The sequence below is a fragment of the Condylostylus longicornis genome, unplaced genomic scaffold (genome assembly GCF_029603195.1).
Source record: "Condylostylus longicornis isolate FDR11 unplaced genomic scaffold, ASM2960319v2 ptg000004l, whole genome shotgun sequence".
NCBI lineage: Eukaryota > Metazoa > Arthropoda > Insecta > Diptera > Dolichopodidae > Condylostylus > Condylostylus longicornis.
In genome coordinates this window covers 24,796,795-24,853,749 of record NW_026577973.1, presented here as the reverse complement: position 1 = coordinate 24,853,749, position 56,955 = coordinate 24,796,795, and the positions used below count along the sequence as shown (strand labels likewise).

The window sequence follows — 56,955 nt, the reverse complement described above, 5'->3', positions numbered from 1 at the left end:
ATAATGCAAAAACCAATATAACTTTACAATAGCATTATGCAAATGATGCAAGGCATGCTACTAAAATTTAACAAAATCTAAATAAGATTAGCTACTTCGGAGAACAGATATACTAACGTATACCAAGCAGCCCCGAAGCTATTTCCGAAAAATGTTAATAAATAAAACACGAATTGTTACGAGAAACGCTAATAGAAAACATACTTTAGGGAGGATTTGGATGTACTGAGTTTTAGATGCTCTAACTCACCCTAGCAACAATTGAAGAGGAAGTAATGCTATTTTAATTAAGGAAACCATAAAGCACAATGGACGCTCCAAAATAGAGACGGAGGAAGTTCAACATGTTATGGATAAAATTGAGACTACCAAGCAGAGCTTCAATGTTGGCTCAGTATATTGTAAGGATCTCCTATGCACGGGGGAAAATGGATTCTTATTGAGAGGTGACTATAATGCCATACACGTGAAATTATATAGAAAGTTTATCGGCAATTAAAGAAATGAATTATTCGGTGTGAAAAGCGTTGAAGGCTACTAAGAAACCGAAAAAGTAGTAAGGATAAAGCTGAACTCATGGTAATAAGAGAGTTTCCGAAAAGAGCATTGACATTTTTGAAAAATGTTATAAATGCAGCAATGGACCTGAGGAATGTTCCCAATGAATGTAAGGTAGCGGAAGTTATTATGATAGGAAAACCGGTGAAATCGCTAAATGAGGCAAGTCACATAGACCGATTTCTTTACTACCAATGGCATCAAAACTTTTTGAAAAATTGTTCTTAACAAGACCGATAATAGAAAATAAGAAATTGATTCGAAATCATTAGTCTAGTTCTAAAACAACGGAATTCAAAATACTTGCGGAATTCTAAAAGAATCATAGATTCGGTATTTAACATTCAAGACAACGTTATAATTAGATCATTTAATAAATTTAACGAATTTTGAGTTTTCTTTTTTAAATGCTGCCGGTTGTCTGACATGAATTTTTCTTGATAAGTTTTCATTTAAAAATGCCTTTTAATTTTTAAATCAAAACTTAAAATTTTCCATTAAAATTGCGCTATTTATAACTTTTTGGTTGCAGTAATCGCACATAGAACTTTTATTGTGATATAGAATCATCAGGGTTAACGTCTCTTTGTAATCAATAGTTTATTTTCGTTCAAATCCAATCGCAACCAATCTTGCTTTAAATCTTTCAATTTCAGTCTTTTTTGTCATTTTCATCATTTTTCACTTGATATAACTATTTGATAGCGACTGTTTCTTTATTTCTTCATAAATTTGTTAGACCATATTTGACTTTCATCCAATGATTTCCAGTTGTTCCGTCATTTTTTTTCTTTGTTTGTTAACTCGATTGATTCTGCATAAATAGTAGTAGTAAACACATCAGCAAAGGAAGAGTTGATATCTACCAATTTTGAAATATTTGGTAATTTAGAATCATTAACTTCCTGATCAAAATTGTTATGATTTCGTGAATATTTTCCTGTGTTTTTAGTGTTTATTTCATACCTTCACAAAAAATAAATTGGTACAGTTCGATTTTCTTCCTTTGTTTTCCCATTCAGTTCGGGTTTGTAGGGTGCTACTATTTCACAAAACTAATTCTTAAACTCATTGTTGAATTCGACTATTTTTACAGTTGCATCACTTAAGTTTTAAAAAGTAAGCAATTCTATTGTCATAAAACACTATAGTCTTAAAAAGTATATAATCCTTATAGTATTTCTATGAAACATTAAAGTTTTAAAAAGTAAATTTTAAAAAGTTCAATTTTATTATCAAATCTGAAAATCATCCTTCAATAGCAAAATATACTCAGAACTTTGAAATGAATCACATTGCATATCACCACATTAGTCACAATGAAAAAGTTCCCAGCTATATTATTATCTACTGGTTTAAAAGAATCGCCGTGCATGTTCCATTTAAACAAGATGGACGTCCAAAATCTTCATCATTCTTCAAATTCTAACCTAAAACCGCATCTGATTTTTCAGATATACCATGTTCTAAAATATTTATGACACTTTCGTTCATATCATAATCACAAACTACTGCTTTTTGCAAAGTAAGCGTTGATGTCTTTAACTAGCTTGAATAATATGGTATACAGTTGACCAGGTCCTTTTACTATTCTAATAAAACTATATCATCATACGATCTCATAATTATAGGATTGAATTTTTCAGTTTCTTGCATATATCCACAATTTGTTGCTCTTCCTGGGTTACAGGACATCTGTATTAATATTACTACACAAATAAAATTACACAATACAAATAAAATTGAATGACATACTAAATCCAATACCAATAAAAACGAAGGATATACTCCTATATGCAATATTGATAAAAGCAAATGAGAAAAAATGAATCAGTTTATAAAATATAAATACAATACAAGTAAAATTGAACGATATACTAAATCCACTATTAATTATATAAATTATATAAATTATACTATACATTTAATACATATTATATTTTATTTTCGATTTACTTTCTTCTGTTTTACGTCGCTCAATTTTGAAACCTAACTTGGACGCAAATCGAGGCCCCAATGTGCAATGAGATGTGACTTGTAAGTAAATTGCTTGAATGTGGACAAAAAATTTGGGAGTATATGAACAAGATTCGAAAATTAGCAAACATTACGAAACATTATATAAATTTTATGATTTTAAAATGAATGAACCAGACTCGATTAGAGTACATTTGGCTAATATAGAAGCGACAAAGAAATATTAGCAAATAAGCGAGGAACAACATACATACGAGTATAAAGCCTTATTCTAGTTGTCAAAGTAGAGCGACAATTGTCGTTACGACTTGAATTTGATATTGCAAGCGTGGATCGCAGTAACATTTGTCGGGGAATAGCGGGAAAATGTGCTTCAGTCATATTTCAGTTGCCGTTCTGATGCGAATTATATAGTGAAATGATGTTTTTTGTAGAAAAGTATTTGCAATCAAGTATTTGCAATACAGCGAAAATGCAAATTAAAACAAAACAATTTAACAAAATCATAAAAAATAATAAATTTCATACATAAATTAAATCATAAAATAATAATTTAATTTAAAAAATTTGTTTATAGCGTGAAAGTATTTATAAATTGTAATTATTAAGATTTGACCACATCCTGTAAGAAAACAAATTTAAGGTGTAACAAATTTAACGTGTAAAAATAAATTAAATTTAATTAATATTTTATTGAATTCTATACTTTGAAATTTCATAATATATTAATATACATACATATATATTTGGGTTTAATTTAGTAATATTAATATTTCTGTTTGTATTCTTTTATAATTTATACCTAATATAATATAAGTACATACTCGTATGAATGTATGTACAACCGTGCGACGATTATATTGTTAAATAATTTTGTTAAAGTTTTTAATTCTGTTTGGATGTAAACCAGGAATAACAATGCAAAACACAAAAATTAACTAAAAATTAAAAAAACCTGTAAAATGAAGCGATTTAAATTAAGGCCCGAGTGTATTAATACTTAGAGGTAATGTAATAAAGCACGTGGCTTTTCCATTTTGCTTCAACCAAATTTTCACTTGAATAGTTCCAGGCCTCTGTCCCATTAAATAATGTGCAAAAAAAAATTTCAGATAGAGAGTTTCAAAAAAGTTTTTCCTACTTTTAAAATTCAAAAAGAAGCGTAGATTTAATATTTGACATTCAAGATTCCAACATTATAAAAAGAATTCACGAAATATTGTCATGGTTGATTCTCGCTGACATAACTTCAAATTTTAACGAAAGTACATATCGCTGGCAAAACTGTGATACCACGTAAGTGCAAAAATTTCCAAAAGTACTTTACCAATTTTCTGTTTAGGAAATGTCAAACAATCCATCTTTTTGGTTCTTTATTAAATAAAATTAATTTCGACCTCAAAAAATTATTTATCGTTAATTAAAAACGTCCAATATTTTTTCGATCTTATAAGCAAAATATAAGAGACAAAAAACTGTTATTTTCATATTCGTATTTTATTTGTAGTAAACAAATTTTGGTAAACGGGTGGCTCTGTCGGGTTCCCCTAAAAAACTAATTGACCCAATTTTGTTTAATAATATAATATTTCTATGAAATGTAAACTCCTAAAGAAAAATAGAAAATTAGATCCCTATGTTGTAGAAAATTCAACATTATTAAATGGGCAGAGTATAGTATAAGGACATGATATAGATTATAGACGAACTAAAGCTGTTAATAATGCCGAATTAGAATGCCATACTTATGAAAATAAATTGACCAGGCAAATTAAAATAAAGGTCAGAAAAAACGGAGTCACTTAAAAAATTAACGAAACCTTTTCCAAATTAAATGAAACCTTTCATTTCATTCACATACTTTGAAAAAGCTTTTTTGGAACAAGTTTCCTTTAACTTGGAAGAGGTTCGCACATTTTGGAAAAGGCTTCGTTTATCTGTAAAAGGTTTGCCTTAATATGGAAATTCTATATGTGATCTCAGAAAATAGTTTCTGTTACTATTGTTATTAAGTTTAGTTTTTGATTTTTTTTATGATAAAAATAAATTCAAAAGTGAATAAAATATGCAATATAAAAACGTACATACATACATATGTCAAAAATATGTTTATTTCTTTCAAGTTAGAACCTAGGCAGATATATATGTACATATACAAAGGTATATATAATATACAAATGTATTAATTCATTTGTATTATTTTATTTAAGTACATTCCTATATGAATATAATATAATGTCCTTATATCTAACACGTACCAATCAGCGTTCCCGCTTGGATACAATTGTATCCATTTGGATACATTTTTGCTTTAAATTTGAGCTGGGCTACAAAGATACTCAAATCTGCTAAAATGCCAAGATTTTCTTCATTTGAAAATTTTGATGAAATACGGATACATTTATTTCTCAAACACTAAATGAATATTACAAAACAGGTAAAATGCGCTGCTAATATTAACTCGCGAATTTCCTTTATCTTCAAAAAATGTTATTTGCTGGCTTTTCTAAGGAGGTTTCCGAATTTTTTAGAAAAAAACATTAAAAATACTTTATTAAATAAACACTGCTCTTCCTGTATTCAAATCTAGAACATTTAGACAAGAACGTGTCAGAAATATTTTGGTGTAAGCTAATTGTAACGGAAAATGCATTGACTATAAATATTTTTTAAAATTTGTCCGTTTTCATGATGAATCATCTTTACAACAACAGAACATATCATTAAGTATACATTCAGTATGGTTTCAAATGTTATTGACGAAGAATGTATGATTTTTCATGTACGTTTTCTATTTCTCAATAAGGTAAGTTAGTAGTGTCGACTAACAAAAATGTTAATAAAAGTAATATAGTGTTATACATTTCAACAATTTGAGTCATCTCAAATATACGTTCTTACGTTTTTTCGGTCATTTATACGTTACTTATACAATTGTTTCAAATAATTTCAATTAGTTTTTAAGTTATTAAAAATAAATATGTATGTTCCTACTTCCAATCAATTTTTTCAAAAATTTCAACTATTTCAAACATGTTATATTGAGTGATTCAAAAACAGGTAAACAAGAGCAATCTATTTATAAAATGGCCCTGTCTGTGTATGAAGCTTAATAGTAAACGCAAAGGGACAAAAATTCACATCAATACCTACTATCTGTCATTTTATGATCAGTCATTTGTTAAGATTATTCAAAACTATTTATTTCAAAAACAAAAATAAAATTAGAAGCTTGTCATAAAAATATATTATTGTCTTTTCCAAAACCTTTTAAATATTTTTTTACTAAGGTAATATATTAAGATTTAAAAATTTTTCTCAAATAAAAATAAAGGTAAAATTTAGAAATGTATATAAAATTAGTATTGGAAAATAATATTTAATTGTATTTTAGATATTATTTTCTAATTCCCTCTTCAAATTTTTTCTTTACTATGCAATCATATCAATATTTAATAATTATCCTTTCATTAATTATATTTTCAACTTGGCATTACTGTTACATCCCATATCTTGAGTTAGATTACCCTATGAGAAAAAAGAGGTGTTCACTTAAAAATAATGATGTGCTTTCAGTACCATATAAAACGTTGAAGGCGAAGGTTGTGCTTGTCGTTTCTCCGCTTTTTTGTATGTATTTGAAGAATTAAAAAAAAAAATTGTGAATGAAAATATTAATATATTTAATTGATTTTTTAAATATATTTTCAAAATTTTACCTGCTTTGTAATAAGTGGGAATTTATGTTAATATTTCTTCTCAAAAAATAGCCACTTCGATTTAAAAAAAACCATATTAAATAAGGTAGTGCTTTCAAGTTTCTCTCTTAGCATTGGGACTTGTTAGATATAAAGACATTACTCGAAACATAAACTCCTATAATGTACAAGTAATGTAAATATTTTTGTATTTGTGCCTATTGAATAAGGTTATACAAAAATTTATTTTTAGTCCATATTTAAATTTCGTACAGAAAGGCTGTTCCGCAGAGCGGTAAAATAATTTATTTGCTGTTTAAAATTTAAATTTAGTGAATAATTATATTAATTTTTTGTGTTATTAAATAAAATGAAGATTTATAATTTATATTAATTAAATCTTGTCTTTTGTGTATAATATTTAGTATAAAACAAAGGTAAATTTGAAAAAATAGTACTAAAATTTATTTAAAAGAAAAAATGACTTAATAAATTAGTAAGATTCAGTGTACTTGTTAAAACTTTATTGTACTTGTTAAAATTTTATTTAAATAAAATATAATATTATATTTAATTATATTCATATAAATAGGTGTTGCGTCATATAAACGCCACGAGGTTGTTGCATCGAAGGATGCAGAAGCAACAGTCTATGAAAAAAGGAGAACGTAAATACTATACCCACATTTACTTTACCAAAGAACGAAGTCATCAGGGACAAATGGATACAAGCATTAGAAAAAAGCGATTCGACATCAACGAAGTATTTTTAATTTGTAAGAACTTTAAATTTTATTTTGTTGCTTGTAGCAAATATAATTTAATCAATTATCTACTAATGTTAAGATTTGAACAATTTAAATAAGTATGTAATTTAATCTCTAATAAAAGAAAATTAAAAAATTTTGTGAATTTAGTTGAATATATAAGTAAATTTATGTCATACAATTAATTGCTTTTCTCATCAAATATAACTATAGTTTTAAGAAAAATGGGTTACAAATTTTATCATTTTATGTAAATATGTTATGTAGTTTTTTTTTTAAAGAATTTTTTTATGTATTTACTGTTTTTTTTGTATTCGATTTTGCTTCAAAAATATTTTGTTACCTGTAATTTATTATTATGTAATTTGTTATCTGTAATAAGTAACTAGTTCGTAAAGTCAAGAAATTTAATTTTGTTAATATTTAAACGATTTTTATTTTTCAAACATCCAAAATCATCATGAACATTTCTAATTTATTCGAAAGTACCTAAAATAAAATGTATTTCTTAACAAAAAGTACGATGAACAATTTTTAATACACCGTATGAATGCATTAGTAAATTGCGTACTGTCAAGTCTTATATAAAGACGCCTGTCTCTGGACCTTGACATTAAAAAAATCAAGGCCTGGACCCTGCTTTTTTGTGAATGTATTTTTAAAATTGCATATGAATTTTTGGCGAAATGACATTTCTTAAAAATTCTCTTTTTTTTTTGTTGTTTTTTTTTAGAAAATTTATGATTTTCATTTCGAGTTTGCTATACAAAAAGTTGACTAAAACCTAAAAATTTTTATATTAAAATGAAATTTGGAGCAACATATCCAAAGTTAAAACTTCAACTCAAAATTTTAACTATAATTTTGATTAAATATATTTTCGAGTTTTTTTCGCATTTTTTTGTACCGCCATGTCAGACAACAATCTGAGAGAATGGAGAGTAAAAAATGATAATACAGTGAATAAAAAAAAAATTTGGTGCTATATTTTTTTAGTCTAGAATACACGACTTAAAATAAAGTTAATATAAATTTTATTAGATTTTAACATCAGTTTGTAATTATTTGATTTTCTGTTTTATAATTATGAAAGTGCTTTTAAAATTCTATGATTATTATTAAAGATGCGTCGTTTTAAGTTGTCCCCTGTATAAAAGCAAACATAATAAAAATATTATAAAGAAACTTCTATAAGTTTCAAAGTTTCTGAAGCGATAGTTTAGGTAAAACAGTGAATTAGCATTTTCACAATGTGAAAATATTTCATAATAAAACTAAATTACATACATTCCTAAAAAGAATTATGTGGACGTTAAGTATAAATATAATTCACAAATGATATAATGTTAACGAATTATGAATTTTATTAATATAGTATACACACGAAAAATATATTGTAGATATATTCGTGATTACACAAGAAGTATGCAATTTGGGAGATATATTATACAAAATTAGCAAAATAAAATTTACATTTTCTCAAATAAAAAAATACACAAAATTCAACTTAATATTTCGAAAAAAAATTGCACTATTTTTTTTCTCTTGTAGTGTAACATTTATTGAAATCTTAAAAAAATTAACAAAACCTTAAAAATGTAAGCACTAGTAAACTAGAAAAAGATTGAATTTTAACTTTTTCTAATTAAAAATTTGAAAAAAGTTGATCTTGTGGGAGATTTATGATGTTAAAAAGGGCCCTCTATAGATCTCCTAAGAATACATGTAAATTCGTCAGCTGTGAACTGTCACTCTCTCTTAAGGTCCAGACCCGTATTTCTGTCAGCCGTGGTATCCTATACATGAAAATTTAACTTATAAATATGCAAGTATTTATGTTCATATATATGAATACACATACATACTTTAAAAAAAGCTTTGTTTAACGACGATTCGACTTGAGACGCAGTTTTCCGGAACGCATCGCCGTCGTTAATCGAGGACCTAGTGCACTATGGAAAAGTATCTTCCTTTTCACGACGTCAATTGTGATCAGTTCAACATATAACCGAAGACATATAGTGTAATTATGGTTCGCGAGCAATACATATACCATGTACAATATGTACATATACGTGTATATGTACATATTTGGCTTGCTAGACCTAACATCAGTGTAACAAATCTTTGAAACGAAATGAACAAGACCCAAAAGTACATTATTTTTTATGGTAATGGTACATTTAAGCTCTTATTATGATCGGCGAAGCGAATGAAATTGTTGGCGAATATGAATTTTTGGTATTATAATTAGCGAATTCGCCTAAATTTTGGCGAATGAGCTGTCAAATCTATCGAATGAAAATTCTGTGTGACAAGCTTGGCGAATGAAATATTAGATTTATGCATAAGTATTTTTTATTGGATATTCTATCTGTAAAGAAATTTCATAAAATTCTACAAAGTATTGTAAAAAAGGTTGATTGTTTAATATTAATTTAAGCGTGAAAAAACGAATTAAAACAATTCGATCATTTAAATAAATTAATGGACAACCACCCCGTAATTGCTAAATTATAGAAAAATTCAATTGTTTTTGCAAAAGAGCAAAAAAATGTACATATGTATGTGGTGTTAACCTTATTTTTTTCTGTGGGTTTTTTAACGTCTTGCGGAAGCAATATTTTAGATCTGGGGACTGAAAGCATTCGCCGATCATAATTTAAAATATCCTTCGATTCGCCTAATCCATTCGACTTGCATAGCCAAGGGTATTAATAAAGGCTAATATTTTGTGTTTTGTACAATATCAATGGAAAAATTTGTAAAAAATTTTGATTAAAGCAAAAAAAATTGGAAAGTTTCTTAAAACTTTGAAAGTGACAAGTGGCTTGATCAAAGTCAACTAATGGCATGAAGATTATTCTCAGAATTTAAATAAAACTTATTTGGTTTTAATGAAATAAATATTTTATTTTGATATTATGTATATATTTTCATCAAATGTTTTTGTTTCATTTTCTTATTAAAGATAAACATTACATTTATAAATAATGAATTTTTATATTCATTTTTTTAATTATACATATATAAGTATGTAATAATTAATTTATTGATTGACGTTATATAATTTTTTTATTCAACTATCATTTTTCAATACACATTTATGTTTTTAGTATGCAGTTGTTTTCTTTTCAAAATTATGTAATTTTAACAATATCCTACATATTAAAAGTTTTAAAAACTTTTATAAAATTATTCTGCTATTCATCTCCTTTCCTATTTTATATATGCATGTACATACATATATGTAAGTCGTTAATTATTTTGTAAATTTTTGATAGTCACGCTCTTTATTTTATTTTTGATTAGACCTCATTACTTTACTTGACATTTTGAAATAGAGCATAATTATATGTAGGTTAAAAGAATCATTTTGTACTAAAAAAATTTTTCGTGTTAAGTTTTGGCGCAAATTTTATGGTCAATAACAAAATGTTATTATTTTCAAAACTATGTTTAAAAAGATACTTTGACAATATGTAGTTAAAAGAGATATTTAGCATGTTAAGATTTAAAATTTATTGATGTCCTTGTTAAAAAGAAAACAACCGAAGAAATTGTTTAAAAAATTTGAAGTTTGTCCCATTTGTTCGAAAAGTAATGTTTTTATAATTTTTATTTTAAACTTTTATATAATATTTTGTTCAATATAATATTAAATTTATAAATTTTTGGAATAGAGTAGACTAGATATAAAAAACTAATTCTAAAATTATAAAAATTTATCCATTTTTATTTTATTCCGAAATTTTTGTTGGGAGACAACAATAATTATTTTAAAAAATTTTGAAACAAAATTTACAACGCAAATAAAAAAACCATAAAATTAAAAAATAAATTATTTTAAAAACATACTACATATTTGAAATTTTAGAATTACAGAATTAATAAAAATTAAATAATATATTTTCACAAAAGCTTAAAGAGTTTTAAATGTTATAGTTTTTTATTTTAATTTATGTAATTTTTTATGTATTTTTCTACTTTCTAAGTTTGTGATAATTTGTAATGTAATTTCTTTTTATCATAATAAGACTTAAATATTTTTATAATAATAATGTTCTTCTTCTTACTATTATTATAATAAACATAATAATAATAATGATAATAATAATATTAATAATATTAATAATAATAATAATAATAATAATAATAATAATAATAACAATAATAATAATAATAATAATAATAATAATAATAATAATAATAATAGCTTGAAATATACAGATACTCATAAAATAAAAAGTTTCATATAAAATAAGTTATTGTTATTTTACCAAAATTCAAAATTGTATTTTATTACTGCAATAAATTTTTTTAATTAGCAAAATATTTTTTTTTTATATTTTAAATTTATGCAATCAAAAGTAATTTTCATATTAAATTGGCAGATGATCTTGATGTGAAGTATTGATGTTTATTCTACAAGAAGCCATTTAACGTATTAACTTAATTACTTTAAGTTTTAAACTTAAAAAAGTCAGTAAGAATTGAATTAACATCGGCAGTAAAAGTTATAAGCATATGTACATATTTACCTATACATAACTTTTTAAACTAACTAAATTTAAAAGGTTTTCCAACTTTTTTGTGCACTTTGTTCTTGTTTTATTACAAATATTTTGTTAAATTATTAAATTGTTTCGTAAACTTAGTTACTACCTTACAAGTTTACTAGATTTAAAAAAAACTTAATTCTTGTTTTATAAAATTCAATCTACAGTGAATCATATTCAAAAGAATAAATTTTAAAGTTAAGTTTTGTATGAGTTTAGTTTTGATTTTAAAATTAAATAAAAGATTTAATGCTTAAAGATTTTAAAAAGTGTTTGGTAATATTTCCGGTGGCAATAAAATTCAGATCAGAATTATTAATACTTTTATTTTATTCCTCTTATACGTACATACATTTATGTATGTGCATTTAATTAATTTTTGAGGCCATTACATTTTTTTTTAAAACTTTTTTTTTTAATTTAATTCAATCCAATACATTTTCTCATTATAAGTTTATTAATTTTTTTGATTTCTTCTCAAATTTTCTGTCAAGAAATTTTACTTTTTAATAATAAATGTATTTTTATTTTTCCTAAATCTATTAAATAACTACATACATATATTCAAGCTACATGTGTATACATATGTTTATACATATATATTTCTTTAATAAAAATTTATCCTTTTTTTTTGAGATTTTAAAGAATAACTTGGTGCAATTAAATAGACATTATGCAATAAAATTATTGGTAGTGATTAAAAGTTTTGAAAAAAATAATTCGTGACTTCAATAATGCGCTCACGATTTTACAAAGTATCAAGTTCCAAAAAGTTTAGTAAAAGCTCTTGACATTGTACACTTTTCCTAAATGCGTTTTATACGTAGTGGAGACGTAAAATAAAAGTAAATCGGGTATGAAAAACATAAATGTTGCCAGACATAACCGATAAAATAAACTAGCATATATTTTCAGAAATGAAGTTCTAATTATAAATTTTTTTCTTTTAAAATGCATAAAATGTTTTATAAAAATTAACATTTGAACAGAACTTTTAATTGAAATTTTCAAATAAACGTCAAAGTTGTACTGATATGGTTAAAATTGTATTCCAAAATGTACGAAAACCTTTAGTAGTTTTTTTTTGCAATGTAAAGGTATTGAAAGCTCTGAAATGGTACTACAACCGTATTAATACCGTATTTAAATCTTTTTTAAAGCATTATTGAAGTCACGGGATATTTCAATACAAAAAAAATTATATTTGTATTACACAACTCGAAAATGTTCTTAATATTTTAACTTAAAACCAAATTGTTGTATTATTAGTATGATTGAGTTGGATTTGAAAATAGATACTTTAATTACTAATTTTTATAGAGTCATTTAAAATTGTAGCAAATTTTTTTTTTGGTATGTATTTCAGAAATTTTCAAAAACTTTAATCTAATTGAAAACCTAATAATAAAGAGTAACATGAATAAACATTTAACATAATTTTTATGAAAAAAATAGATACCCTTATTTTATAAAACAAATATTAGTTTAAAAATTTAGTGTCAAAAGAACATATTGCCCGTTTGGTACAACAGTGAAAATCAAACATTGCGATTTCTAAGTTGTTTATAGAGAAATAAGCATTTAAAACATTTCTTTTTTTACGTATATTTACCCAAAAAACATTAAAATTCGTTTGCATTGAATTCGTTTGAATATGACAGTAATGTTCGATGTTCCAATATGCTTAGAAAAATGCTGTACTTTTTTTAGCTAAGGCTTCTTTCTGTTACTCTTTATTCTTAGTAGAAAATATGGATGTGATTGATTACTTTAATCTTCAAATTGTTACAATTTTAGAATTGTAAGGACTTGCATATAAAAAATAAGAACAAACAATTAAACATTTGATCATAACTTTAATTCAATTCAACATGCATTTTATTGGAAAACAATCACAAAAATTTTTCAAGGATGTAAAAACTGTGTTAATAATTTCCATAGGGCAAAAGCAATCTAATAAATATTTATCATTTGCTAAATTTATATTTAAATATAAGTTAAAATATAAATTATATTTTATTTACTATATGTGTTCATTTTAAAATTTTTTATTGGTTTCTTATTTTCTTTTAAATTTTATTTATTAAGTAACTGCTTTTTTACGTATTTAGTTAACTTATTTAGTTTATTTATAATAGTTGTTAACACTATTGGTTTAACGTGATCCTTATGTTTCTTTCTTCTCTAAATATGTTCTATTTTCATAAGTGCAATAATAAAATATAAATTTGCTTATTTTGGATTTTATGAATACATATATATATATATATATATATATACACATAAACTAATTATACATATATATGTATATGCACAAATATGCTTTTGATTATTTTGAATACATTATATTATTAAATATAGGCCTGTCGCAAGATTATTTCGTTTTTATAACATCACAAACTTAACTTAAAAAATGAGAATATTATATTTATCGTAAAACAAAAAACGAAAATATAAATAAATAATTTTAATGAATTTTTAATGAAAAGCCATTGGATTTTGGTCTTTTCGCTTTTTTATTTTGTTTTTCTTAAATATTTTAACTAATTTAATTTAAACAGCTTTTATTCTTATTAAATAAATTTAACCTAAAAAAATTAAGTTCTATAGGCCTTTTAATACTAATACGTTTAGTTAAATAAATTATTGAGTTCAAAAAGTATAAATATTATTACAATATTAGGTATAATATAGTGCTATATATTTTTTTTAAATTTTTCTGTTTAATTTTCTTTGTTTTTTTTTTTCATATATTCAGTACATTACATAATGTTGTCGATTTCGTTACATTTTTATTGTTCTACGAATTAAATATTTTTTCAAGATTATTTTAAATAATTTAAAATAATTAAATTAATATGTTAGTTATTAGTCATGAATATATATGTATATATATATATGTGATATACATTTATATATATACATATATAAATATATAATGAATAAAGAGCTTTTATTCGAGATTTAACTTTTTTTTGGTCATAACACTATTATAATATTATATCAAACTAAAAAATAAATTATTATTTCTTATAGATTTACTTATTATATTTCCCATAAATATGTTTTTTTTACATTTGACTTTCTTTTCGCCACTGAAATGTTCCAGATTTAACACCAATACTTGACGAGCCTTGATTATTACTTGAAAGCATATTGTTTGTTCTTCTAATTAAATTTGCTGCAGAATCAAAACGGCTTCGTATAAGACGCATAGCAGGATTTGTTGCTATTCCACTTCTTTTGGATTTACTAAAAAGATTCATTGATATAAATATACGCATTTTATTATAAATATATATATTATTTTCCTACTTACTTAGCTGAATTATTTGAGTCTTTGCAATTTCCCAATATAATTCTCATATGAGTGTCCCTGGCAAAATGATTGTCAGTTGAAGATGCATTTTTCTGCGATGAGCCGATGTTATGTGTTGCAGCTAATCCATTACCTAACCCAATATGATTTCCGCCAATTTCTTCAAATACATGATTTTGTGGCAATTGTCCTGGAGAACTTAAATCACTACTTGGAGAATGCGGTGGTGTTGCATATAATGGCGACATACACTCCATATCAAACATATCAGCATCATTTGATTGCACATTTGGCGCTAAACAATTAAATTTTTTAAATTTATTAAATTAAACAAAATTAAGTTAAGAATAAATGAAAAGTATAAATTAACGCGAAGAATAAGTAAAAAATTATAAGTAATAAGTATAAAAATTGTAATAAGTATAAAAATTACGAAGAATAAGTTGAGCAAGTCTGCTTGCCAGGTACAATAGTGATAACATTTACCAGAGAGTGAATATTATATCATCGGTTAGAGGCTCAAAAATGGGAATGTGTAATTGTGCCAAATTTTAATGGTTTCCGAGATACAGGAATTTTAAGAAAATTTTAACATGCGTAAGTTTTTTTGCTATTTGTTTCAAAAAAGATAAACAGCTCTATCATGAATTCCCCCCATAGAATTTTACGAATTAAGAACTTAGCTACGACGTAGATTTTTAAATGATCACATATCCCTTTTGTATGAATCAGCAATAGCAACACAATTTTTCGGAGTGTCTAAATCATTTTTTTGTTTCAACTGTCAAATGTTTATTTATGTTTTTTGTTACTATTTGAGTACAAAACTTTCATAAAACAAGAAATTTGTTAAAAGGAGTTTTGCAGTTTTTTTTTTAGTTTTTAAAAAGTGACAAAAAAATTTTAGCAAATATGAATTCATTTCTTTTCATAGTAGCTGTGTTGAAAGAACTCAAATTTCAACGAAAAAGTTGGAAACATAAAAATTTCAAACAACCACTCTGTTTAAATTGCTTGCTACGTGAGATTATTTTTTTCGTTGCGTCATTTTTACTGCGAACGTATTTTATGATTACTCTTTTGCGAATATTCGTAGTAGGAATTTAGTAATTCGGAAATGAGAATATGAAATTCAAAATTTTCCGAATTTCGGAGTTATGAACGAAAAGCTCATAATAGGGCTGAAAAGTTTCAAACCAACATTTTGTGAAAGGCTAATCGATGACTTAAAATATATTTTTTCACGTTATACATGTACTTTTGGGAATACATGTGCTTTTGGGAAGAATAAGAAAAGTTTAAATTTTTCCTATTTTTTTATCTTTTTACTATTTTTTTGTCCCGACAATTTTTATGAAATTTTTTCAAAGTTTAAAGAAATTTTTTTATAAAATTTTTTTTGTTACTTAAGCTTTAATTTAACCAATCAAACGCTAAAAAATAATTTAAGGTGCAGGAGATATAGTAAAACAAACCATTTCAATTTCAAGATTTTAAAAGATTTAACAAAAAGTGCAAGCTCAAACAATTGCCACTAATTTTACTTTCTTTTAATTTTTACTGTTTCATTTCTCAATTATTAATAATTTTTAATCAAAATGCAGCTGACATTTTCAAGACAAGCTATTTTGATTCTTCTCAAACTATATTGATTGTATATCGACTAGAATATAAGAACCAGTGTGGTGAATTTCATGTTGTAGATAGTTTTTAATAAAATTTAATTAACAGAAAATCAAATGGTTATTATTGTCATAACTAACAAAAGCGGAAACGGATCCGATTTCTGCATGGAATTAAAAAAAAAATTGCAGAATTTTTATTTTCACTTTTTTTTTGATTTGTCTAATAAAATACATATAGACATACATAAATATATAAAATGTAGACTACTGCATTTTCTCATTATAAAAATTAAGATTATAAAATTTTCTTTAAATTGGAATCAGCTATCGAATTCATTAGCTTTTTATTATAGAGATATAATATTATTATAATAATTAAATGGATTATTGTTTACCTATATTCATTTGATACTCATTTAAATCTGCAAGCATTTGTGAATGCCGCTGTTGTCCTTTAGGATATTTGGTATTGACAATGGGGGTATTTTGGATAAATGGATTATTCCTGGAATTCATTTTTGTGTGTCGTTGAAGTTGTTGCGTAAATGACAGGGGAGCCTAAAAATATAACATGTTATCAATAGAGCAAAAAAAATATATAGAAAATTTAAAGAAAAATTAAACTAACATCATTACTGCTACCAGTTGATTGACTAGATATTACACTTTTACGTTTTTGTAAACTGCTATTATCTGATTGCATTGTATTTTCATAAAAATTACTGCTATGCGTAGAGTTAGATGCGTTCAAAACATTTGTTGGTGGAGCATTGTTATTATTTGGGAGCATATGCGCCATTTGATTTGTCAGAAATGGTGGCGCTTGCGGTTGATCCGGCGATCTTAACATATTTGGATGAATTTTTTGATGTTCAATATTTGTTTCATCTAGAAATTATAATTTTTATAAGTTTTTTTTGAAAAAAATATTTTAAAAATAGTTTTACTTTTAGCGAAAGTTTCAAAAATCTTTAAAATATTATTTCTATTTGATTTCGCTGCGAGCTTAATTGGTGTTCTACCGCAATGATCTGATTTATATGGATTAGCTCCGTACTTCAGAAGAATAGCAACACATTTATCATGACCCTCTTGCGCCGATATGCCTAGTGCTGTAGCTCCTTGCTTGCAAGCGTGATCGGGAATGGCCCCAAAGTATAATAGAATAGTCATGACATCGTGATTCCCTTGCCAAGCACAAGAATGTAAAGGTGTACGACATTCTAAATCCATAGCGTTCACATTTGCATTACCTTGGGATGATAGCGTAGATGATATTTTTATAATTTTTGATGCATAATTTTTAACTTACCTAACGTTATAAGAAGTTTAACCATTTCGGCGTGCCCTTGCCAAGCAGCAACATGCAAGGCGGTTCGACCTTCACTATCTGGTATATTAACATCAACTTCTGTTACATCCAGTAGATACTTGACCACATCTAATTTATTTTCTAAAGCCAAAATATATAAGGTAGTTCTTGAGTCTGCATCTTTTGAATTAACATCACAGCCAAATTTCAAAAGAGTTTGTATACAGTCAACATGCCCTTCTAGACACGCTAAGCGAAAAGCGGTTTTTCCATCATGGGCTTTCTGATCCATAAATGTATCATGAATTTCTAGCAGCGCTTGAATACATTTCTGCCTTCCTTCCTGTGCAGCTAAATGTAAGGCAGTTTTACCTTCGTTATCGCATTCGTCAATTTTGGCACCAGATTCCAATATTTGTACGCATACTTCGTGAAACCCTTCAAAAGCAGCATAGTGCAATGGAGTCCAACCCGCATTATCACGATGAGTCTCATCTAAACCGCGATCTAAAAGCTGACGTACTGTTTCAACATTACCTTGAGCAGCCGCTATACTTAAAACAGTTCGTCCTTCAGCATCCATGCAATCAATACCACATCCCCAAAATAATAAAAGCTTTACAACATTAGCATGCCCAGCTGTACAAGCAGCCCATAAAGGTGTTCGGCCCATAAAATCAGCTAAATCAGGGTCCGCGCCGTTTTCTAACAACAATTCACATACTTCTGAGTTTCCTTCGAAAGAACTAACCAGTAAAGGAGACATTCCATCATTGTCTAATTGATCGGTGTGTGCACCATGTTCTAAAAGTGTTGAAATAACTTTACTATATCCCGATGACCCGCATAAGGCTGCAACACATAACGCACTTCGACCATCTAAATCTAAATGATTAACATTTGCTCCACTTTCTAAGAGAATTTCAACAATGTCATAATGTCCCATGTAAGAGGCGGCAATTAAAGAAGTTCTTCCTTGTCGATCGACTGAGTTGACATCAGCCCCAGCTTCTATTAGTATTTTCAAAATATCTTCATGGCCAGACCAGGCGGCAGCTCGTAAAGCAGTTCTACCTTCTTTATCAGCCAAATCAATTGAACACCCTGGATGAGCTATTAATAATTTAACAACTTCAGTATGACCACCCCAAGACGCGGAACGTAGAGGTGTCCAACCATCACGATCAGCATGATTAACATCAACTCGTTTCATACGACCAGTTCCATCGTTTAGAGGTTGAGTAAAATGTAGCAATAGTTTTACGACGTCTAAATGACCATTTCTGGCAGCAATATTTAAAGCAGTTTGCCCGTTGTAATCTTCAATTTCTAAATCAATAGGTCCTTTACATGCCTTTAACGCTCTTTCTAGTAAATGGGCATTACCGTCATTAGCTAATATGTGAATTAGTGCCTTGCCCTTATGCATTTCAATGCGGTGTGAATCAGACAATTGATGTAATGTGCTTGTGTTATCATCCTGACTCTCAGCATTACGTTGATCTGATTTATCAGAAGAACTTTTTGGTCTTTGGATTTCCTCTAAACAAGCCTTTTCGCTAGAAAGTAATAAATCAGCAAGTTCAAAGTCGATATTCGTTGATTTTTCGGATAGTTCCGGTGAAATTAGAGACGAATCGCAAGAAGCCTGAGAATTTTTAAATGAAAATTTATGTTTCTAACATATGTTTTCTAAATATATTTTTACCTGAGATTCTGCATTATTTATTCCTGTTTCAATTAATAATTTCAAGGTTTTGGGGTCTGTGGGTAAACTTGGTTTAAAGAAATCACACAAAAATACAGAAAAATCGTTATTTAATTCATTATTTAAAAATTTTCTTATCATTTCTTTTGTTTTTGGCAAAAAATTCGGGTCATTGCGGTATTCGTTTTCACAGATAGAGCAGCAATTCAATGCGTTGGTATAAAAGCAATCACTTAAATTAATTCGAGATTCCAAAAGCATTAATATTAGATCCATATTAATATTTTTACTTGTTAGATAATCTCCAGACTTTATAAGATGATAACAAAATCTTCGAACGCTATTTGCGCATAAAATGTCACTTACTAACATATAATACATCGAAATAAGAACATGGCCTTCATTAACATTGCAAATAAATTTTTTTGTAGCAAACTTTACATCAACTAACCAATCAGCAAAAGAGTTATGAAATAATTTTATTTTTGAATTTTTCAGACCATCGTGTATTAAAATGTTTTTCATTAATTCTAAACGCTTTTCAAATTCGCCAAAATCGATTGTATAATTTTGAGCCCGTAAACAATTAAACAAGAATAAGCGGTCAACGAATCCAGTAGAAGCCAGTAAAATATTTAATATTGGCCGAACCTTTGAATATTGTTTCTTGTTAAATGATTTTTGACATATATACAGATATAATCCATTCAAAGTACATGGTATTAATTTAATTTCTCGAAATGAAAAAAAATTATCTTTGATCCCATTAAGTACTTTTTCTAAATAAAGAATGCATCCATTTGATTTTATATACAACTGATGTAAACTTTCGATGATTTCCTTAGTCAAATTTATAGTTCCTAAAAATGATAAAATTAATTATTTATTAAAATAATTTTGTTTTGCTTCAAAATTTGGTAGTGCTAGAACTGTTGAATATTTGAAGTTAATACCGCAGGGAGAGTTAATATGAGTATTTTTTAAAAGTAAGACGAAAATTTTTAATGTTTTATACAAAATCGTCTACATATTGAGTTTTCACATGTAGTAAAAGTTGACAAGCATTTTCTTAAGGTTTTTTTTGGCTTATAAAATTATGTTTTTTTCTAAAAATAAAAAAATTTTCTACGTTTTATTATACAGAAGTTTTGATGAAATATGTATGTTGCGCGAAAAAATATATATATAAGCATAAATAAAGTGTCTTTTTTAAAGGAAATTTTTCTTTATTTTAAAGGGGTTTTGTCATAAGAGCTTTCTCTAAATTAATACATTGAATTCTTTTAAATGCTTTCTAATTACTTTCAAATATTATACTTTTTAAATATCTTTGAAACAAATAATATTCAATACTATTTTATTTACATATAAATTTGGTAAATTATTTTTAAACTACTCTCTGAGCATTGTGAATTGGTGGAATATACTCAACGTTAGTTTAAGATGGACACAAAAAAAATTTAATCATGTGTAACCATAATTACTATTTTGATAATATATAAAAATTACAAAATTTGTTTCCAAATACGAGTAAAAACACAGAACTAAAGTATTAAAAAAAGTTAATATTACCTTTGAAATCCGAATTCAAGCGATTAATAATGTATTCTTGAACATCTTTTACGACGTGCGATTTTCGTAGATCGTCCAACGTAATTTTTTTAAAACCTGTAAACATTTTTGTTATATGCTTTGTTTGTTTTTTAGTTGTACAAACTAAGAAAAGCCACTTTGGAAACAAATGTATATGATTCGACAACAATTCAGCAATGTTTCTTGATTTTTGTGTCATAGTACGACCTTTGAGAGTCGATATTAAATTTCCCTCATTAATGTAGTTCTCATCAATTGAATCGATTAGCATTAGCAAAGCTGTACGCGGCGGAGTCAGTTCCAATAATGGAAACAGCAAAGCTTTTTTAAAACATTCATCGGGATTTTTTTCAATGTTGTCAACATTTAGACACTCAAAAATTTCGGGATTACTAATTAACATTTCATAGTAGCTATCTGCAATAACAGTACGACAACTTTTAGGTTTTGGTAGTGGTGGTGGTATTATTGTACCAGTTGCGGATTTTATTTGAGCTCCCCCAGAACACAAAAGTGAAGCAAGTGGAGCTAAGGATTCTTTTGGACTCTCTTTTGGTTGATACCTTTCTGATTCAGTTTGAGAATTAGTCTCTGAATTTTTTTCTAATTCAGTACTATAATCATCATTATTGATTTGATGTAGTTTTTCTGTTTCTATAATGTCTTTACTTGCAGATTCTGTAGGTGATTCAGCTGTTTTACTAAGATCTTTATTAGCTTCAGCTGCGCTGTCATCATTTATTTCTGCTTCAATTTCATTTTTTAATTCATCCCCTAAAACATCTGCTATATCTTCTCCTCCGCCTTGCTGAATTGTTGTATTATTAGCGGATTTAGTGGGATTTGCTTGACCATTACTATTAACAGATGTCATTGTAATACTGCTATTTGACCGCCCTGATATTGAAATAGGAATTTTTGATTTTTTATTAGGACTTGATTTGTTTGAGCCTTTACCATCTTCTGCTTTACCAAATTCTTTCAAATTAGACACACTCTAAAATCAAAATTTGTAAATTAACATAAATATAAATTAATATTAAAATGGCTTCTGAAATATAAAAAATTATTTTCAGCGCTACGATAGAATTGGTAGAATTAGACCAAATTTTTTATTCCTAAAAAAAAATGAAAAATTTACTGAAAATTGTTGGACCATTTATCAACACATTGTCGAACATCTCAAAAACAGAAAAATAATAAAATTACTACTTAATAATTTAGAATTTAATTCGTGTTATACAGAATTGAGATTGGCCAAATAAAAATGAAAAGAAAGTATCGAAACCGAGATTATCATTCAAAATAAATACGTATTGATATTTCAAGATAATGGATATTTCAATAAGAAATTGGATATAAGAAGAATACGTATTTATTTTAAAAAAGGAAAACAAAATATTATATTATACATATACTGTTTCTATAAAGTCTTTGATCAATTCCAAACTGCGAACATAATACATATGCATAATAAAGTACGAGCCGAGCGTCATCCGAATACATACGACTTATAAATTTTTCCAAAACAAGAATGGAAATCCCCAACAGAGTCAAGTTTTCAAAAGATTAAAAATGTTGATAATTTATAAAAACACGGACATGTAGAACATACATATGTAATTATGTCAAAATATTTTTCAAACATTTTAGAATAGCAGCATAGCAGTAATTATAATAGCAACAATAAAAGTTATACACCCTCGTATAACACTAAGTTTTATCCTTAAGGTTCATATGACATACATAGATAGACTACATCTCCTTATAAAATTTTTTAAAATAAAATGGAAAAAAGGATTACAACGGTGCAGTTAAATATCTAAAAAAAATGAGCAATGATAAAATAAAAAAAAACAAATGTATGTAAAATTATAGTAAAGCGAATTCCTTAAAGTGCTCCAGCAGAGAGCCAGTAATGAAAAAATTAAAAAAAATTTGAAAGTAGTCCTAAGCTTTATTAGGTTAAAATAATGTAATAAAAATTAAAATTATAATGTAAAAAGAAAATAAATAAAGCATTTTTTTGAAAATTGAAATTGAAAAAAAAAAAAAGAAATTGTAGTGAAATATCTGATTTGATAGACTCTTAACGATACTCATTTAAACATGGTAGCATAAATAAGACATTAAATCTAATAATATTAAGCACAACAATAGATTATAGGTAATTCAAGCCTCTGCAAAAAAAATTAAAATTTATATTATGAATTTTTAAAACTAATTAAATGCAAAAAGCTTATCAAGAATAATCACTAGAAATGAAAGTAAAGGAAATCGAGAAAAATACATGTTTCTACCGACTTTTTTTTCCAAAAAAATTAAATGTAAACATTTTTTTATGCGACATTTTTTGCAAAAAGCAAATTATTGCAAAAATAAATGCAAAAAATTAAATGCAAATTTGAACGCGTCAGATCTTTGCTGTCTGACTACAGACTGAACTACAGACAAAAAATTTTCAATATCCTTCTTATCCTATCTATAAAAATTAAAAAAGAAAAGTTTTTTATTTATTACCTTATCTTGATCTTGAATTTGTTTCTCACGGTCAGATTCCTTAATTTTTTCTCCTTTATTTATTTTATTGGCCTTGGGTGGATGTGTCCCATAACTATTTTTAGTTACACATTCCGCATTTTCACATTCTTCCCCATCAACACTGATTTTTTCTGGTGATGGTGCTGATTTTTGTCTTTGAACAACTTTCCTAGAATTAACATCATCTTTACTTTCTTTATTTTTTTCGCTCGAGGGTTTTGTAGCAGCAAATTCATCTAGTTCACCACTTAATTTAAGTTCAGCTATTAAAAGCTCTTCTTCTAAATTGCTATTATTCTGTTGAGAACGATTCAAATTATTATCATTTCCATTTTTATTTTTAGTTTGTGCATGTTGAGTTTGTATATTTAAATCTTCGTTAAAACTATTACTAATATTTTCTCCTGTTTGGCCAAATGTTTCATCAAATACTTTTCCGATATCATCTTTTGAGATCACACTGGAGTGACTTAAAATTTGTAATACAATACTTCTAATGAATAGGCTTAAACTATGGCAATCTGGATTTTGTGAATTGATTAAATAACATGCAAGCAATTTACGATTTAATATTCCTTTTGTACCAGAATTACCATTCATTATTGCTTGACATATAGCAGTTTTACCAGATCCATTAGACCCTAATACTAAACAACCATGATAAGTTGACGTTGAACCACCAATACCAGCTGAGCTTATGCCACTTGAATTACCAGTTGGCGGCCTTGGTAAGAATGAGCTTGCAGATACAGAAGATTCTTTTACAGACAATTCTAATTTTGCTGATGTATTAGATTTTTTACCAGTTGTTCTTTGTTCTAAACACAAAGCAATTTTTTTTAGTACCCATTCACGGTTAATGTAAACATTACTGGAATGACGTATGGGTAATGGATTAGCTGATGCAGCAACTACTATCGTTGCATTGTTACTTGCTGTAGATGGTGTTGATGACACAATAAAACCATTTACTTCTTTATCTGGTGATAATTTTTTATCCATTAGTATTTCTATATTATCTGTTGAATCTTGTGTTACACCAAATGAATTAAGGTGATCTGTTTGTAAAATATTTTGTTGTTTTTGTGATTGAGAATGAAAATTTTTAACAGATTCATCGATAAGTTTTGCTGTTTCATCAGCTATTGATAATACAGTTGTTGATATATCCTTTGATTGTGTTGTGATACTATTAAATTTTTGTGAATCTGTCGTTATTGCATTTGTATCTATTTGATGAAAATTTTGTTGTACTAAATTTGCGAAATGTTCTTCGCGTGCTAAACATGAAAAACTTGAATTAGGGCAATCTTTACCACTTGATATCATATCAAGTTTTTTTTGACATTGTGTTGTGTCTTTAAGAAAACTTAAAATACGACGTTCCTCAAAACTATTTGTGGCAATATCGTTATTTGTTTTACCAGAAGCTTAAAATAAAAAAATCAAAGTGGTAATAATAACACATAATGGATCATAGAATAATTTCTTTTCTAATTTTTCTAAAATGATTTCCTTAATATAATTTTGATAGATTTATAATATAAAGATCTAATGTTAATATTTGTTAAAAAATAAAATTCCAAAAAATTTCAGATCTTTTGTACACCGTTTTGTTTTAACACAGTCTAAAAAATTTAATTCAATATACAAATTTTTAGCTTTAGCATGGTTTGAATCGATTAATTTTCACCAATACAAAAAAATAATAAAATAAGTTTGATAAAATTTTAAAAAATTAAAAAACCACGCTTATATAATGCTCAGCAAGCCGAGCTGTCCTCAATCTCCACATTGTAACATATTTTTGCAGCACTTTTGGTGCAGACAATTTTAAGTCCTGCAACATTTTTAGTGCTTGCAACTTTTTTGTAATTCCCACATTTTTGGTATCTGCAACATTTTTGGAAACTACAACATTTTTGGAAACTGCAACACTTTTGTCCAACATTTCGAAACTAGAAAATAAATCTGCTATAACTGCGGTCCGAGAAACGATTGCTTTTCCTCATTTAGCTAAATTTAAAAAAAGATTGGTCATCACTGGCGTACATTTAGGATTAGCAATGTATGCAGTTTTTGAAATTAAACAAAAAAAATTAAAGAGGCGTTAACATAATGCTCGATTTTAAGGGCTAATTCCATGAGTTAAGAAAAATAATTATATTTTTTAATAGCATGGCATTTACCGTTAGCTTTCTGCATTTATAGAAATTTGAAAAAGCTTGAGAGGGGGAGGAGTAAAATTTGGAAAATTCCTATGTTTCCACTACAATAAATAGTTGAAAAATGGCTTTTTTAGGGTTTTGGTGGGGGTTAACTTTCAGAGGGGGGATATAAGTAAAATTTTGGTTCTACGAAAATTAGTTTCTAGTAAAGATCTATGTACGTATAAAATTTCAGCTTTCAATCTTGTAGAAGTTAGGAGGGCGTAGAGTTTTGTAAATAGACACGCGCACAGACACATGGACTGACCGGACCGTCGGATGAAAAAAATGAAACTATTAAGTCCTTTTTTTTTAAGTTTTTTGGAAAAGTGCTAAAAAGTAAACTAGAAATCAGTAAATTCAACGAGAGTTGGTGGGAGATAATTCTTTTGTTTTTCTACTTTTGGATTTGTTTGCTAGTCCGCGCCATTTAAGTTTACATATTATGGCATTTTTCTATTAAATTAAACCATTTTGGCATTAAATTAAATTAAACTTTTTTTACTGGAAATTAACTTTTTTTACTTTAAAATAACCTTTTCGTTTTTCCAATTACATAATCTTTTTGATTTTCATAATAAACTTTTTTTATTTTCAATTTAACATATTTTCTTTTTTAAATTAACCTTTTTCTTTTTTTTTAATAAAACTTTTTGTTTTCAAATTAAACTTTTTTTTTTCGAAATTAACCCTTTTGTAGAAAGGATTAATTAATATGATGTCAAAATTGTTTAATTTAATGGAAAAATGCTATATGTATGTGTATTTACGTTATTGTAAAATTGTATTATATTTAAATATTTAAATTTGGGCAAATCTTTAAATTCTACTTACATGGAATTCTACAACCTCTAGAATTGCAAATTTTGTGATTGCTTTGTAATGTGCTTTAACATAGGGTATAATTGGAAAGTAATCAATAATTTGCATCAATGCAGCTGCGATGCAAAAAAATTTGCTGATGCTATACCGATATGATGCGTCTACCTTGCTGATGCAATATTATTTTGGCTTTTTGGACACTTTCTAAATTATATATTTTTTGGCGTTTATTTTGAAAAGGTTTTGTATAAGAGTATTAAAATTATTAACAACTGAAAATCTATTGAAATTTTTTTTTTAATTTCAATTAAGTTTTGCAGATTTTAATATAATGGAACATTTAAAAATATTAATACCGTACATAAAGAAATAATTAACTTTGTTAGTTATTGAGTTAAAATAATAAATTATTAACTTCTCAGCTTTCATTTAAAAAAAACTGCATCAATACAAAACAGCAAAAAAAATTGATGCACAGCTGATTTAATATGATGCGCATACGATGCGTATTTTTGACATTTTTGGACACCCAACTTTAAAGTATTACCGTATTGATTCATTTTCGTACGTGATTTTTACATGATTACACATCGATTACTTTCCGATTATACCCATACATAGTTTTTTTCGTATTTCAAATGCCGTGTTGAAAAATGTGCATCATGCGAAATCAAAATTAATTTGATTAAAAATTTGATAAACAAAAATCATTATAAAAATGAATGCACAATGTTTTTCTTTTCCAATATAATTTCGAAAAGTTGCTAAAATTTATTATGACAATGCTAACACGATGTTTTCACATAAATAAGTGGGACAACATTATATAAGCTATTTTGAAGCAGACCGTATTAATGAATATATGCATTTTCTTTTATTAAAAAAAAAACTCAAATCATTTAATTTTATAAAAATAAACAACTGTATATAAATATGTACAGTAAGATATGTACGTAGCCCAAATACATGTTAGATTGGCATATCTATTTTCGAATTTGCGATCCAAAATGATTATATAATGGACCTCAAGAAATCTAGCCTTATCTCGGAGTGATTATGGACTGCAGATGGAGAATGACTAGAAGCAATTTCTAGCACGCGCACCCTCTCTGCTTATATTTTGCTGATTTCAAAGAAATCATACAACTTCGAAAGCAAAATAGAAAAATTTTGCACTTGAACACTTGTTCAATTCAATAATTTCTAACTAAGGCTTACTTTAGTATTTACGGGCAAGGAAAAGTAAAACTAATGAACTCTAGCTAACTAATTAACTAATTTCTAAACTAATTAGAAATTTAATATTAACTTAACTAAATATTTCTAAAATAATTTAAAAAAAACGAAAAAATTAATAAATAAAGAAAACATATAAAATGACATTAAAATGAACATCAACATTTAAAAATTAAAATAGAATTTAAGTATAAAATAATAATAATAAAATTGCAGCAAAAATAAATTACAATTAATTAAAAGAAAAAAAAAGAAAACAGTAAGCAATGAAATTATAAAATAGTTGAAATTTAAATTTTTTATTATCGAAATTTTTTTTGCTTTGTTTTTATTAAATTTATTACCTGCTGCAATTAATGATGGTGAAATTCTTCCGTTATTACTATTACTAATATTATTAGTTGTACAACTATTTTTTGTTATAAATGAATTATTTTCTTTATTTATCAATTTATATTCAGTATTAGTTAATTTATCATTATTTTGTCTTTTAATGTTATTTATATCATCATTATTAATACGATTTAATTGCTGTTGGTTATGATACTGTTGTTGTTGCTGATTATGATGTTGTTGCTGATAATTATGATTATTAGTAATGAAACGATTATTACTATTATTACTAATACTATTATTTATATTACTATTATTACTGTTACTATTATTACTATTATTGCTACGTGATGTTGAATCATTATTGCTTTTAAAACGATCTGATTTACGAAGTGGTGTTGCATATAATAACTCCTTTGATAAATTTATTTTCTTTGCGTTATTTGAATTTATAGCAACAGTGTTGTTGGAGGAAGCAACAATAGCAGATGCAGAATTATTTAAACTTGGTTGTTGTTGATTATTACTATTATTTAACAATAACGAACTATTTAGATCATTATTGGCAACAATTGATAATGGTGTTGGAACTGTTGCCGCATTTTGTGTTTGTAAATTTGCTTGAGTAATGGTTATGGATTGTTGTTTAATTTTATGAACTGATTGATTATACATTGCCTGACATGGTAAATTCTCGTAAATATCATTACGAATGTTATCGTTTTCAGGTAACCGTGACATTTTAATATCTTTTTGTTTTGCTCTGATATAGGTTTTACTTATTTTTAATGAACTTTATAAATTTATGTAGAATAAATTAACTGTCCATGTATATGAATATATCTGTATGTACGACTATTTGTTTTAATAGAAATTGTAATAATACTTTTAATATTTTAAATTCTTTTGAGTAATTAAATTTAAAAAAATATAATTATGTATTTTTTTTATTTTATGTTATTGCTTATCGTTAGAAAGTAAAAAACTAAGAAAATAAGGGAATTTTGTTTGGTTCATTTACTCATTATGTTTGTTGTTGTTGGTGTTGCTGTAAATGTTTGTTGATGATTTTAGTTGCCTTCTAATCATTTTACAATTTAAATAATGAGGTTTTTGCTTTTCCTTTTTTTATTTACGCTCTATGAGGTCTCATCGCATCCAGAGGTTTTCTATTTTTTGCCGCATTTTTAGATCTTTTGTTGCTGTTAATTTTGTTTTTGTGATTATGAATTTTCGATTTTACACCCTGAAAATAAAAATGTGAAAAATGTATTTTTTTAATTAAAAGGAATAGTAATGTTTTTATTTTACTTTTTTGGTTTTATGTGGCTTTTAGCTTTCATTGTTATTAACAATTAAAATAAAAATGAAAAGCAAACAAATCTCTTGGGATTTATTAGAAATTATAGAATATTAAAGAAAAAAATTTAAGATTTCGATCAAATTGAAAAACGTTTTCCGGTGGTTATATCTTTCAAAGGTAATGTAATGATATTTTGGAGTATTCATATATTCAAATAGTTAACAAAATTCTTTTATTCGCTACATGTGATTCGATGGAACCACATGTCCCAAATTAATTTAGACTCTAGTCTAAAAATCATTAACCGCAAATATCTTTTGACAAGATTTACACATTTTTTATAAAGTATTCTATTTAGCAACCATGAGATTATATGCGCTGGGTGTACTTACCCTTTTTTTAAACTTTTGATTACGGAGAATCTAACATTAGTAAATATTATCAAAAATTGAAAAAAGACTAAAATTTAAAACTTGTCATATGCAAATTTTTTAAAATATATAAATTTATTGAAAAAATATACATCGCATTTGCCTAAATTTAAGCTTTTGTAGAATGATGATGGTGGAAGAAAGGATCATTTAGACGCCTTGGTAAGGGTATACGAGTATGATAAACAGAATTGTGAAAATTAAATATGGATTAAGTCTTAAGTTCTATGTGTTTAAAATAGAATAAATTGGGATCAAATCAATGATTTTTAGAGCAGCATAATTTGCAAATGAACACTTTTTTTTAAAGAACGATGTTTCATGTATGTATTAACATTGTTCCTTAATATGTTTATTATTGTACGGTTTCAGGACGGAAAAAACTTTAAAAATGCCGTAACGAGTTGATGGAATTACATGAATAACATTTCGTTATTTATTATATTTAATATTTTTTGATAAAATAACAGTTACTGTTATTTACTTGCTTTTAAACATACTGTCTAATTTAGAAACTTAGAAGAAATTGCATTAGCTATTATTGAATAGCTAATGCGATTTAGAAAAAATCGCTCATCAGCTATTATTGAATTATAATGACATCATTATATAGATAATAAAATTATAATATAATGATAGATAACGATAAAATTATAATATAATTGTAGGAATAAAATTATAATGTTCGATAAAAGTTTTTACAGTACAATGACATTTAAACATACTGTCTAAACATCATTTAAACATACATGAAAAATTTTTTTAAATTATAGTCGACAAATATTTATAATTATAATATCGTAAAATTATAACATTATCTTGAATCTATTCCATTGAACTATAATTTGATGTTTGCAAATTTGTTACTTGTAGCTAAATATAAAGTAATAAATTTTCAATTTTAACACTCTGAAAATTTACAAAAAAAAAAATTTACGTTATTTATTTTGAAAACTATAAATCTAAATTTTGAAAATAATAGTTTCGGAATATTTATTTACTTTACTATAACATTAATCAAAATCATTTGTACATTTCTAAATGGTGAGATAAGCACATTTTTGGAAAATTATGTGAGAAAACTTTGAATCATCGTGTTTTATTTCGAAAAAATATGAATATAGTAGTACTAAGAGAAATTTTTTTCTAAAATATTGATAATTTTTTTATTTAATTTATATCATATAATATGTAGATGATATATTTGGTTGATTATTTATAAAATATGTTTATTAATATAATTCATATATTTGTGTATTTCAATATAAAATAAGTTATTCGGAGTGTTGCCAAATCGTGGGAAATTTCCCACTTTTAAGAAATTTTGAAGCTTTAAAGGAAAAAAAGAAAAAGCTCAAAAATTGTGGGAAATTCAATTGAATTTTTTTTTCTCTGATTTGCTTATTTTAATTTATTTTTTTTATTAGTGATCATATGTGCTTTCGGCACTTGATCAAAAGTAAAAAATCATATTATTTATTTTAGAGCTCTTAAACTGATATAGTGTTACACATATTACAATTTGAAAGTACTCGTTTATGTAGTCATTATTAATAAATTACGCAATTGGATAGATGCAATATTTTTGTTTTGTTAAATGATTAAATAAATATATTATTTAAGTATGCTTGATGTTTGAGTATATATAAAAAGTTTCTTGAACGGAAATTATATGGAAAAAAAGAGTATGGAAAGGGAAAACATTGGGAATTTTGAACTAAGGATAGTAAACTGAGCAAGAAAGAGTTGGCAACACTGCGTTGTATTAAACTAAAATTATAGGCCTTAAAAATGAAGCGAGAATAAGTAAAGTTGGTCGTGCCCACTTTGTGAAATTCTTACACATGAATGATTGGTATGATAATTGCCACACTTTTTTAAAGGACTTCTTGTTTTCTTAAATGTATTGTGCTATTTTATACATGGCAGTAATAATATAAATCCATACAATTTTGACAACACTTACAAAAAATAATGGCAATATTACTATTTTCGTTTTTGCAGCAGTTTCACATGTAGTTTTAACCATTTCAATTGTCAAAAACTTTTGAAGTTGTATGGCAGCTGCCAAAAGGAGTCGAGCATAAGAGTTCCTTGTGTGAAATTTCAATATTAAATCTTCTATATTTTCTGCAATATTGTAAAATACCTTGTAAGGTTCTATGGCAACTTTCACCGAAAATAATGACCATGTTATCATACGAGTATATCTATGATTTTTTCTATCTATCTATGAAAAATTTCTATCCTGTAACTTTAACAGTTTTTAAGATAAATTTTGAAGTAGTTTTAGTGCATGTACTACGACTTCAATCACATCCAATTCAAATAAGGTTTTGGAATTTACTAAAATAAACCATTTGTGAGAATTGGGACTGATATGGCTAAATAGACCCAGAATTCGACACTGATCAGAAACATATACTCGCGTCTATATCTAATCCCGTTATTTTTTAGTGTTATAAACGGAGTAAAAAATTTATAAAACCATTCGTACGGGTACACAATCATACTTATATATTATTTTGTTCTTCATTATTCCCTTAAATACTTTTAAGGTTATTAAATTTAAAAAATTATTATTCCTTATAGTTTTCTACACATGAAAACTACACTTAATCTCTTGTAGTTTTCCACAGAATCATTAAATGTAATTTTTTATGTTACATATTCAATTATAACTTTTAGTTTCTTTTAACTGTATTAAATCATGCATTGGTCAGGAAATTTATCAATATATTATACTTAAATATGCATAATTATATTTTTTCAAATACCGAAATGTAATCAAAATATTTGTCAAAAATATTTCATATTAATTTCGTATTAATTTTATTTTACTTTTATTTCTTGGTTATTTTATTTTTATTGCCTGAAACACGTTTCTTACATTTTTCACTCATATTAATTTTCATTCATTGTAAAAGTAAATTATGTATATATATTTTAATATTTGTGTCAAATGTGGAGTTGTTAAAAATGTTTCAGTTTTTAAGAACTTTAATATCTTAATATTGTTTACCATGTTAAATTTTTTGTGCCTTTAGTTTAAAGTTTTTTTTGAATTGGATTTTCCCGTATAGATTTTTACTCTGTTGAGACGTACGTAGCAAGAAACTTAGGACATAAAATTCCTTTATTTGTTTGAACTTTTTTTAAAAATTTAGGCTCTAGTTATGATGATCAGAAAATACCTTAAAATAGTAAAGAAATTCATAAAAATGATTATGACGTTTTTTTTTCTGATCATATGTTTAACGGCTTATCATTTCCTTATACGTAGGTTAAAATGCTGTTGACAAAGCGTACTTTTAAAAAAAACAAGTAAAAACGTTTCAAACGGCATAAATCAATTGAATTATGCCCTACATCCTTCATTGTTGTATGGAAAATTATCGAAACTGTGAAACCATTCTATAGAAACGTTACTTATAAATGAATCTGACTTTAATATTTTTCCAAATATTTAAAATTAGCTTTTGGATTTGTATGATAGCTACCCGAACCTGTTGTCCGATTCGGTCCAATTATAGTAGGATTCGTCCCTGGCACAAAAGAAACAACTTGTGAAAGTTTGGTGTCGATTGCATTTTTCGTTACTGAGTTTTCGACATGTCCACACCGCAGATGATTCCCTTAAGAGAATACAAACTCCATACCAAAATTAATATGCCCTTCACGAAGGTGCAAAATATAAAAAAAATAGTACTTCAAGTTTTCTTATTATAAGTTAATAATATCACCACTTGGTTGCTAACTCTTCGCATCAATATTTTTAAATAATTCTTTTGAGTTTAAACTGTTGCTTACTATTTCAACATAAAAGGTGTTTCTCAATTAAGTTTCAATCAAATTAAGAGAAGAAAATATCTTTTTAGGTGCCGCACTAAAATGCTCTAAACTGAGGTAGCTTTGAATAAATTTTTCAAGTTTTCAATAATATACTCGATCGACTTTAATTAAAATGTCAAAATTGAAAAATTATTGTTTATTAAAAAAATTCTATACAAACATACTTCATTCGCTGACGGCTTTAAAATTTGCAGAAAGAGGTATATGTACATAATTTCGTCAGTCAAGGTAATGTCAACGAATTTTTAAATATTAAGGAAGAGTTGGGGACACAAATTTTCAAATCGAAGCCAAAAAGCAGCTCTGATATGTATGTACAACAAAATTCGGTAAAAGAATCATTCTGAAAAATATTTGTATTGTTTCTTTTGGTTAAGCACCAAATACAGCTTTCGTAGTAAATGCAGTAAACTCTCGTTTACTTTTTTTCTCTTTTCTATACGCGCGCGGCACAGTAGCAGTTGGTTGTGATTGTTATAAAGTACGCTAGATTTTTTTTTTTTTTTTTTTTTTTTTTATAATCTTCTATCTAGAAGTTATATCCCCCCAAAACCGTAAATATGCCATTTTTTTACATTCACAAAACCGTAAATATGCCATTGCAATGAAACAATAAGAATTTTTCAAGTTTTGCAAACGCAGAAAGGCAGTGACTTGCTTCTCCTACCGCGACATAATATAATACTTTAAGAAAACAAAACGGCCGCTCAAATTTACCGTTGTCTAAAATCGGTTTTTTCCAAATTTTTGATGTCGTTTTTCTTCTAGACCATAGGTTGTAGAAGCCTGAAATTTTAGCATCTTTTGGCCACTAATAAGTAGTTTTATTCGTTAAAAGAAAATTTTTTTCCATCTCCACCCCTCTCTCAAGTTATCTCCTCTTAAGCTAACGGTAAGTTCCAATGTCATGGAACAAATATATTTTTTTTTTCTTAACTCACACAATTAATTATTAAAATCGAGATTTATGTTAACCCCTCTTGAAATTAATTTTTGCTTTATTTCAGACAGCATAAATCGTTCATCCTAAATATATGCAATCCTGGAAATAGTTTCGTATATGAATGAAAATAATTTTAATAGTGTGGTTGGTATACATAAATTCTTTTTCAAAGCAGTACTTTCACTTGTTGAAGGGAAAAATGCTACAATACAAACTATTGGTTTGACCCAACTTTATTTCTGTTTTATTTTACAGAATTCGTATGAAAAATTTTACTTTCTTTCATTTTCTTATTTCAGTTTTACGTGTTTATTTCTAGTTTTTTTTCTCTTTTATTTTCAGAAAAATTGAAAAGAAAGGAGAAAGATAATGTAGCATGATAGATGAAAATAATTAAATTTCTTTCCTTTCATGCCTTTTTTGTCTATAAATCATTTTACTGCGAAATGAAAACAGAAGAAATATTAGTGTAAAATTTTACAATTACAAAACAAGTGCACATAAGATAAAAACATTAGCAGTGTTCTCGGTTATTTATTTTTATTAAAGTATCAAGTATTTTATTACTACTAAAACTTAGAAGTACTAAGTATTTATTTTTATTATTCTGGAAGCCATTACATGTGCCATTTATCTTTCAAATTTTGTTTTAATGAAATGTTAAAGTATTAAAACGATTTATCTGCCATGGTAAAGATCATATTGGCCTGCATAAGTGTAACCTATATATTTATACACACCCATCAATAGATAAATTGAAATGTGTAACATACTTTTTTATCGACCGCATTGGTTATACAATAGGTAGGTTACGTGATGGCAAAAAACTTAGCATATCGAGTTTTCGGTGGGAACGTACTTCTATGGAGGGAAGTGTACCTATATTTATACACATCCATCAATAGATAAATTGAAATGTGTAACATACTTTTTTATCGACCGCATTGGGTATACAATAGGTAGGTTACGTGATGGCAAAAAACTTAGCATATCGAGTTTTCGGTGGGAACGTACTTCTATGGAGGGAAGTGTAAATAAAGTATTTTTAGTAACCTGTCTGTCCGTGTGAACGCGTGTATCTCAAGTTCGGCTGAACTGATTTTAATGATATTTTATATGTAATTTTATTTCTATGGCACGGATTGATCAAACTTTTGGGATATGTCAGGCTTCGGGAGCTGCACTTTTTAGCGAGCCTGTTTTACATTTTTGATCATTATGGAGAAAATGTTTAACAAACTTACTTGAAATTTCATATATAAGTTTCGCTCGAAACTTCCTAACTTTTGGAAGAAATCAGGCGTCAGCAACTGGACGTTACGGGACAAATATACATTTTTGCTTATATAAAGAGAAATAATCAACCGATTTCATTGAAATTTAATATTTAAATTCTTCGTATTGAAGCAATGAACATATAAATTTTTTTGGAAAGATCAGGACTCGAAAACTGATTTGCGGGCCGATTTTACATTTTTCACCATATCTACGGAACGGGTTGATGGAATTTCTTGAAATTTTGATATTTGAGTCAGCTTACTAATGCTCTAAACATTGGAAAGCAGTATCTAATAGGCATTTTTATAATATTCTGTAACACTTTCACTTAACTAGACAATACACATTGCGGTCGGTTATGTGCTGATCAGATCAGATTTTTTTTTATTGACTTCAGTTTGATGAATTTATTTTTATTTTCCTTAAAAAAAATTTCTAAAATTAAATGTAACATTATTAAAATGATTTTAAAATTTGTAATAATGCAATGCATACATATATAATATCGTTTTTAATACTAATTTAAAAAAATTAAATGAGCTCTAGTCAAATAATTTTCAATAAAACAATCGAAAAGTATTTTTAATTTAATAAATAAAATTGGGTCAAACCAATGGTTTGTATTGTAGCACTTTTATCTTCAACAAGTGAAAATTCTGCTTTCAAATACAGTCTATGTATACCTATCACACTATTAAAATTATTTTCATTCATATACAAAACTATTTCTAGGATGGCATATATTTAGGATGATGCATATATGCAGTCTTTCAAATAAAGCAAAAATTAATGGTTAAGTGGTAATGGTTAAGTAAGTGGAGTTAACATAATGCTCGATTTTAAGGTTTAATTGTGTGAGTTAAGAAAAATAATTATATTTTTGAATGTCATGGAATTTACCGTCACCTTTTCGCGTTTATAGAAATTTGAAAAAGCTTGCGGTTTCGGAAATATAGGGTGTCAAAAATTCCAATTTTACAAATTTCAAGGGGCGATAACTTGAGAGGGGGTGAAGATGGAAAAAAAATTTCTTCTAACGAAATGAACTATTTGTTAATGTCTAAAAGCCCAAGCTTTTTCAAGCAAAATTTCAAGCTTCTAAACACTGGGGAATAGAACAAAAACGACTTCAAAAATTTGGAAAAAAAGGACTTTAGATAACGGCAAATTTGAACGGCCATTTTGTTTTTCTAAAGTTTAACTATAGTATACTGCGCTAGGGGAAGCAAGCCGCTGCCTTTCTACGTTTGCAAAAGAATGCTTATGGATGTTTCAAGAATGCTTATGGAACGTAAATATAATTTATTTTTAACTACATACATATTTAAAATTCTTTGAGTATGATCAAAATTGGCTTCTAATTTTGACCAAATCACGTTCGGAATTGAATCTCTGCATTAGATATACATATTTACAATTCTGATCAATATACAAAACAATGGGTTGGAACATGACATTGCCAATATTGAGTTTTCCATTACTTTAAGTTATTTTCAACTAATCCTCTTTAAAAAAAAAACTTTATATAAAAAGAAATTATCTTTTCTAGCTTTATTTATTCTTTTATATGTTAACAATATTTCAGAAATACGGAAAAATAAAAGCCAGAGAGGAACAGGAATGCTTGCTATAATTACGGAATAAAAAGTTCTTAAAAAATATTAAATAATAATTCAATAGAAAAAACTGTTGGTAGTTTAGATACTATTGATAAAAGAAAAATGATGATTAATTGTAATCATAATTACGATCCTGGAAATTATGCTAATTATATTTTGTTTTAATTTATTTTTCGTAATTATCAAAATTTTTAAGCATAAAATTTATCCACCAGAAAAAATGTTTTTACGAGAACATCTCTATGAAAGTGAAGTGCTTAATCAATAGTACACTCATTTCTCGTTTTAGGGAACTAATATGTCCCGGGAATGTTGTCCGTAAATTGAAATTCCATAAATCGAATTTTTTTTCTTGCATTACGTTACAATCATATAATTTTTTACCTAAACTGTACAAGGTACATACATATACATATTTCGCACAGCTGTTGCAGACCTGCCAATTTTCGTAGCAATTTTATGAGTTGACAACCCTTGGTCCTTGTAAGCTTGAATTTTAGCGAATTCTTCATTTGTCAAGTCTTTACCTTTACCCATTATTATACGTACTAAGAACTTTAAAATGTAAAATATTTTACCAAATTCGATTAAGCTGTTAAGAAAACAAATAAATTGAACGAAAAACTCTACAAGTTGCCTTAAATCTGCTTAAAAAAAAAACTAATTTGAAATTGTTTTAATTGAATGTCGCTTGTAATATAGTAACTTATTCTTTTATTTTTAGTTTCTTGTGTTTCTCACGCGACGCAACTTAAGCATGCACATTAAAATAATTTTTTGAATACCATTAAAGTGACAAATGTAAATAAATGCGGTCGATATAAAATAAGCTAAGCCTACAAAGAGCCAATAAAGTTAAGAAAATTTAATGGTTTTAATTGAATTTCGCAGAGTGTATTTCTTTTAATTTGCAAAAAATGTTGTAGGATTTTATTATTATTACAACATTAGACAACAAAAATCAAAAGGAAACTTTACTGATTTTTTTTCGTAAAAAGAGACTTTGGTTTAATTTTTGAATTCCGTAAAACTTAAAATTCATATAGAGAGCTTCCGTTAATCGAGGGATGAGTGTAATCAAATTAATTCATAATAATATTAAAACTGAATAATATTAAAACTGAATGTTTCTAGTGAAAATTAAATATACATAGATGTTCTTCTAATAAAATACAACATGTATTTATTGATTTCTGATTTTCGGATGAAAAATTCTAAAAAAAAATAATTTAAGCAAAGTAAAATTCACATTTCTGAATAATATCGTTTTAAAAAATTAACAAAATTTAAGGTAACTATTTTTCATTCTATCGTATAAAAGTTTAAAAATATGTTTATTATTTATGTTTTTATATCATGTAAAAACATGCGAAATTTGATTTCATTAGAACACCGTCGCCAAAAAAACTTTGATGACAATGGCGGACAAATTGCCATAAAGAAACAAGAAAGCGAAAAGTATAATTGTTAATGGTTTGCAAATTAGAACATTTCACTTTAAGAAATTCTAACATTAATTTGATATAATTTTTGAACATTCAGTTATAGAAAAGTATTTTTCTTACAAATTTGAAGAGCCATAATTTGAGAGAGAGAAGGGTTCTCATCTTCTAAAAATTTGCCAAGTAAAATCTTTTAAACACATAGTTCGATAAATCACATCTCTTTGCATGTAAAATTTTAACTTTTAATCGGACTTTTATGGATAGGGAGCTTATTTTGATAACTAAGTTTATGATAAAATTTTTTATATTTTTCTATAAATATGCAAATTTTATAAAAAAAAAAACGAATAAAAAAATTTGCCAAAAATCTTTTAAATTTTCAAAACTAACGATGAAGAATTTTTTTATTAAATTAAAAAATCGTATTTTTAAATTATAATGAAATTATAAATTCAGAATAATAAAATTATTGAAAATCTAAAAAGATAAAAAAAGATGACTCGCACTTGGCCGATTTAATTTTGTCACCTCACCTTTAATGGTGAATATGAATCGATTTTTGTTTTGTATATATATTTAAATTTCTATATAAGTAGACTTTTGTCTATTGAGGTTAGTAAAAAATTAACAGTTTTTGACGTAGTATTACGATTTTGATATTACGACATAAAAAATAATGTTAAAAAGGAATTAATTAAAAATTCAAGTAAACAATAACTTTAAAATTAAAGTTTATGAAAGTACTTGGAAATAAGTGCTTCATGCTGGTCGCAGTTTTTGAGAGCTAAGCATCAAACATCAAGAATCATATCTAAAAAATCTCTTCACCCATTTAGAACTATTTGCAACTCGTAATTTAATCAGGTACAATTTCTGAACTAAAAAAAAATTGTTGAGGAATTAATTATATAAATCGAGGAAAAAGCATAAATTGTTTTCGTAAATTCAGGGTGTAATATGTAATTAATTTGTATTAAAAAAAAAGAAAAACAAATGCTATTTAATATTTTAGTCGGAATGTTTTCTTTAATTTAACTTAATGTTTTACAATGTTAAAATAATTTATTGAAATTCATATGGAATATACAATAGTATCGCCACTTATTGTAAATGGGTTCACAATAATTATAATACATCATCGAATTTTGATTAATTTTTAGATTTTAAAATGTAAATGTTCCATTACATTTATGTATACATATATAAATATATGTATATATAAATGTAATGGAATATGTATAAAACGGAATAACAAACCACGTACACATTTTTTTAAATTGACGCATTTATTCCACACCTTATTAAATTTTCCCATTATTGAATACACACACACGCGTACATTATGTTTGTTTGAACACAATACGTACTTGAGGCTCGAATTTATTTATGAACTTACGTTTATGGAACATTTATACAACATATATGTGTTTGCGTATATGTATACAACTTATACCGACACTATTTTTGGTTACTTCAATTGAAATTACGTTACTTACGTATTTAAACTTTTAACCTGCCTTATTACATGCAATAAGGGAGGTTTTGTGATGGCAACAAATTTTGCATACCGAGTTTTCAGTGGAAACGCACTTCTCCATGGTAGGGAAGCAAAAATAAACTTTTTTTATAAAGAGATCTCGGTCTGATCTGTATGTGCACGCTTGTGTTTCAAGTTCAGCTGAACCGATTTCAATAAAACTTTTTAAATATCTGAGATCTCAGAAAGTAAAGATACGTGCCGGTTTACATTTTTGATAATTTTTAGGAAAGTATTCAACATTTTACAACATTTGGACGAAATTAAGTTTCAGCAACAGGAATTTTACCACAGACCACGCTTACATTTTTGCGCCTATAAAAAGAAATAATAATTTTCTTGAATGTGTTGATCACATCAAATTTTCTTTTTTTATAGAAGCGCCATTAATTTTTTTTGAGCACTATAGAAAAACGATTTGAAATGTTCTATTTTGGGCATAATATAGTCACTTGCATTTTGCTTGCTTTTTTTGTTCAACTTATCAATTGATTACTTAATCAATTGTAGAAAAAATAAAAATGAAAAAAAAAGCATAAATATTTTATACATTATAGAAAAGATTTTTTCATGATATTTCCGAACAGTATTTGAAGTGATTATTAACAGTAGATGAGTTCTTCCATTGTAAACGAGAAGTTAATTAAGATATGTTTATACTTAAAAACTAAAAGTTGATTTTCACAAGAAATAAAAAAAAATCGAAATTGGATAAATTAATTTTAACCGCGGCACCTTCCTGAAGGTAGTATTAACTTTGATTACATTCTACATACGTTCTGAAAATTTTAATGGAATAGCTGCACTGGTTCGGGGATATGATACATTCCAAAAACTAATTCTATATTCGGAAAAATAAAAAGCTAGATTAATGAAACTTAGCAGTCATGTGTGCAATTAAAGGTCACATATACCCCTGAATTTTTGTTGGAATACCCTGATTTCGGGTAGCTGCCACACAACTCTAAAAGTAAAATTAAAATATTCAAAAAAATAATAAAGTTAGATTCGTGAAACTTGGCAGCCGTGTGTCCAATCACAGGTCGGATATATCCTTGAAGTTTTGATGGAATGACTTGATAGGTTCAGGTACCTTCCATACAACTCCAAAAGCAAGTTTAAAATATTCAAAAAAATAATAAAATTAGATTCATGAAACTTGGCAGCCGTTTGTCCAATTACAGGTTCGATATATCCCTGAGGTTTTGATGGAATAGCTTGACAGGTTTGAGAAACTGTCACACAGCTCCAAACGCTAATATAAAACACTCGAAAAAATAATAATGTCAGATTCATGACACTTTACAGTTGTGTGCCCAATTATAACCAAAAAGTTTTTTTTAGATAGATTGACAGGTTCGTGTAATTGATATACAATGCCAAAAGGTAGTTCTGCTTTTCAAAAATAAATTTTTAATTTCAGATTGTCAAGGTGCCGGTTATCATTCAATCGGTTTATACCTACTGAAACTGTAATGTTAAATTTTTAAAATCAAATTATTACCAAATCTTAATAATAACATCGTATCTGTGTATATGAATTTCAGCGATATAGCATTAATTTTTTGCAGGATCAATCAATGAGTTTTAATTTTTATAAGACAAATTTAATTTCAAATGAAAGAGCTTAATTGTAAAGGATTACACGGAATTTTTAAATTTGGAAGAAAAATAGTATTTAATTCTTTTTTTATTTTGTGGTTAATTTACGTGTTTAAATAGAAACGGAATTTTATACTAGTGTATCTCATAATTTAATGTCAATGTTTACGAAAAATGTAAACTAACACTCTTCTCATCTAGCCACTTTAACTGATTCAATTAATAAGAGCCCTTTTACTAAGACCGTTTATCTTTGAAGTATATAAAGATTTTAAAAGTTCCGCATAAACGATGCAGATTTTGCACCAGGGCTAATGCAATTTGTAAATAAAAAAATCTGATGTGGTCAGCACATAATCGACCGTGTATTGTCTAGTTAAGTGAAAGTATTACAGAATATTATAAAAATGTCTGTTAAATACTTCTTTCCAATTTGTAGGACATTAGTAAGCTTATAGTTAACATACCTAGAAAAATGTAAATTTGGCTCTTAGTACAGTTTCGTTTTCTGCTACCCGAATTCCCTGAAATAGCCAGTTAGTTTCGGTAACAACCAGAACTCAAATATCAAATTTCAAGAAATTCCATTAATTCGTTCCGTAGATATGGTAAAAAAATGTAAAATCGGCCCGCAGATCAGTTTTCGAGCCCTGATCTTTCCAAAAACTTTATATGTTCATTGTTTCAATACGAAGAATTTAAATATTAAATTTCAATGAAATCGGTTGATTATTTCTCTTTATATACGCAAAAATGTATATTTGGCCCGTAGTAAACGTCCAGTTGCTGACACCTGCTTTTTTCCAAAAGTCAGGAGGTTTCGCGGACGGTCGAGCAAGGCTTATATATGAAATTTCAAGTAAATTGATTGAACATTTTCTTCAAAATGGTCAAAAATGTAAAACTTTCTTGCTAAAAAGTGCAGTTCCCGAGGCCTGATATATTCCTAAAGTTGATCTATCCGTGCCATGGTCGAAATAAACTTACATATAAAATTTCATTAAAATCGGTTCAGCCGAACTTGGGATACACGCGTGCACACATAGACCGACAGACCGACAGACTGGCAGACCGACAGACTGGCAGACCGACAGGTTGCTAAAAAAAAGTTTATTTACACTTTCCTACCATGGAGAAGTGTATTCCCATCGAAAACTCGATATGCAAAATTTGTTGCCATCACATAACCTACCTATTGTTTACACAATACGGTCGTTAAAAACATTTTTGGAATGGTTTTTTTTTTTTTTTTTTTTTAAATTTCTTCTATAGTTTCAAGATCCAAATACTACTTTAGGAAAATGTAAATAAACTTCTTTTAGCAACTTATATTCATCTTAACAATGTAAGTTCACTTGTCACGGATTTATCAACTTTTGGGGAACTGGACTTTTACGGGGCCTGTTTTACATTTTTGATCATTTTGAAGAAAATTTCAACAGATTTACTTCAAATTTTATATACAAACTTCACTCGATCGTACGCGAAAACTCCTAACTTTTGGAAGAAATCAGGTGTCAACAACTACAAGTTTACTACGGGCCTAATATACATTTTTCCGTATATAAATAGAAATAATCACCCAATTTTATTGAAATTTAATCTTTAAATTCGAGGTGTTAAAGCAATGAATCTATAAATTTTTTGGAAAGATCAGAACTCGGAAACTGATCTGAGGGCCGATTTTTTACGACATCTAGAACAAATTGACAGAATTTCTTGAAATTTAATATTTGAGTTCTGGTTGTTATGAATCATACTCGTAAAGAAAATAAATGACAAAATTTTTGATGAAATTTTCAAACGTTTCTATGCCGCCAGTATTTGATGGTTAACTTTTTTGAGTTTTTGTATATTTGTTAAATTTTTTTTATGTAAAAAGTAAAATGCAAGTATTAAGTAGAATTTATTTTATTTATATTACATCAAAATTTTCTCGAAAGACAAAAAGTACAACAACTAAATTGCAATATGCATGCATGATTTCATTAGAGAACATTCAATATTTTACCAAGGAAGTGCTACCAGAAATTCAGTAGAATTTAAAGAATTTTGTACTAAGATCTCCGGTTATCTTAAAGAATGAAAGAATTAGCATAGCTATTAAATTTCATATACTATGAAATTTGAAAAATTTAAATGTGAATACTTGACAGCTGTAATTAAACACCGATTTTGAAACTCCGAAAAATAGTGTTGCCACTACAGGTTCATAATTTCTACGAATGAGATTTATTTTTTCGCAAAAGTCTACGTGCGCAACTTAGTTAAAAATTTATAGAATTCTACGAGTGAGATTTACGATAAGGGTGTATATCTATTCATCTATAGAAATCTCAGAGTTAATCATAGTGAAAAGTTTTTATCATATAAATGCGTTATATGATCTTTTTTTTATATAAAGGTATGAAAACAAAAATAAATTCCATTAAAATAAAATTTATTTAAAGTCATATTTTGGACAGCACTTATTATTCAAGGCTTACTGATGTAGATTTGATGAAGTATATGTATACCTATGATGACATCGTTACATACATATAAAAATATATATAAGATATTGATTCTTGTGATCTTCACTTTCTGTGAGAGATAATGTAGGAGAAAATCTGTGAAAAATTTATTTACATAATTTAATATAAAATTTACATATGTATATACACATGCAAGTAGGTACAGACAAATGACATTATGACAGATAACTAATACCATATTATGCAAATTTAACCCTTATAATTTATGTGTTTTTTAATTCATTTGTTTGTGAAATACAGAATTAAAAAAAAACTCTTCTAAGAGATATTGTAGGACACTTTTAATTATAAAAAATGATGGCGATCAATAATCTCATGTTTTTTCAAATAGAACATTTAAATTTAGAAGTTGTGTGGGTTTGTAAAAAGAATTTACAGCAATAATGTGAAGTATGAATAATAATTTTGATTATTCATATATATTATTAATATATATGAATAATAATTGTGCATAAAATAAGGCGAAAGAATAATTTGCAAAAATTTTGTATTACAGCTAACATGCGATTAAAAAGAAATGTAAATTGGTTCGTGTGCTTTTTTTTGTCTTTGATTTTAAGAAGTTCAATGAAAATTATAGCTTCAAGGAATAAGTCACCGAAACATTTAATAAATTTTAAAAAACTTAACAGTAAAATAAAATATTTATCGATATCTAGTTATTAATTGCTAAAATTTGAAAATTCTTCCTATTTCGCGTTTAGTGCAGAAACTCTAGGAAAATTCTGGCCAAATTAAATCAAGAAAACTATTTAAGCCGAAATAGCATAGTTTAAAATAAGTATGTACATGCGTATACACATAAGAACGTATTGATTAAATATGTAAGAGGTGGCTTCTAATTTTCCAACACGAAAAGTTATATGCAATTAATCAAAAACAATTATTTGACCATTGGTGCAGTGGTTATGGCACCGGTCCTTTAAACGAAGGGTCTCGGGTTCAAACCCCGGTCAGGTCACTATAAAAATTATATTCAATATTATTATAACTTAATATACAATACTAATAAAAATATTATACAAGTAATTTTCAAATATTCCTAATATTCGATATCGTATTAAAAAAAACTAAGAAAAATAAATAGTAAATATTAATAACCTCAAATAACTAATATATAAATAAAAAAAAACTACGGCAGGCTAGTCACCTACCTAGTTAAACAATATGACGCTATGAAACTAGTGCATGAGAAATCATGCACTAGCCCTATGCTCCTTCTAGGAGTGAACAAAGGAAAAAAAAATCAAAAACGATTATAGTATATATATGTATATACCAAAACCTTGATTAATTAATTTTGTGTGACTTTCTAACTAAATAAAATTTTGTGTATAAAATTCTTAAAATAGGAACATCTTGACAATATCTTGTTCTTATGAAATTTTCCTTAGGAATTTAAAACAACCATACATAAAATCAATGTTTTCAAAAAGCTATATGATTATTTTACTTAACTCACCAATTAATTATGTTTACCGGCACATTACTTGAATAAAACATAACGTACATTACTCTATGTTTTATCTGAGTACCTTACTTATGTGTGTATGTGTATAGATTCCTTAAAATTAAAAAAAGCGAAAAATACATGGATCGCCTACACAAAAACATCATTATGATGGGTCATAATTGATTTTCACATCACAATTTTTCTCGATTTTTTATTTTTTTCATTTTATATAATTTAATTTTATATAGAAACAATATTAGATACAGTGATTTTAAGAGAAAACTATTTAAGTTTAAAATAAATTAACTTCAATGTTCAGATTAAATTTACATAAAATGGAGTAGTTTTTCCACATTACTTTCAACTTTTATTATTTTGAAAATTATTGTTAAGAATTAAAGAACAATTTGTCTATTTTTGCTTAAAATGCATTCTTTGTTCATAATCAGATGAATTTTTATCTTTTGTTGACCATAAAATATTTGAAATAGATTTTGATTTTAATTCTAAAATTAGATTTGTTAATATTGTCATAAATGTATTTTTTGGTAATTTGTAAATTTGATAATTTGTAATTTGTTTGTTCAGTCAAAGAGATATTAATGCATTATCAATATAAAAAATAGTGGTGGTGGTCCATTGTTGTTTTCATTTTTTGATTACAAAATTTTGTATAAATAGGTTAAGAATTTTTAAATAAAGGTGGAGTAACATTTAAACATTAAAACTATATTGTTCTAATTTGAACTTTCATTTTCAGCAATAATATTGTATTGAATTGGTGATACACTAATTTACCCTGCAATATTATTCAAATTATAAGAATTTAAGGGAATCATTTGTTGCTACAATAAATGATTCAAGCTTGCCTGGTTAATTATTAATTAAAAGGCAAATAATCCTGTACTGAATTAGTGATACACTAATTTACCCTTCAGTATTATTTGAGAGCAATCAAGGACCTATTTTTTAAATATAAAATAACCGAAGATTTGTTCATAGTGGTGACCCCGACGTGATCAACCAAGGCGAGATTATCAAGCAGCGACATTAAGAGAAGTTCAAGAACGTGTTTCAAAAATTATAAATAATGGACAAACTAGCAGAAAACCAGATAGTTCTTTCCAAAAAATTGTAAGAGGTAAGCTTAGCATACGATAGCTTACCAGAAGAAAGAAAAACATTGTAACTTGTGGAAGACAGGCAATGTAAAATAGATGAAATTTGGAAGAATTATGAGAAAAATGATGATACAATAAGAAGTGAATTCGGCGAAATGTTGCACCATCTTTACTTCGTTCAAGATCATCATGGCAACACGCAAAAGTTATATGAGAGCATCAAACAAAAATTGATGAGAAAAAAGGAAAGCTTAATTGAACAAAAGGAACAATTAAGTGATGAAAAAGTTGAAGCTGGACCTAGCGAGGAAGTGCCAGACTTAATAAAATTTTGCGAAAAGAGTGAGTCTTCTTTCATAAATACATTATCAAATATTTTGTTAGAAGGCCAATCCAAAGAATATTACGAGGCTAGTTTGAATTTACTAGAAAACAAATTTAATAAAGTACAAGAAAATTATCAGAAGATTATGCAACATGTAAGCAATCCCATCCAGTTTGATCATGATCCAGAAAAAATAGATGAATTAGAAGAAGAGTGGTTTAAAATGACTGTTAAACTAAAAGAAAAGTGTGCTGGTGGGAAAGTTAAAAAAGAAATAGGCGATACTGCACAAAGAGTTACTCCGAATATTAGTCTACCAACCATTGAAATACCTAAATTCAATGGCGATTATTTTAAGTGGGTGCAGTTTCGTGATTTATTTACGCAGATGGTAGATAAACAAAGTCAATTAAATGACACTACAAAAATGTGGTATCTAAAAATGAATCTAAGCGGAGAAGCTGAGAAATTAATTAGACATTTGACTGTTACAGAGTCAAATTACAATACAGCCTGGAAGATTTTAAGTAACCGATATGACAATAAAAGATTACTAATATCAAATATATTAGAAAGGTTGCTTAATCAATCAAATATTACCATTGGTTCAGCTAAACAAATAAAAGCAATGTTAGATACAACACAAGAATGCATTATGATGCTGGAAAATTTAGAATTGAAAGTTTTTGAAAATTGGGATCCCATTTTATTACATATCCTCCTGAAAAAGTTAGATAAAGACAGTCATGCCCAATATGAACAGTCGTTGAAGTCACCAAAAGAATTGCAGTCACTTAAAGGTTTTTTGAAATTTATGGATTACAGATTTCAATCGATGGAAGCAGTTGGTGTCAAACAAATAAATAATAATCAAAAATGGGAAAAAGGTTCATCCCATATAGCCGCCATAAATAATGAAAGATGCATAATATGTAACAAAGCTCATTCGATCTACAAGTGTGAAAAATTTTTGGGCATGAAATTAATTGAAAGAGAAATTGAAATAAGAAAACATAAACTATGTTATAACTGTTTAAAGAAAGGACATAGTATGAATAATTGCAGGTCATTTGGATGCAGAGTATGCAAAAGAAAACATAATACGTTGCTGCATAAGTAGATATAAAAATATTAATAAAGAGACGAACGAAAAAAAAGAAATAAATTTAAATAAAGAAGAAGCATCAAATATGGCTGGAGTCTGTGAAGTAAAATCCGAGAGATATGTGTTTCTAGGCACTGCTGTTATATCGGCCTTCAAAAAGAATCAAGAAGCAATTGATTGTAGAGTATTATTAGAGTATTATAACTGAACTTCATATCAGAAAAATTAATGCGGCGTTTAGGTTTAGATACCCAAAATGATAAATTAAATATTTGTGGTATCGGGAAATCTAGCATTTCATCAACAAGCAGAGTAAATATCAAAATTGCTTCAAAAACAGCAAATTATGAAATAAATATAGAAGCCTATGTTATCAAAGAAATTACAAGTTTACAACCACAGCGACATATAAATATTGCAGAATGGCCTCTTCAAAATGTCGTTTTCTCAGATCCCAACTTTAATGTACCTAGACGAATAGATATGCTATTGGGAGCTGAAATGTATGCAGAGTTCATGAGAAATGGCCAAATTAAAATAGGGCCTAATTTACCAACATTACAAAAAACCGTCTTTGGCTGGATGGTTTTTGGAAAAATGAGTTTCCATAATGAAATAGAAGCATTTTCTGGTGTTACCAATGAAGAATTGGACGAATCATTAATCAAGTTTTGGAATATAGAAGAAGTTAGAGATTCAGAAAAGCTACTTACTAAATCAGAACAATTGTGCGAAGAGCATTTTAAAAACACAACTAGAAGAGATAAATCGGGAAGGTTTGAAGTCAGCTTGCCAATTCTGGGTGATTCAACAATTCTAGGAGAATCAAGAAGAATAGCTTTCAGAAGGTTCTTAAATATAGAAGAGAAATTAAGAAAAAATCAGCAACTTAAAATGCAGTATACCGAATTTATGAAAGAATATGAAACGTTAGGACATATGGAGAAAGTCTCTGCTGATGATATACCTAAAAATCATTATTTTATTCCACATCATTGTGTTCTTCGAGAAGAAAGTACAGCAACAAAATTAAGGGTAGTTTTCGATGCGTCGTACAAAACTACTTCAAACTTGTCGTTGAATGACATCATGCTTAAAGGTCCAAACATTCAAGACGATCTTTTCGATATTCTAATTAGGTTCAGAACATACAAATACGTAATTACGGCTGATATAAAGAAAATGTATCGGCAGATAAAAGTCGCTGAACAAGATCAGAATTTACAAATGATAATGTGGAGAAATGATCCAAAAGACAGCATAAATTATTATAAATTGAAAACCGTTAGATATGGTACGAGAGCTGCTCCATACTTAGCAGTAAGATGCCTAAAGCAATTAGCAAAAGATGAAATGTTGAAATACCCTGCTGCAGCTAAAATTATTGATGATTTTTACGTAGACGACATTATTACTGGTAGTGATACACTGGCAGAAATTATAACTTTAAAAAAGCAGCTTATCAGCATGTTAGAAGCTGGCAAATTTCCATTACATAAATGGGCTTCTAACCATGAGAAAATCATAAGTGATATTCATCCACAAAATAGAGAAACGGAGAAAATATTCACAGAAGAAAACTTCGGCTATATAAAAACTTTGGGTTTAACATGGTTCCCTTCAAGAGATTGTTTTGCATTTTCAACAGGATGGTCAGAACCTGAAATAATAACGAAAAGAAAAATAGTATCTGAAACAGCAAAGTTATTCGACCCTCTAGGTTTCGTTAGTCCAGTTATTGTAAAAGCAAAGATTTTAATTCGAAATTTATGGAAATCAAAAATTGATTGGGACGTTGAAGTAAGTGAAAATATCATCAATGAGTGGAGCGATTTCCGGCGAGACTCAACAATGCTGAATTATCTTACAATCAAAAGACATGTGTTCAACGAAAACGTAGTACAACGATTTGAACTACATGGTTTTTCAGACGCTAGCCAAAAGGCTTATGGTGCCGTAATATATTGTAGAACAGTCGATATTTATGGAAACATAACAAATAAGTTGCTCTCTCAAAATCCAAGGTAGCTCCAACAAAAATTACAACGATTCCTCGTCTCGAGCTATGTGCTGCAAAATTCTTGACAAAATTATAAAATGCTGTCAAGAAAAAGGGGTACAGTTTCATTTCGCCCCACCAAGATCTCCTCACTTTGGAGGACTTTGGGAAGCAGCTGTAAAATCTGCGAAAAAATTAATTAAACGTGTATTATTATCAGCTAAAATGTGATGCCTGGCATGTTAGTTTTAATAAAAGAAGACAACACGATACCTTTACATTGGCCAATGGGACGAATACAGGAAGTTATAATTGGAAAAGATGGTTTAGTACGAGTGGCGACAATAAAAACCAACAAAGGCATATTTAAAAGGGCTATACATAATTTAGCTCCATTGCCTGTTGAAAATAATGGATCACAGGAAAATGCAACCAAAGAAGAGTTGGCAGAAACAGCTTCAGACGACAAAATTCAAAATAAAAGAAAGACTGAATCATCAAATACATTTAAAAAGCGAAAGAAATATTCATTTAATGCAACTATTTTTATAGTTACACTTCTTTTATTACCGCTAATAGTACTAGGATATCCTACATCGTCAGCACCGTTTAAGATAACACACTTTAATGAAAACAAGGGCGTATACATTGACAATATTGGCTCCAGTAAGTTAATAAAAGGTGAATGGCAGATAATAGCATTTTACAACCTGACAAAATATTGGCGCACGTATTCGTCATTAAAGGTAGATGTTCAGAAATTAAATAAATTAACAAAAAACACAACTGATCATCATTATGCATCTACATTAGTTGAACAATTTAATTATCGACTACAGGAAATAAATGAAGGAAATCAACTACTATTTTCCAGCTCATCATTTATAAATCGGAAACAACGAGGACTGATTAATGGTGTTGGCAATTTAGCAAACTTTTTATTTGGTGTGTTAGATGACAATTATGCTAAACATGCAGAAAAGGAAATTTTAAATGTAAAAGCAAATGAAAAATATCTACTAAACCTGATGAAAAATCAGACCTCAGTAATAGAAGCAACAGAACATCTGGTAAAAGTATCCCAGGAGAATTATGTAAAAAATTTCCACAGAGTAAAAATAGAATTGAATGAAATTATTTATAACGTGAATAATCTTTCTCGTAAACTGCAAAGCGAAAAGATTTATCAAATAGTATCATTATTTGCGCAATATATATCATTAACAATTGATGAATTCAAGAAAATGCAAGAAAAGCTGTTAGACATTCTAGTTGATCTTCATCATGAAAAAGTCAGCCCTACAATATTGTCTCCTAACCAGCTGCAGATGCATCTAGAACAAATAAAGCAGCACCTATCAGAAGATCTAGTGTTGCCTCCTGTTTCTGACTTGTATGGGTTGATGACAATAAAGTGTAAAATGGGAATAAAAAATGCAATATTTATATTCACAATCCCCTTATTATCAAAAGAAAATTTCGATTTATTTCAACTAATACCATTTCCAGCCAATTTGAACAACAGCTATATGAGCGTGCAACCATTTACAGAATTTATAATGATTGACAAATTCGTAGACTCAGCATATAAACTATCAGAGAATGACTTCGAAAAATGCATCAAATTAAATGACGACAAATATTTATGCTTACAAGTTCGACCATACTATACCAAAATGGCTAATAGTCTCCAGTGTGAGTTTCAACTTTTTAAACAACAAAGTTTAAGTAATAGCTGTCGCTTAAATATAAAAAGGCCCAAAAGAACTTGGAAGCAATTACGTAAATCAAACAATTGGCTGTATGCGATCCCACAGGAATACATGCGCAATATCATATGCAGTAATGAAAGATATCAAGTTAAACTATCTGGAAATGGCATGATATCCTTTTATGAAGACTCGTACTTTATCAAAAGATGAATTTACAATAAAATCATATAAAACTCAAACTACAGACATTGGGGAAATAAGTCAACCATTTATATACATGCCAGATGAAATGAATGTTACAATAGCCAGTATAAATTGGGAAAATTTCAATTACACATTAAACAATAATTTAAACGCAGAATATAAACAAATTAAGACGCAAATAAAGTTTTTACAACATCAGGAAAACGGTATTGCTAACATAACAGCCATAGATTCTCATCAGTTTGCAGTTAGTTATTTAGCTCTTATTCTCGCTGCAGCTTTAGTCATCATGTACATCAGAAAAGTTATCACTCATCAAAAATTTAATATAACGAATGCAGAACCATCAGTTCGATTTAAAGCTGAAGATTTTGAAGTTGATGTACGAGACATCAACGAGGGGGAGAAATGTTAAGAATTAAAGAACAATTTGTCTATTTTTGCTTAAAATGCATTCTTTGTTCATAATCAGATGAATTTTTATCTTTTGTTGACCATAAAATATTTGAAATAGATTTTGATTTTAATTCTAAAATTAGATTTGTTAATATTGTCATAAATGTATTTTTTGGTAATTTGTAAATTTGATAATTTGTAATTTGTTTGTTCAGTCAAAGAGATATTAATGCATTATCAATATAAAAAATAGTTAGTCATTTTTATCAATATAAAAAATAGTTAGTCAATAGTCATTTTTTGATTACAAAATTTTGTATAAATACTCGTAGGTTAAGAATTTTTAAATAAAGGTGGAGTAACATTTAAACATTAAAACTATATTGTTCTAATTTGAACTTTCATTTTCAGCAATAATATTGTATTGAATTGGTGATACACTAATTTACCCTGCAATATTATTCAAATTATAAGAATTTAAGGGAATCATTTGTTGCTGTCCGTCCGTCCATCCCAGCGATAACTCAAAAACTAATTGAGCTAAGTTCACCAAATTTTCACAAACGATTAATTATAGTAAGTGCCAGAACCCTATTTAAATTGGACATGATCGGGATACTGGTTCGGGTAGGTGCCGCACAACTTCAAAATTTATTTGGCTATATCTCAGAAAATAGAAAAGCTGTGGTAATGAAATTTCACACAAACAAAAATATTAGTAGGGCCAATGTGTCTAATAAAAGTCGTTGAAATTTCTTGGCTCCTGCTGGTAGTTGCCATACAACTTCAAAAGTTATTTGGCTATAGCTCAAAGAAACTGTAGAAGCTGTGATATTGAAATTTCGCGCAAGTAAATGTATAAATAGGGTCGATATGTTTGATAAAACTCGTTAAAAATTTATTGGCTCTTTTTGGTTGCTGCCATACAACTTCAAAAGCTATTGGACTATAATCCGGAAACTATAAAAGCGGTGATATTGAAATTTCACAAAAACGAATATATTAGTAGGGCTAATGTGTTCGATAAATGTCATTGTAAATGCTTGGCTCTTTCTGGTAGCACCCATGCAACTCCAAAAGTTATTTGGCATTATCTTAGAAGTTATTGATATTATAATATAGAAAACTCGTGAAAACAAGTGTATTATTAGGGCTGATATGTGATAAAAATCATTGAAATTTCTTGACTCGTTTTTTAAAGCAAATATTAAAAACAGTACTAAAATTTTGCATAAATCAATATGGTAATACGGCCACTTAAAGTCATAGTCTGTCCCACAGTCATCTATGGCATATTTATTCGCACACGGGATAACAAATAACAAATTCGTAACGGTATCACAGAGTTAACACGGTCAACTCTATTTTTTTTTCGTTTTTTTTTTTAATTTTATTTCTAAGAGCATAAGACGAAAGTTCTTAAAGCATCAAATTGAAATTTTAAGCTTTGTTTTCTCTGTGCTCATGTAGATGGAGACCAACATATAAATTTATTTTAATGAGTATGTTAAGAAAAAATATGTAGGCATGTATGTATTTATGTATGTGTTTATAAAGGTATATTTTTTATAAATTCATAAAATGTGAAATTTTGCTAATATTATTAGAAGAGTTCACCGACTATCTGTTTTAGCACTTTTCCAAAAAATTTAAAAAAAAAAGTGCTTATTAGTTTCACTCTGTCCGTCCGTCCGTCCGTGTGTCTGTTTACAAAACTTCTACACCTTTGAAGATAGAAAGCTGAAATTTTGTACGTAGATAGATCTTTACTAGAAACTTATTTCCGTAGAACAAAATTTTTACCTATCTCTCCCCCTCTAGAAGTTATACCCTACCAAAACCATAAACATGGCCTTTTTTAACTATTTGTTGCAATGAAACCAAAAGCATTTTTGAAATTTTGCAAACGCATAAAGGCAGCGGCTTGCTTCCTCTAGCGCGGTATACTATAGCTAAACTTTAGAAAAACAAAGTGGCCGTTCAAATTTACTGTTATCTAAAGTCCTTTTTTTCCAAATGTCGTTTTTCTTCTAGACCCCAGCCTGTTTGAGACCCCAGCTTGAAGTTTTAAGGGCTCTTAGACATTAAGAAATAGTTCATTTCGTTAGAAGAAATTTTTTTCCATCTCCACCCCCTCTCAAATTATCACCCCTTGAAATTTGTAAAATTTGAATTTTTGACACCTTATATTTCCGAAACCGCAAGCTTTTTCAAATTTCTATAAACACAAAGAGCTAACGGTAAATTCCATGACATTAAAAAATATAATTATTTTTCTTAACTCACATAATTAAACCTTAAAATCGAGCATTATGTTAACCCCTCTTTATATTAAATTTTACTTTATTTCAAGGACTACATATACGAGTATGCATCATTCTAAATATTATATGCAATCCTAGAAATTGCTTTGTATATGAATGAAAATAATTTTAATAGTGTGATAGGTATACATAGACGGTATTTAAAAGCAGAATTTTCACTTGCTGAAGGGAAAAGTGCTACAATACAAACCATTGGTTTGAGTCAACTTTATTTTTTTAAAATATGCATAATTTTCAAGTAAAAATTTACATAGTAATTTGAACCAACATAATGTGTGATCTTAATAAAATTCTTCTAATTTTTAAAAGATAAAAAGATCTTTATCAGCAGGTACATAAAATTAACTAAAACGAGAAAAAAAGTAGAGTTGACCTTGTCAACTCTGTGATACCCGTACGAATTTGTTATCCTATGTGCGAATAACTAATGTGCCATAACTAATTATGGGGCAGACTATGACTTTAAGTTGCCGTATTACCATATTAATTTATGCAAAATTTCAGTACTATGTGTTTTTCAAAATACTGGTTGTGCCAAACTACTATTGAAGTTGTATGGCAGCTACCAGAAAGAGCCAAGAAATTTTAGCGAATTTTATCAAGTACATCGGCCCTACTAATATATTCACTTGTGTGAAGTCTCAATATCACGGCTTTTATAGTTTCTGAAATATAGTCAAATAACTTTTGAAGTTGTATGGCAGGTACCAGAAGGAGCCAAGTAATTTCAACGACTTTTATGAGACACATTGGCCCTACTAATATATTCGTTTGTGTGAAATTTCAATACCACAACTTTTATAGTTTCTGAGATATAGCCAAATAAATTTTGAAGTTGTATGGCAGCTACCCGAACCGGTACCCCGGTACAATTTAAATAGGGTTCTGGCACTTACTGCAATAAATCATTTGAGAAAATTTGGTGAACTTAGCTCAATTAGTTTTTGAGTTATCGTTCGGACGGGCGGACGGACGGACGGACGGACGGACGGACGGACGGACGGACGGACGGACGGACGGACGGACGGACGGACGGACGGACGGACGGACGGACGGACAGACGGACGGACGGACGGACAGACAAAGCTAAATCAACTCAGAATTTGACGCTGATCAAAAACATACACTTGAGTCTATATCTAACACCGTTATTTCTTAGCGTTACAAACGGTAAGGCAAATTTAGTATACCCTTCGAACATACGTTCGTACGGGTATAAAAAGTGTTCGCAGACAAAGTTACATGACTTAATTATCCTACAATTCGACGTTTTATCTAATTTGTAATGCAAAAATTTTACTTTTTTTTCTAATTTTCCATAACGTTTACTTTTCCTTCTTATTCTGCATAACCAATCTTATACTTTTGATTATATCATTGCTTATGATGTTATTTGAAATTGTGAAATATTTAAAAATTATTGCTTATGAGTCATTAAAATAAAATTGACCTTCAAATATGATTATATACAGTGTCACTTAAATTTAAACTACATATGTACATACACATATATAATT

General features: G+C 27.5%; 2 protein-coding genes across 6 annotated transcripts; one reads left to right on the top strand and one right to left on the bottom strand.

The window, feature by feature from the left end:
* Positions 1–11,239: 11,239 nt before the first annotated feature.
* On the bottom strand, positions 11,240–29,492 carry LOC129614395 (uncharacterized). Of its 5 annotated transcripts, XM_055528986.1 has the most exons (12): positions 29,277–29,492; positions 28,267–29,110; positions 23,637–25,087; positions 22,074–22,113; positions 21,096–22,013; positions 19,524–20,383; positions 17,816–19,463; positions 17,451–17,756; positions 17,132–17,391; positions 16,899–17,061; positions 14,879–15,173; positions 11,240–14,811 (listed from the first exon to the last, which is right to left on the bottom strand). In XM_055528986.1, exons 2-12 carry the CDS (start codon positions 28,994–28,996, stop codon positions 14,631–14,633), a joined length of 6,852 nt encoding a protein of 2,283 aa, XP_055384961.1. In that variant the 5' UTR covers positions 28,997–29,110; positions 29,277–29,492; the 3' UTR covers positions 11,240–14,630. The 5 variants fall into 5 exon arrangements, with proteins under 5 accessions (XP_055384961.1, XP_055384951.1, XP_055384968.1 ...); XM_055528976.1 differs by having other exon boundaries at positions 21,096–22,113; XM_055528993.1 differs by having other exon boundaries at positions 21,096–22,113; positions 23,637–24,937.
* A 21,540-nt stretch (positions 29,493–51,032) lies between these two features.
* Positions 51,033–53,133, top strand: LOC129607724 (uncharacterized). The gene is made up of 4 exons (XM_055518890.1): positions 51,033–51,872; positions 51,984–52,680; positions 52,760–52,822; positions 52,943–53,133. Exons 1-4 carry the CDS (start codon positions 51,033–51,035, stop codon positions 53,131–53,133), a joined length of 1,791 nt encoding a protein of 596 aa, XP_055374865.1.
* The last annotated feature ends 3,822 nt before the right edge of the window (positions 53,134–56,955 follow it).

What these genes read in the sequence shown, in the direction of transcription:
- LOC129607724 (XM_055518890.1), top strand. Translation starts at nt 51,033, where the DNA reads ATGCCTGGCATGTTAGTTTTAATAAAAGAAGACAACACGATACCTTTA. An exon ending in TAGAAGCAACAGAACATCTG is followed by an intron (nt 51,873 to 51,983) that starts GTAAAAGTATCC and finishes CAAAGCGAAAAG; the next exon opens with ATTTATCAAATAGTATCATT. An exon ending in AATGAATGTTACAATAGCCA is followed by an intron (nt 52,823 to 52,942) that starts GTATAAATTGGG and finishes CTAACATAACAG; the next exon opens with CCATAGATTCTCATCAGTTT.
- LOC129614395 (XM_055528976.1), bottom strand. Translation starts at nt 28,996, where the DNA reads ATGTCACGGTTACCTGAAAACGATAACATTCGTAATGATATTTACGAG. An exon ending in AAATTCAAGATCAAGATAAG is followed by an intron (nt 22,114 to 23,636) that starts GTAATAAATAAA and finishes TTTTGATTTTAG; the next exon opens with AGTGTGTCTAATTTGAAAGA. An exon ending in CTTGAATTCGGATTTCAAAG is followed by an intron (nt 20,384 to 21,095) that starts GTAATATTAACT and finishes TATCATTTTTAG; the next exon opens with GAACTATAAATTTGACTAAG.